The sequence below is a fragment of the Jatropha curcas genome, chromosome 8, assembly GCF_041381405.1.
Source record: "Jatropha curcas cultivar XTBG-Jc1 chromosome 8, XTBG_Jcur_1.0, whole genome shotgun sequence".
Classification (NCBI taxonomy): Eukaryota; Viridiplantae; Streptophyta; class Magnoliopsida; order Malpighiales; family Euphorbiaceae; genus Jatropha; species Jatropha curcas.
In genome coordinates this window covers 8,806,639-8,878,727 of record NC_143158.1, presented here as the reverse complement: position 1 = coordinate 8,878,727, position 72,089 = coordinate 8,806,639, and the positions used below count along the sequence as shown (strand labels likewise).

The 72,089-nt window shown below is 32.3% G+C and overlaps 4 protein-coding genes and 1 non-coding gene across 7 annotated transcripts in view; 3 read left to right on the top strand and 2 right to left on the bottom strand.

Moving 5' to 3' along the window:
* The window catches only part of LOC105647160 (phosphoethanolamine N-methyltransferase), a 7,892-nt gene extending 3,218 nt beyond the window's left edge, over positions 1-4,674 (top strand). The window contains exons 1-12 of one of the 2 annotated variants that reach the window (XM_089724793.1): positions 260-515; positions 692-807; positions 908-1,045; positions 1,401-1,538; positions 1,688-1,831; positions 2,262-2,372; positions 2,461-2,602; positions 3,072-3,352; positions 3,709-3,870; positions 3,981-4,034; positions 4,119-4,193; positions 4,297-4,674. In XM_089724793.1, coding sequence (XP_089580919.1) covers positions 500-515; positions 692-807; positions 908-1,045; positions 1,401-1,538; positions 1,688-1,831; positions 2,262-2,372; positions 2,461-2,602; positions 3,072-3,352; positions 3,709-3,870; positions 3,981-4,034; positions 4,119-4,193; positions 4,297-4,395 — 1,476 coding nt within the window. In that variant the 5' untranslated portion in view covers positions 260-499 and the 3' untranslated portion in view covers positions 4,396-4,674. Of the gene's footprint in view, positions 1-259; positions 516-691; positions 808-907; positions 1,046-1,400; positions 1,539-1,687; positions 1,832-2,261; positions 2,373-2,460; positions 2,603-3,071; positions 3,353-3,708; positions 3,871-3,980; positions 4,035-4,118; positions 4,194-4,296 lie in introns of those variants that run through there. The other variant, XM_089724792.1, reaches the window with a different exon arrangement.
* A 13,981-nt stretch (positions 4,675-18,655) lies between these two features.
* On the bottom strand, positions 18,656-18,761 carry LOC149494153 (small nucleolar RNA R71). Its single transcript, XR_016322332.1, has one exon. It is a non-coding gene; the product is annotated as a small nucleolar RNA R71 (small nucleolar RNA).
* Positions 18,762-31,935: 13,174 nt separating this feature from the next.
* Positions 31,936-33,674, bottom strand: LOC105647159 (tubulin beta-4 chain). The gene is made up of 3 exons (XM_012233155.3): positions 33,281-33,674; positions 32,896-33,165; positions 31,936-32,814 (listed from the first exon to the last, which is right to left on the bottom strand). The coding sequence occupies exons 1-3, from the start codon at positions 33,672-33,674 to the stop codon at positions 32,144-32,146; spliced, it is 1,335 nt and encodes a 444-aa protein (XP_012088545.1). The 3' UTR covers positions 31,936-32,143.
* A 6,674-nt stretch (positions 33,675-40,348) lies between these two features.
* Positions 40,349-43,320, top strand: WOX1 (WUSCHEL related homeobox 1). The gene is made up of 4 exons (XM_012233154.4): positions 40,349-41,067; positions 41,263-41,595; positions 41,825-41,901; positions 42,508-43,320. Exons 1-4 carry the CDS (start codon positions 40,878-40,880, stop codon positions 43,084-43,086), a joined length of 1,179 nt encoding a protein of 392 aa, XP_012088544.1. The 5' UTR covers positions 40,349-40,877; the 3' UTR covers positions 43,087-43,320.
* Positions 43,321-60,707: 17,387 nt separating this feature from the next.
* LOC149494152 (uncharacterized) lies at positions 60,708-70,623 on the top strand. Of its 2 annotated transcripts, XM_089724598.1 has the most exons (5): positions 60,714-60,883; positions 61,875-61,946; positions 63,368-64,588; positions 69,582-69,653; positions 70,387-70,623. In XM_089724598.1, exons 3-5 carry the CDS (start codon positions 63,394-63,396, stop codon positions 70,434-70,436), a joined length of 1,317 nt encoding a protein of 438 aa, XP_089580724.1. In that variant the 5' UTR covers positions 60,714-60,883; positions 61,875-61,946; positions 63,368-63,393; the 3' UTR covers positions 70,437-70,623. The 2 variants fall into 2 exon arrangements, with proteins under 2 accessions (XP_089580725.1, XP_089580724.1); XM_089724599.1 differs by lacking the exon at positions 69,582-69,653 and having other exon boundaries at positions 60,708-60,883.
* Positions 70,624-72,089: the final 1,466 nt, after the last annotated feature.

Here is a 72,089-nt window from a genome sequence, read left to right as displayed (position 1 = left end):
GTAATTCAATAATATAACACCGTTAAAATTAGTGATACCTGTGGCATTAGCTATTCCAGACAAATCTCTATGTAATTGTTTTTTTTTTTTTTCCCTGGTTGTAGTCCTCTTTTTCAAAAAAAAAAAAAAAAAAAAAAATTGAGGAGCCATTGCCCTTGTTCCTTAAAACTTAAGTATATAAATTTTTGAATAATAAAATCTTGAAGGGCAAAATTGGAGTTTTGCAAACTATAAAACCTCACAAACACAATACCAAGTTAAGGTAAGGTCTCAGAAGAGGTAGAGTCATAGTCGTTCTTGTCGCATTGCAGATTCTTGTGTTTGTAATGCGGCAGAGAGGCAGAGCCTGTAACCGCCGATCCAGAACTTTTTCTAGATCTCGCCTTGCCATTGAGGGTCGTTAACCCACATTCTTTCATTTCCTTTCCCATTCCATTAACTTTCGAAATCTAGAGCTCCCTCCCTTGGACTCGAGATCTCTTTCTCGCTGCATTTAGCAATGGCTGCTCATAATGGTAAAATTAAATCTTTTTGGGTTTTTTTTTTCTAGGTTCTTACAAATGAACGAGAAATAGAATCAGGGTCTGGGTTGCTCGGTGTAGGACTTGAGAGTTATGAACGAATTATTTGTATCAAATGGTTTGACAAGTTTAATCATTTGCATTTTCTTTTTTATTTTATTGTTTGGTAGTTGAAGAGCGTGAAATTCAGAGGAACTACTGGATGGAGCACTCCGTTGATCTGACGGTAGAAGCAATGATGCTTGATTCTAAAGCCTCTGATCTTGACAAGGAAGAACGTCCCGAGGTATTGGAGAAGAACCTGTTTAATTGTTTTATAGTAAAGGCATTATCAATATTGTCTTCTAGGAGCTTTTCAAAGTAATCATTGTTGGGACTCTGTGCAGGTGCTTTCTATGCTCCCATCCTATGAAGGGAAATCAGTTTTGGAATTTGGAGCTGGTATTGGTCGTTTTACTGGAGAAATAGCACAGAATGCTGGGCAGCTTGTTGCTCTGGACTTCATAGATAGTGTGATAAAGAAGGTGACTTTAAATATTGGTGGATTAAATGTAGAAAACATTTTATGTATCTAGTTTTACTAGATTTGTACTTGGAATTCATTAGCTTTTGTAGCTAGTACCTTGTTCCATTTTTAAGTTTAGAGTTTATTTGCAAATGCTAGTAATTTTGTTAGAATTTGGTCCAAGCATAATCAACTCCATAAAATTTATGGAATTCCAAATAAATATCCATTTATATAAAAATTATGAAAATTTAAATTTGCAGCAAAGTTTTATATGATTCATTTATACCTAACAAGTTATTAGTCTCCCTGTATCTTCAGTTTTTTTTACAAAAGTTGGTTCTGAGTCGTATCTATATTTTTCCTTCCTGCAGAATGAAAGCATTAATGGGCATTACAAGAATGTCAAGTTTATATGCGCTGATGTGACATCCCAAGACTTGAAATTTTCTGAAGGATCAGTGGATTTAATATTCTCAAATTGGCTACTTATGTATCTCTCAGATAAAGAGGTGAAAATTCTTGCGTTTTCTTGGCTCATAGTGACTAATTCAAATATTTCTGCTCCCTCTAGCATTATGTTTGGTACTGGCATCTTTAAAGTTCAATAGTGTCTTTTAGTTTTTAATTTTTTTAAAATTACTGTAAACATGGATGGCAGGTAGAGAATCTGGTGGAAAGGATGGTGAAATGGTTAAAGGTTGGTGGTTACATTTTCTTTAGAGAGTCTTGTTTCCATCAATCTGGAGATAGCAAGCGAAAACATAACCCAACCCACTACCGGGAGCCCAGATTTTACACGAAGGTTTGCTTTTTGTTCCTTTTCTTCTGAAACATTTTGTTGATTGAATATTTGAATATGTGTAGTCTAATTATATATAAATGTGGCTTGTCTCTGCTGTCAAGGACAGTGGTATTAAGCAACCTAGAATATGGAAAAGACCAGATTAAATTGATGAGTTGATTTCAAATTTATTTGTAGCTTAGGTTGAAGGGAAAAATAATATTGATAGATAAAACTCTTTTTAAGGTGAAGAAAAAGTTTTCTTGGTGACCGTAGCATTCATAAAAAGATATGCCGATTATGATATATAATGACTTATACAGGGCAAACCTTTGTTTCTCTGATGAGGATTTGTGATGCACATGATGTGAAAGGAAAGATGTATGCTTTCCATGAGAGCAAATTTGTGCAATCAACAACTGTCACTGATTTGTACTGTATTGCATGACAGGTCTTTAAAGAGTGTCATATGCGTGATGATTTTGGAAATTCTTATGAACTCTCTCTTGTTAGTTGCAAATGCATTGGAGCTTATGTCAGAAACAAGAAGAACCAAAATCAGGCAACATAAGTTCAACTATTTGATTTTATTTCTTTGAGGTTTGTTGTGTGAATAGTTTTACTTACATGATGATGCTTGAATGATACAGATATGTTGGCTATGGCAGAAAGTCCGTTCAGAAGATGATAAGGGGTTCCAGCGGTTCTTAGACACTGTTCAGTATAAATATAGTGGCATCATGCGGTATGAGCGTGTCTTTGGACATGGCTTTGTGAGCACAGGAGGATTTGGTATGTCATATGCCCTTTCTAAATTTTTGCTGGAGGAAAATCGGAGGGCTTTTATTTTTTTTATTTTTATGTTTCCACTGTTGCTTGAAGTCCCAAATGTTAGGATGACGAATATCATATTTTGTGACCTGAAAGATAAACACAATATAGACATGGATGCTTGAAAGGAAGTATGGAATGATCATTTTTATGCAGCTTCTAATGGATCTAAAGTATAACATCATCATGTTTTAGATCTTTGCACAAAATACATAGACATATATATATATATATATCTGACCAGAATTTTGAGGTGCTTATTGTATAAACGCACATGAATGGCATATGTTTATTCATGACTGAATGTTGACTAATTTATATATACACATGAAGTATGTGCTAATAGATATGTATAATAATGCATATGCGCTACAAATATCTTGTGGAGTTATACTTGTATTGTTGTGAATGTATCTTTGCCTTTGAACAGAAACAACAAAAGAATTTGTTGCAAGGCTTGATCTTAAGCCTGGGCAGAAAGTCCTAGATGTTGGATGTGGCATTGGGGGAGGTGACTTTTACATGGCTGAGGAATATGATGTGGAAGTTGTTGGCATTGACCTCTCCATCAATATGATTTCTTTTGCTCTGGATCGTGCCATTGGACTCAAATGCGCTGTAGAGTTTGAGCTTGCTGATATCACAAAGAAGACATATCCCAACAACACATTTGATGTTATCTACACCCGTGACACCATGCTGCACATTAAAGTAAGACTTTTCTGATGCATTTATGTAGTACTTTCATTTTGAAATTTCTGAATGTTATAGTAGAGCATGTGGGTTCTAGAGTTTTACCTTAGCAGCACCTGATCCTTTTATCGACAAGAAAGTTGCCATTCTGGGTAGAATTTAGCTCTTCTGGTAGCCTCTTAATATTCAAAGTTTTAGTACTCACCTGGTCTAGGTAAAAAAACATAAACTTACACAGAATCCTTTATCTTTCAAGTGACATATGATAGTTTCTTTAAAATTAGCTGTTTGTAATTGGTCATCGTATCTCAGGCAGCAAATTTACTTTATTCTGATCTTTGGGCTCATTAACTTTATATTTTTGTTAAATTCAGGACAAACCTGCATTGTTTAGATCATTCTACAAATGGTTGAAGCCTGGGGGTAAATTTCTTATAAGTGATTACTGCAAGAGTGCTGGAACTCCATCAGAAGAATTTGCAGAGTACATTAAGCAAAGAGGATATTACCTTCATGAAGTAAAACCATATGTCCAGGTATTTATTCATTTGCAGTATATTGTTATTGCCCGCTGTTGCTTTTTGTGGTGGTTTGGTTAATAATTCCCTCCTGAAAGCAAATTAAAACCTTTCTAAACAATGTGCAGATGCTTACGGATGCTGGTTTTGATGATGTCATTGCAGAGGACAGAACTGATCAGGTTTTCTTCAAACCTTTTATTACTCTTAAAGATGCATATATATACTTTGTTATAAGCAGTCAAAAACTTATACTTGTGCTGCAGTTCAATCGAGTTCTGAAACGGGAATTAGATGCTGTTGAGAAAGAGAAGGATGAATTCATTCATGATTTTTCCGAAGTGCGTGTAGCCCTCGTTTTAGTGGTTTTATCTTATTTGGCTGATTTATCGTTTCAATCACAAACTCATTCTTTGTATGCTTTTGTTCATTGTCTATTCCCAGAAAGACTTCAATGATATAGTTGATGGATGGAAGGCAAAACTGATCAGGAGTTCAGCTGGAGAGCAGCTATGGATTCTGTTCATCGCAAAGAAAAATTAACTCATAATAGGCTTGATTTATAAAGCATTACATAAACGTTATAAACAATGAACCATCCTCAGTCATTATGTGGCTGATGTTTGAATAAGTTATTGTAGCATTTTCATTTCGTGTCTTGAATAAAATATCCTTGCCTTGTTCTGGAATAGGATCTTGGTAGAGTTTACTTCCTAGGTTTGATTGTGATTGGATTCAATCCTTGTAAGGTTTGTGATTATGATTGTATTTGGATCTTAAGACATTGTTGATATGAAAATATTATGGTTTCTGATATGAAAATCTTGCACTTTTAACACCTGATTTGTAGAGACTTTTCCACATTTTTCTCTGCTGCTGATGCGTAAATAGTTTCTAAGTTACTGATCTTTTTGCAAATCATTACATATCATTATCATTGTACATATATAAAAGAGAAATATGAAGGTTTTGCAATATATTGAAGTGGCATTTCCTTAGAAAAATGAAACTCCTAACATTTTAGCATTTCTATTTATCTTGATTGAGAAATTTTTCAATATTTATCCTTTTTTATAATTTTTTTTTTCTGTCTCCCATTTATTGTTTAATTATGATTTGCTTTTCAATCTTATGAGTTTTAAATTAAATTATGGTTCAATTATTTTGAGTACAGTTTTATAAGTTTTAAAAATTTAAGAACAAAAGTTGAATTACTTAAAATCAAACTTAAATAAATCAACAACTTGAATTGAATTAAAATGAATAAAACTAACAGCAATAAAAGAATAAAAGATTATGCTTCTATTTTACCATTTTATGCAAATTTTTTTATTCTTATATATAATTAAAATTCTTTTAATTTGTATAAGAATAAAAGATTCTTCACATTTAAGAACCTAATAATATCTAGATATTCTAACTATTTTATCTCAATTATGATAGGGATAAAAAAGTTTAATAAGAATGCAGTTATGATATGATTCAATCATTTAATTTGCTAAGTGCCTTTAACTTCTGAAAAAAAATTTTGATAACTTAATTAACAAACATGTCTAACATCTTAAATAAAAAAAATGTATACTATACATTAGCACAAAGCGCTGGAGACCACCTAATCAAATTATAAAACTTTTCATTTTCTTTATTCAATAATTAATAATCATAAAATAAATTTATTTCATTAATAAAAAAACCCTTTATTTTCTTTCTTTTGCAATAATTAATGATCTAAATAATAAATTTTTGTAATAAGAATAGAACACTAATTAATTTTTCAATAACTAATAACCACACTATAAATTGATATCACACAAATTCTTATTTTCTTTTTTTATGTTCAATATATTTTTAGATAGCGATAAAAATTTATACCTTGACGAAAGACACGTATGATTAACTATTCTTGAAATTTATTTCTTTTTTTATTCAGATCATTTTATGGTATGAGTAATTATTTTAATTTTAAAAAGTAATGTTTATATTTATTTTTTTAAGTTTAGCTAAGAGAGTGAGTTTATTATTTTTAATTTGTTAGTGTGGAATTCTTTTATCACTTTTGAATATATAGGATTAATAGTTTTTATTATCATAGTCAAAGAATAAAAAAAAAGGTAATTGACAAATATTATCTTTTCATCATATTAATTTACTTACATTTTTCAATCAAAATATAATTTGTATCAATTATTTATAATTGTTAATCCGCACGATGTACGGACGTACAACTAGTTTATATATATTTAAGTTGTGTGATGATGTTGTATTTTCTTAGGAGAGTACGACCTAAAATTTTAGTATTTGTTTTGGCTTTTAAGATTAAATTTTATGAGTTATAAATCCAAAAATATTATTCTCGTATTTAAAATTGTCTTTATATATTGGGATTTCGACAAAAATAATGCTCTTCAAAAAACTAGTTCCCAATATAATGCCAAATCAAAACTATTTACCAATCTAATGCTTATTCTGCCATAGAGAGAGTGTTTAACTGAAACCACCAACAGTGCAATAGAACAAATAACCCGTATTGACAAGTAGCCAGCAAAAAGTAATTTTATGAATAAACAATAATTTTTATTTTGTATTTAGACTACCAATTCAACTGGTAGTTTCAATACAAAATGAAAATTTAAAGTTGTCAAATTGTCTTTTCACTAAAACACACAATTCATTTGGTGGTTTTAGTGCAACTATGAATATCACCACCAGTCAGTAAAAAGCACACGCGAGAATAGTGTTTTGTTAAGAGTCCACCAAGTTAACTAATGGTTTCAATAAAAAAAATATTTGTTTACACAAAATATTTTTTCACCAAAACTCACATATCATCCGATGGTTTTTATGCAATCCATTTGCATTAACACCACTAGAGTTTCCTCATGTGCAAACACAAAAAAAACTACAGAGGCGAAGGAGACGTGAAAATGGCATCTAAACATATTTCAGTTGAAGCCCCACCAATAGATGATATACCTCAAGTTCGTTCCCCTACAACATATAATTATTACAAAGGCTATCGCGCTAATATGCTTGGCACATCATCTTTTGCATCGCAACCTGAGTGGAGTGTACCATCTATAACATTAGAAATCTCATCGAATACTCATTGCACTCTGATGGTGGCAACTCAATAAATCCATACTTCTTTCTCCGAAATAGGCGAGGCAACTCCATTTCAACATACAATACCTGCTTTCAACACTTTTGCGATGTCTTTTGTCACATGTAATGGATCTACATCTCATGCTAGACACTTATTTAATAATTTCTTTAAGATGATGATGGCACCTGATCAATAGACTAATATAATATTTCCTAACCCACAACAACCATCTCTGAATATGGTTCAAGCTCTTCGCATGAGTGTTGATATAAATATTAAGCATGGAGAAGAATATCAAGGCATTAGAGAAGATGCAGTACATCGAAACCCACGTCGTAATAGGAGGCCTCCAAGATGTGGTACAAGAGGACAAGTGGGTAGGCATTAATATGATTAATTTATCATGTATTGGTCATTAAGACATTTTTAACATAATACAAGTTCAAGTCGAAGTACTGTATTACTTACTCTTGGTAATCTGTAATTGTGTAATTAAACTTACATTGTTATTACTTAACTTGAAATATTTATGAACCAAAACCACCAAATAATGTGTGTTTTGGTGAAAAAAATACTTTGAGCAAACAAATATTTTTTTTATTGAAACCATTTGTTAATCTGATGGACTCGTAATAAAATATTATTCTCCCGTGTTCTGTTTGTTAAGTAGTGGTCAAATCTCACACTTGCACTAAAACCACCAAATGAATTGTGTGTTTGAGTGATAGTCAAATTAACAACTTAAAATTTTCAATTTGTATTGAAACCACTAGTTGAATTGGCGGTCGTAATACAAAATAAAAATTATCATTTATTTATAAATATCTTTTTGCTGACTGCTTGTCAGTACGTATTACTTTTTCTATTGCATTGAAACCACCAATCAAGTTGTTAAATAGTTTTGATTTGGTATTAGATTAGGAAATAGTTTTTTAAAGAGCATTATTTTTGTCCAAAACCCTTATTATTTCAAGGATGTTATATGATGTAATTAATATTGTCTAATTATTATTCCTCCTACCTTCTTGAAATTGTGAAATTATTGAAGTATTGTCAAATTTTTAATAAAAATAATTATTATGCATCAAATTAATTCTTAACATGTTTAGTTTTTTTTTTCGTTAAAATTATTATTTATTTTGTATCTGTCTCTCATTTTTATTCTTACCGTGCATTTTTACTTACAACCAAAATATATTGATATCCAAACTATATAAAAATTTAACTATCATTGAAACTAAATCCAATATTATCATTATGCCTTAAAAAATAATAAAAATAAATAAATTTAGCACATACGTGTAACTTTAATATGGATATTTAGAATGATAAAAAAATGTTGGTAGTGTTTAATACAGAAAATACAAAAATTTGAAAGAAAAAAAAATTAAGGGTCACTCCCTTAATTTCTTAAAGTTACCATATAATTTTAGAAAACGTAATTATTCTAAAAAATATTATATGAAATAAATATGTTTCATATAAATATACATTCTTCTTAACCCTTATCTAATTTTGTTTTCAAAATTTATTTATTTAGTTTCTCACTTCTTATTCAAATTCTTTGCTTTTGTTTACATGTATATTATGATGTTTCTATTTACTACTCTAAAAAGAAATAAATTCTTACTAATTACCTCCTCTTCTGATATCTTCTGTTTCATATAATTATACGCTTTTATTATTTCAACTGGCTATACATATATACTAGATAGGGTACTCTTTTTCTTTTCAAGTGAATGGAATGAATAGCTAACTTAATCATCAATTAGAATAATCAATTTCAATTCTGCATATTATATTTGCTTCATATTATCCATGCCTTGTACATTATTTGATTTATTACTATTTGTATTTTCTTATTACACATATTTTACAATGCAAATACCATACATATGCATGAAGTGCGAGAGACCGCTTAATATATATATAAAGGAGAATCATTGATTTTTGTCAGGTGTTGACATGACACTTCTTTTGAAGAGAGACTCCCTAATATTTGAGTATTTATATTTAACTAATTTAAGAAAAAATTGTAGGTTTTCGAAGAAAAAATATGCTTCTCATTAAGAGTTGTCTTTCTCTAATTTATAGTTTTTATGAGAGAGTTTTAAATAAATGATTTTTAGTATTCTAAATGATGATCTATTCATAAATTCACCTAAAATAATACTTTAGAAAATAAAATAAATAAATATGTATTACCAAAAAAATAAAAGATATAGATTGCAATAAATAAAGTAATAGCTTCCCCACCTCTTATCTAATTTTATTTTTCAAACTTATTTACTTATATTCTTTATTTATCACTCATAATTTTTTCAAATTGTTTATGTATGAATTTTTATGCTTAAAGTTATAACTCCAAGGGGATATAAGTTCTTAATAATTTTTCCATAAATATTTTGTGTTTACATAGCAATATGCTTTCTCTATTTCAATTGGCAACATATAAATTTTATATTGGCATTCTTTTTCCTTTTAAGTTTATTGCATGAATAACTCAATCATTAGTTAGAATACACATATTTTTTAATTTGACATTATTCATTTGAATTATACTATCTATGTATTGTATGCACTTTAGTTTTTTAGCAATTTATTCAATACACATATTTTTATCTCAAAAAATAATTATAGTACATATCCACGCAAAGCGCAGAAGACCGCCTAGTTGAGGTATAAATTACATGTAACTTCTCTCTATCATGTTTATATGTTATGGCTTGAGTAAAATATGACTTAATCATTATAATATATGTTATGTTTTTATAAACAATCAATTTTATGGCAATATTAATTGACTTTATGATATTATGATTTTACATAAATTAATATATTTTTATTTACAAGGATTGACAATTAAGAAATACTTAGCTTAAGGTCTTGCTTTATGCATGGGAGAGCGTCTTGCTTTATGCAAGAGTGAGATTGTTTCGTGAATAAGTTTTCTTCAATGAGGCTTTGCTTGTTAGTATCTTTGCTTGTGGATTGTTCTCTCGAGTTTTCTTCACCAATGGATGCTTTTATGGCTGCTCTGGCTCTATCGGATGATGAAGCATCGGAGATGTTGTTTGCTTCGAATGGGTCTGTGTTAGTTGTGAAACTAGATTACTCGTAATGTTTGGTTGGACGATTACTTACTGATCATAGGGTTAACTAGGAGGCTATGAAAAGTTCATTTGCAAACCTATGGAGACTGGGCTAGAGGATTTGCATCAGTGAAATTGACACGAAGGTGTTTTTGCTTCAGTTCTTTCACAGAGTTGATCTTACAAGGGTATGGGAGGGGGGGCCCTAGTCCTTTAATAATCATTTAGTAGTCCTGGAACAAATGAGTCGAGATGATGATCCCAAACTGAAGCCATTGTTTCATGCCTTGTTCTGGGTGCAAGTCCATAATTCGCCCATTGGTTCTATTTCTCAGTCGGCTGCAAAACAGTTTGGTGACTTTATTGGTGAATTTGTTGAATATGACGTGAATAATGAAACTGGGGCTTGGCGCTCGCATATGTGAATCAGAGTTCGTATTGATATTCAGCAGCCTTTGAAATGATGCAAGAAAGTGACAAATTATGATAGCACTGTTACAATTGTTAACTTTCATTACGAACGTTTATCCACCTTTTGCTTCATTTGTGGGAAGCTAAGGCATAACAATTCATTATGTGAATAATTGTTTCTTTCACCTGAGGGTGTGGGGTGGTTGCTAAGTGGGGACAATGGCTAAGGGCAGCGACTTTGCAAGCTCAATAGTGGAGGGAGGAGACTCAGTGGTTTCGTGATTCACAAGGGAACCATATCCGTAAGGAGGTAGAATCGTAGGATGATTTCAAGGAGAAAATCATGGATGGAGCAAAGGTAAGTGTTGGTAGCAATGAAGGAAACAAAAAGCTGTGACAACAGTCAACATATGCTAGGTCATGTAAAATTGGGTTGGATGTGGGCCTAGATACAATAGATGATATGGAGTTTGGGCCTGGTAATGTAGGTGATGAGGAAGCTTTATTAGACTTGGTGGAGGGGAAGAAAAGGCCCAGGGTTGATATAACTATTACTCAAGTTAATATTCCTTCTTCAATGTTAATAGGAGATAGAGTTGATGGGGATGTTAACATGCAGAATGAAGATTCTGTGGATATTTCATTAGCCGGTAATGCTCAATCGGCTCATCGGTCGCCATGAATTGCATCAGCTAGAACTGCCGTGGCCATGGCAACCCTCGGGCAATCTTAGCATTGAAAGATTTGCTTTGGTGCTATAAGTCACAGTTAGTTTTTCTTTGTGAAACTCTTGTAAACGATAATAAAATTGATGTCGTTCGTTCTAAAGTAGGTTTTGACAATTGTTTTTCTATTCCTTCCATTGGACATTCTAATGGTGTTATCCTTTTATGGAATAATGGTTTGGATGTCCAAATTTCCTTTTATGAGACTCACTTTATTGATGCCACTATTTTTTATGCTAATGTAGCTAGGTGGAGATTTACTAGCTTCTATGGATGCCCGGAGTGATCTAGGAGTCATGATCTTGGAATATACTATGTGACCTAGCAAATCAGTCTGTGTTGTCGTGGGTAGTTATGGATGATTATAACGATCTCCTTTTTTTTCTACTAATTAGAGGGGTGGTCCACCTATGCCACCTTCTCTCTTGTGTGGTTTCCAAGATATTGTAGATGCCTGCAATTTGATCGATATGCCTCTCATCGGGTATGAGTTTACTTGGGGTAAGGGTAAGGGTGATAATAAGGTGGAAGAAAGGCTTGATAGGGCTCTTGTTACTACTTCATGGCTTGATTTGTATCCTAATTGCTGGCTTTAGATTACTCTCCCATTGTGTTTTGGTTTTCTAATGCTCATCTTGTGTCTCGAAGATTCCATTTTCGGTTTGAGAATGCCGGCTTCAGGAACCCGATATTGCAACTATTGTGGAGTCAGGGCGGTGGGTTTCATTGGATGGATATGTTACCTTTAAAATTGCAAATTGTAGTTCTACTTTTAGTTGTTGGGGTTGGAATTAGAGGTTACGGTTTAAGAAGGATATCTCAATGCTTAAATCGAGGATTGAGGTGTTACGGGATAAGGTGGATGCGACTTCTGCTGCTGAACTAAATACTGTGAAGAATGAGCTTAATAACCTGCTTGTGCAAGATGAGTTTTATTTGCAGCAGCGTTCTAAGCTTTTTTGGCTGCAACATGGTGCTTTAAACACTAAATTTTTCCATCAATCGACGTCTTCTCAAGCTCATACCAATTTTATTTCCGGTCTGGTTGATGCAAATGGTGTTTTGCGAGAGGATGAGGCTGCTATGCATGATACTATTCGTTCTTATTTTGTGGAGTTATTTGCAGGTCTGTTACTTCTCATGAATCGATGGTGCAATATATTTCTCGTTTTGTTACCGAGGAAGATAGCAATTTGCTCCTTGCTCCTTTTGAGGATGAGGAGTTTCATTGAGCTCTTTTCCAAATGCATCTGGATAAAGCACCGGGTCCCGATGGATTGAACCCGTGTTTTTTCCAAAAAATTTGGCACATTATTGGTCATGAGGTAATTCGTTGCTATAAAGATTGGTTGACTAAGGGGGAGTTTCCTGCTTCTATTACTAAGACGGCTATTGTGCTTATTCCTAAAATTGCAAAGCCTTTTCAAGTAAAGGATTTTAGACCCATCTCCTTATGCAATGTAGTGTATAAAATTATTGCAAAAGTATTAGCTAATAAACTTAAAAAGATTTTAAATGAAATTATTACGCCATCACAGCCCGTTTTCATTCGAGGGAGATTAATAACGGACAATATTTTTGTTGCTTTTAAACTAATTCACTGTATGAAACGTAAAACTACTGGTAGGAGGGGTGTTGCGACTTTAAAAATTGACATAAGCAAGACATATGATCGGGTTGACCGGGGTTTTTTGAGGTCTGTTATGGAGAAAATGGGTTTTGCTAGTGGGTCGATTAAGCTTATTATGTTCTGTAATTCTACTATCACATACTCTGTTTGGTTAAATGATGTTGATATAGTCCTATTATTCTAGAGCGGGGGCTTAGAAAAGGTGATCCGTTGTCCCCATATTTGTTTATATTATGTGCGAAGGGTTTGTCAGCTCTTTTTCGGAGAGCAGAGGCATGTGGAGATATTCATGGGAATAGTTTTAAACCGGGGGCTCCTAGCATTTCTGATTTACTATTTGCCGATGATAGTTTTTTCTTTTTTTGGGCTAATGTCAGGGGAGCGACAAATATTAAGTATATTCTTCTGACTTATGAAGCTGCATCGGGTCAATCAATTAACTACCAAAAATCTGGTATTCTCTTTTGCTCTAATGTCACTCTAATTTTGAGAAATACTATTTCTAATCAGTTAGATGTTTCTTTTCCTATTGACCATGGACAGTACTTAGGTTTGCCTTATTTGATAGGCAAAAGTAAGAAGGCGATTTTTGGTTTTATTAAGGATAAGTTATGGCAGAGGCTGCAAGGTTGGAAGAGTAAATTCTTATCTCGTGCTGGAAAGGAGATTCTTACAAAATTTATCACTCATACTATCCCCTCTTTTTGTATGAGTGTTTTCTTGATTTCAGTAAGTACATATGTTGAATTGAAAAGAATGCTGAATTCTTTCTGGTGGGGTATGAAAAGGGATGAATGGCGTAGTATTCATTGGTTATCATTGGAGAGGATGTGTTTCAGTAAGGACAACGGAGGAATGGGTTTTCACCATTTTCATAGATTTAATTTTGCGCTCTTGGAAAAGCAAGGTTGGGGTATTACGGCTGACCATAGTACTCTTTAACACAGGTTATCAAAGTAAGATATTATCCAGAGGGGAATATTATGAAGGCTGTTCTTGGATGCAATCTGATTTATACATGGAGGAGTCTTTTGTCTTCGTAGGATGTGTTAATGCAAGGTGTGAGATGTCGTATTGGAAATGGTGTGCATGTTAATATATGGTCCTGACCATGGATTCGCAGGGATTCTAGTTTTTATATGCATGCTCCTGTGTTGCAAGGCTTTGAAGAGCTCTCAGTAGCTGATCTTATTGCTCATGATCACCGTAGTTGGAATGTTATTGAATGTTGTCCATCATATCTTATGCATGCCCCTTAGCTTAAGAAATATAGGGGATAAGCTTATACGGCATTGGACGAAATATGGTTAAAGTTGCCTTTTGCTTACACTCCCAAGTCATGCCTTTGGTTAGCCTTATATGGAAGGAAATCTGGAAGTTAAGCTTACCTCCGAAAGCAAAAGCTTTCTTATGGAGATTGGGAAGGAATGTCACTCCAACAAAACTTCGGTTGGTGAGTAAGGGAGTGGAGTTGGATAGTTAGTATGTTTTTGGTGACCAATAGGAAGATGAAAATCACCTTTTCTTTCATTGTTAGTATGCTCTAATGTGCTAGCAAGTTTTAGGAGTACAATTCCGGATTCGCAGGCTGCTGAAATTATAGTGTGGTGTGAGTTTCTTTTGCTGAATGCAGAGAGGGATAAGATGGAACATTGTTGCTTGGTTGTGTGGTATATTTAGTTTTGTAGGAGTTAGGTTATTTGGAATGAATTTCAAACTTCTCCTGAGATGGTTGTTTCTATTGCACTACGTCTTTTGCTTGATTGGAAGAAGCCCAACAAAAGCTCCAAATTTCAACCCAGGTGCCCACTGCATCTGTAGCTATACCTCAATGGGTGGCTCCTCTGTTGGGAATTATCAAACGTAATATTGACGTTGCAGTGCTCCAAGATCATAATCAGTTTGGTTTTGGCATTGTTTTTCATGACGGAGCTGGTAGGTTTGTTCTTGCTCTAACAGGTTTTATGCGTGGTAATGGCAAGGCGATGATGGTAGAGGCGCTAGCTATGCAAGAGGTCCTATCTTGGATTAAGAAACGGGGTTTTGCTAATTTGCAAGTTGAAACAAATGCCGAGATGCTTGTATAGGTTATTCATAATCCTGTTAATGACTTTGCTAAATTTGAGATGGTAATGATGGATTGTTGTAACTTATTGTCTAGCCTCACAAATGTAAATGTGAGTTGGGTAAGAAGACAAGCAAATGAAGTTACTCATAACTTGGCTGGAGTGGTTTTTTCATATGCTAGTTTTCAGATTTGGTATGTGCTTCCTTTAGATATTAAAGCTCTTGTTCTTGTTGATTTAGCAGTTCATGATGAATAAACTTTTTCTTCTATTTCAAAAAAAGAAATGCTTAGCTTAGAAACTTCATAAAAAGTTTCACTAATTTGTAAAATTGGGGTTGGAAAGTTGAGTTTACGACCTGCCAACATGACAAAATTAGTAATCTATTTGTGAAAAGGGCAATGATTTTTAGACAGTCAAACTAGAGCTAAAAAAAGATACATGTATATGTGTATATATATAAATAGACACAACTATTGTAAGGATGTGCAACTTCCTCATTGGTGTTTTTTATAATATATGTAGATTGTGTATGGAAGTGCCAATGTAAAACTTTCCTTATTTATGATCTTACTTATCTTCGTCTTTATATATGAATTATAATTATTCACTAGTATCATATGACATGCGACATTGAGTTTATTTATAGATTATTACTTTTTTTTTTTTTATTCGTACAATTCTAGGTTAAGGTTAATCTTGGTTTCGATTAATCTCTCATCATGAGATAATAATATTATTGGCAAAATGACTATTTATTAGGTCTTATAACTATATTATTTAAATTGTTAAATATGAAGTATCAAAGGGAATATTTAGCATTAAATTTGATCATCAAAGGTATTGATCCAAATTTATATTTAAATTTATATTATATACATTGTAAGAAACCCCTCAAGTGTAGGTCAAAAATTATTATTAAAGAGTGAGACTTGTTTCTTACTAGCGCGTAAGATTGAACTTTTTTTTTTGTTTTTTTTTAAAAATACAAAAGAGGACTACAACTCAAGACTACATAGACACCCTTCTAGGCCAAAAAGCACCAATCCTATATACCTCCAATGCACTCACCACCAAATCAAGAGGAGTAACAACCCGATGAATCCCTCTAGGAACCCCTAAAGCCTCATTAGATGTAATGTCAGCCACCATATTAGCCTCCCTGTAGATGTGAGTAATCTTCACCTCCCAAGGACGGTTAATCAAATCCAAACAAGCAATCATAATATTTATATGTTTACAAATGCTAGAACTGCTGGACCGAAGTAACTGGCACAACACTTGAGAGTCAGTTTGCAAAATAAGCTTCTTGATACCCAACTCCCATGCCAAAGAGAGACCTTGAAATGCCCCCCATATCTCAGCCTCTAGAGCAGAACAACTACTAATATTTGATAGATGTTAATTCTATAGTGTTTTAATATAGTTTTTATTTGAATTCTAGTAAGTTTTTATTGCTTTAATTTGATTTTAAATCACTTTTAGTATAATTATATTCAAAAGCTTCCTTGATCTTTAATCCGCTTGATCTAAGAGAAAATTGCAGAAATTTGGCGCAGAAAAGAACTTTATAATACAAGGCACTTAGCCTTTAGCACGCCCAGGCCGTGTTAAAAAGCACAACCGTGCTAGAAGCCAAGGAAACCAAAGAAGAGACAGAAGAAAGCACGGCTAGGGTGTGCCAAAAGGCACGACCGTGCTATAATGGGACCAGGGCGTGTCAAGCATAGCACGCCCGTGACAGCTCTAGGCAGACTTCCAGAGAAAAGCACGCCCTTGCCGTGCTAAGTGGCACGCCCGTGCCTCAATGCTTCGCTAGCCCGTGCTGCCTAGCACGCCCCGTGCTTCACTGGCCAGACTTCCAGACTAAAGCACACCCAGCCCGTGCCAGGAAGCACGCCCGTGCTGCACAGGCGGAACCAGCGTAAATTTAATATGCAAATCAAGCCTTTTCTCACATGGGCCGACTTCAGGGAGTTTCCTAAACACACTAAACAAGACCTGGACCTATTCTAGGAGAAAAAGGAGTCCTAATCAAGAAGAAATCAAAAGTCTAAACAGTCATGATCTCCTATAAAGGATTTTGCATTAAATAAGGATTCTATTTCCTAAAAGGAATCAGACTTGCCTTCAGGAACTCTATATAAAGAGAGGAACTTCTCATAGCAAAGGATCTCTCGGTTTTTAGGCAATTTCTTTACATAATTCTTCTTCTCTCTTGAAGATTTCAAGCATCAAATAATCGTGCCAAGATTCAAGGAAGCCATCAACATAGTTGTGATACAGTTTTCATTCTAAACTTTTCATCTTGTTTCTTTCTTTTATTATTGTCTTTAAATATGATGAATGTTCCAAGCATGATTGAGTTTAATTTAATTACTATGTCCAGCTAAACTCTTATACTAGGGATTTGATGTAACTTAATTCGATTCCAGTTTATAATATTAGATTTGTTGTTCTTTGTTCTCGTTATAAATTATTATTGTGCTTAATGCTTCCAGGCAGAAAATTTCCCCTGGATTGGGTTATTTCAATAACTACATTCGGGAGAAGGGTTATTGATATGAAAAAGATAATAATTTACTTGAGAATAATAACTTGATGCGGAAGCTATATGATTTGACTCAAGGGAGGTTTTCATAAGTTAATAACTTATTAAGTTGTGAACTCGCAGAACAACCATAAAACCTAATAATCTGATTTATGTTTAATTTTACTATTAAAGATAGGTAATTAAACTAGATTAGAATTGCTAACAATAAATCGGGAGAGCTTGTTAGTGACTTTAGGGTTGTTTCTCCTACTTGAACAATTAAAATTGATTAATGAACTAATAGAATAAGCTGGATAGAATTAAGTGAAATCAAATTCCCTAGTAGCTTAATCCCCTGATTTCTTTTCACTTAAATTTTATGTTTGATCTCTTCTATTTTTACTTTAAGATTCTATTTACCTTACAGTGAATCTCTCTTATCGTCGTCTAAATAATAATAGGTTAACATAATTTTGGTACTTGATAAACAATCCCTGTGGATACGATACTCTCTTACTCTATATTACTTGTTGCGATTTCGTACACTTGCGAAAAAAACACTGTCAAGTTTTTGGCGCCGTTGCCGGGGATTGGCATATCAATATCAATACGAATTACCCTATTGTTAATTTAGCCCCATTACCCTATTGTTATTTTTATTTAATTTTCTTCTAAGAATCATTCCAGGTGTTTTATGCAAAGAAGATCGAGGAGGACTGAACCTCTAGTCTTTGATCCGGAAATTGAACGAACTTGTCGTCGGCATAACGCTGCAAGAAAAACACGTGAAATAAAACCCGAACAAGAAGCAAACATGGCCGACGACATCGAAAACGAGAATGAAAACTTACTTGGGCCACCACTTCAACATCCGGTCCGTACCTTGAGAGATTATACAACACCTAATCTAAATGGGGCAACCTCAAGTATTACTAGACCCAGGGTAGAAGCTAACAACTTTGAGATTAAACCCGCAATCATCCAAATGCTCTCTACCTCGATCCAATATGGGGGCTTGCCTAGTGAAGATCCTAATGCTCACATCACCAATTTTTTGGAAATTTGTGACACATTCAAGCAAAACGGTGTTTCTGAAGATGCAATCAAATTAAGACTTTTCCCATTCACTCTTAGGGATAAAGCGAGATCTTGGTTACAATCGTGTCCCGCTGGAAGTTTCACAACATGGGATGAATTAGCTCAAAAATTCCTAGCTAAATTCTTTCCATCCTCAAAAACCACCAAGTTGCGCAATGAGATAATGACATTCGCTCATCATGATCAAGAGAGCTTGTATGAAGCTTGGGAAAGATTCAAAGACTTGTTAAGAAAGTGCCCACATCACAGTTTGCCCAAGTGGTTACAGGTACAAACGTTCTATAATGCATTATCTCCTAACATAAAAATTACCTTAGATGCAGCTGCAGGTGGATCCTTTGAAAAGAAAGGAATTGATGAAGCATATGAGTTGATAGAGGAAATGGCAAGCAATAGCCATTACCAAAACAATACCGAAAGGAGAAGAACTGCAGGAGTCTATGAAATAGACGCTATTACAGCACTTAATGCCAAGGTAGATAACATGGTAAGGAAATTGGACATGTTAACCACTAATCCTGTAAATTCTGTTATGCAAGTTTGTGATAGGTGCAATGGACAACATGGAATTGGAGAATGCATTATGGACTCTTTAAATCCACAAACTTTAGAGCAAGTGAACTATGTGATGAATCAAGGAAGAAAGAATTACCCTTATTCAAATTCATATGATAACAGATTCAGGAATCATCCTAATCTATCTTATGGTAATCCTAACAATGCCTTGAATGCACCACCTGGTTTCCATCCTCCGGAAAAGAAATCTCATGACGACCTCCTCACTGCTCTTTCCAAATCACACATGGAGTTCATGAATGAAACTAGAGAGAACCATAAAATTCAGCAGGCCGCAATAAGAAATTTGGAGATCCAATTGGGACAATTTGCAAACATAATGGCATCTCGACCTCAAGGTACGTTACCTAGCAACACTGAAAAGAATCCAAAAGAACAAGTGCAGGCTATTACCTTGAGAAGTGGCAAACAATTAGATGAACCACCAAGGAAAGAAAAAGAGGAAAAAGAACAAACAAAGGTGCCTATCATTGACTTAGAGGAAAAAGAAAAGGTAAAACCATATGTTCCCCCTGTTCCCTTTCCACAAAGATTAAAGAAAGCACAAGATGACAAGAGCTTCCTTAAGTTTCTGGATGTGTTTAAGAAGCTCCAAATCAATATTCCTTTTGCTGAAGCTCTTGCTCAAATGCCTAGCTATGCTAAATTCCTAAAAGATATCTTGAGCAAGAAACGAAAAATTGATGATCAAGGAACGGTAATGTTAACCGAGGAGTGCAGTGCGATTATCCAAAACAAACTGCCTCCAAAGTTAAAAGATCCAGGAAGTTTTTCTATCCCTTGTAACATTGGTAATCTTGACTTTGAAAAAGCTTTGGCAGATTTAGGTGCTAGCATCAATCTTATGTCCTATGAAGTTTTTAAGATGCTAGGTATGGGAGAACTCAAGCCAACAAGGATGTCCTTACAACTAGCAGATCGTTCAATTAAATATCCTAGAGGAATTGTAGAAGACGTGCTTGTAAAGGTAGGTACATTCATTTTTCCTGTTGATTTTGTTATTCTTGACATTGATGAAGACAGGGAAGGATCTCTAATTCTGGGAAGGCCTTTTCTTGCAACTGCAAGAGCATTAATTGATGTTTATGAGGGTAAGTTGACTCTAAGAGTTGGACAGGAAGAAATTGTTTTTGATGTACTTAAATCGTGTAAACTTCCTATGGACTATGGAGACTGTTTTAGAATTGATGTTGTTGATGAATGTGTGGAGAACACTTTGCATGTCGAAAATAACATTAATGAACCAAGCACCCTGAATGAAAAAGAAAAGGAATTTCCTAAGCCTGAACTGAAACAACTTCCACCTCATTTAAAACATGCATTCTTGGGTGAGAACCATTCTTTTCCTGTTATTATTTCTTCTCACTTAACACTTGATCAAGAGAAAAGGTTGTTGCAGGTTCTAAATAGGCACAAGAAAGCATTAGGGTGGCATATCTTGGATCTACAAGGAATAAGTCCAAGCGTGTGCATGCATAAGATCTTGATGGAAGAAGACTACAAACCTTCAATCGAGCACCAGAGGCGATTGAATCCTAACATGAAGGAGGTAGTCAAGGCTGAAATCATCAAACTCCTAGATGCCGGTATCATTTATCCGATTTCAGACAGTAATTGGGTAAGTCCTGTCCAAGTTGTTCCAAAGAAGGGAGGTATGACTGCTATCTCTAATGAAAACAATGAACTCATCCCCACAAGAACAGTCACAGGTTGGCGTGTATGCATAGACTATAGAAAACTAAATAAAGCAACACGCAAGGACCATTTTCCCCTTCCCTTTATTGATCAAATGCTTGAGAGACTTGCAGGTTATCCTTTCTATTGTTTCCTAGATGGCTACTCAGGGTATTTCCAAATACCTATAGCCCCTGAAGACCAAGAGAAAACCACATTCACCTGTCCTTATGGCACTTTTGCCTACAGGAGAATGCCTTTTGGGTTATGCAATGCCCCTGCAACCTTTCAAAGGTGCATGATGTCCATTTTTTCTGATATGGTGGAAAAATTTATTGAGGTATTCATGGATGACTTTTCTGTGTTTGGTTCTTCCTTCGATGCATGTCTTCATAACTTATCTTTAGTAATGCAACGATGTGAAGATACTAACCTTGTGTTAAATTGGGAAAAATGTCACTTCATGGTGAGTGAAGGCATAGTCTTAGGGCATAAAATCTCTCAAAAAGGGATTGAAGTAGACAAAGCAAAAATCGAGGTAATTGAAAAACTACCTCCTCCTAACACAGTAAAAGGTATAAGAAGTTTTCTTGGGCATGCAGGGTTTTACAGGAGATTCATAAAGGGCTTCTCAAACATCACTAAACCTCTTTGCAATTTGTTAGTTAAAGATGCTCCATTTGATTTTGATAAAGAATGTTTAGATGCTTTTAACAGATTAAAGAAGGAGTTAATCTCAGCCCCGATCATCACTACGCCAGATTGGACTTTACCTTTCGAGCTTATGTGTGATGCTAGTGATCATGCTGTAGGAGCTGTTCTTGGACAGAGAAAAGACAAGAAGTTGCATGTTATTTATTATGCAAGTCGCACATTGAATGATGCGCAATTAAACTATGCAACTACGGAAAAAGAATTGTTGGCTATTGTTTTTGCTTTTGACAAATTCAGGGCATATCTAATTGGAGCTAAAACAATCGTCTACACAGATCACTCCGCCATCAAATACTTGCTGGAAAAGAAAGATGCAAAGCCGAGACTCATTCGTTGGGTACTTTTACTGCAAGAATTTGACCTAGAAATTCGCGACAAAAAGGGGACCGAGAACCTCGTTGCTGACCATCTTTCCAGACTTGAATTGGGGGAAGAAGATACAAGCGAGCTACAAATCAATGAAAGCTTTCCTCATGAGCAACTTCTTCTAGTAGCAAATGCTCAAACCCCCTGGTACGCTGACATAGTTAATTATCTTGTTTGCAAAATTCCTCCTCCCAATTTTTCTTATCAACAAAGAAAAAAATTTTTTCATGATATCAAATTCTACTATTGGGAGGAGCCATTTTTGTTCAAGTATTGCAGTGATCAGCTTTTCAGAAGATGTATACCGGAGACTGAAATAGAAAGTGTCCTTAAATTTTGCCATTCAATGGAATGTGGAGGTCACTTTGGAGCAAGCAAAACAGCTGCGCGTATACTAGAAAGTGGTTTGTATTGGCCTAATCTCTTTAAAGATGCTTATAACTATGTTCGTCTTTGTGATCGTTGTCAAAGGTTAGGTAATATTTCGAAGAGACATGAGATGCCCCTAAATAGCATCCTTGAAGTCGAAATCTTCGACGTATGGGGTCTGGACTTCATGGGACCTTTTCCGCCATCATATTCAAATCAATACATTCTAGTGGCGGTGGATTATGTGTCAAAATGGGCAGAGGCTGTCGCTCTTCCAAATAACGATGCCAAAAGTGTAATGAGCTTCATCAAGAAGAACATTTTTACAAGGCATGGCACTCCTAGAGCAATAATCACGGACGGGGGTAAGCATTTTTGCAATAAATATTTAGATTCCCTTCTTACAAAATATGGTGTCACTCATCGTGTAGGTACTCCATATCACCCTCAAACAAGTGGACAAGTAGAAGTCACTAACCGGGAAATCAAGAAGATAATCGAAACCACTGTTGGACAATCACGAAAGGATTGGTCCAAAAAGCTAGACGATGCTCTATGGGCCTACAGAACGGCATTCAAAACGCCTATAGTTAAACATGATGGATGAAATGCGCCTCCATGCTTATGAAAATGCCAAAATATACAAAGATCGCACCAAACAATGGCACGATAAGCGCATTATCATGAGGGATCTGAAGGTAGGCCAGCAGGTATTGCTCTATAATTCTAGGCTCCGGTTATTCCCTGGTAAGTTGCGCTCTAGATGGTCTGGACCATTCACAATCAAGGAAATCTTTCCTCATGGTGCAATTGAAATAGTGGATGGTAAGACAAATCGAAGTTTCAAGGTGAATGCTCAACGTCTGAGAAGCTATCATAATGACAACTTCGAACCCATCAAGAGTGCGATCGGTCTTGCTTAGCCTAAACTAGGATAAGTGCGTCGAACTTAACGACGTTAAACAAAAGTGCTTGTGGGAGACAACCCATCTAATTTTTGTTATGTGTTTTGCTTTATGTTTGATTCCATTCATGCGTTTTGATTTATGTTTTATTTGCAAAAACCCCCAAATTTTCTCCATAATTGTTGTTTTGTTTTAGTTAGAGTTTTTAGGAAAAAGTGGAAATCCAGAAAAGAGCACGCCCTAGCCGTGCTAGGAAGCACGCCCGTGCCATGGGGTGAGGATCCTGCACGCCCAAGCATGCCCAGCAGCACGCCCGTGCGGTTTTTCAAGGTGATGATACTTGAGAGTCAGAAACAAGCACGCCCGGGCCGTGCTAATCAGCACGGCCGTGCCATTGAAAAGGGACAATCGCACTTGAAGGTCAGAAAAGAGCACGCCCTAACCGTGCTAAGTGGCACGCCCGTACTACTGAAGAAGGTAAAAGACGCTTGAGAGTCAGAGACAAGCACGCCCAAAGCGTGCCTTATCGCACGCCCGTGCTATCCACAGACCCTTTTCAGCACAAGAGTCAAAGAAGAGCACGCCCATGGCGTGCTTGTCAGCACGCCCGTGCCAGGTACGCCCTTTCTTTCGTTTTGCAGGTCAGAGGAGAGCACGCCCAGGCCGTGCTTATCAGCACGGCCGTGCCACGATCAGACACCCTCATTTATTGGCGCCCCTATTTAAAGAGCACGCTTCCAACCGCCCCACTTCCCATCTCGCACGCCCTAGCCGTCACCTCCTCTCTCTCAAACTTTCTCTCTTTTTCTCCTTTCTCTCTCAAATCAAACACCCTCCACACCAAATTTCCAAATAATCATCTCCAACCATGCCTCCTAGATACAAACGTAGCAGACCCGCATCCTCAGTTGCCGCTCGAAAACGCCCAACTGCGCGATCCACCACGAATCCTCAACCTCCTTCACCTCCTGCACTTCCGTTCGATTTCGCTTCATCCGCTCAACAAGAAAGGTACACAAAATTATCTCTTCGGCCTATTTTACCGAATAGATTTATTGATGAGACTGCTTTAGCACAAGTGGGTCTTAGAGATATTGTGTTAGAACCTCTTAGGCGAATAGGGTGGGGACAGTTTCTTGAAATGAAGGACTTAGTTTATGCTCCATTAACTCTGGAATTTTTAAGTTCTTATTCTTCTTTTATCCGGTTTTTGCCTACATCTCCACCAAGCAAAATTCGTTTTAGGCTTCTTAGTCAGGATTTTGAACTGTCTGTGAATGAGGTTAGCCAAATTTTCGGATTCCCCACAGAAAATAGTCAAATTCAAATATCTAGTGATTTTAGTGCACGCAATACTTGGCGAGAATTTACAGGTGAAGTAAATTATAATCCTAGATATTCGAAGGCATCCAAATTGAAAAAAACCTTCCTTGCGGTACATGCATAAATTTTTGTCGAATACTATATTTGGAAGGAGTGAAAGTGATGGGGTCTTAAGTTTGAATGAGCTATATTTTCTATGGGCAATTGAAAACGGAATCTTGTTGAATGTTGGGTACTGGCTCTGCCAGAGATTTGCAAAGGTGGCTCGAGCCGACAAAGGAGCTATAATGATGGGGTGTTTTGTGACCCGAATTGCTAGATATCTACAGGTTTGGAACCCGGCTAGGCAAATTTATGATAGTATTGGAGGGGGGAAGGGCACCCGACTAGATTTGGATGTTATGATCCACATGAAATTAGTTGAAAAAGTCGGAGATGCGTACCGAGTAGTGGGTGCTCCAGATATCGATACTAATGAGGCGGGAGTCGAGGCAGCAGGCGGTGATGACATGGAGGAGGATATCCCTCCACCTTTTACTTCTTCTTTTGGTGCAGGTACATCCGGTGCTGGTCCATCGTTCCAAGGCACCTCCAACATGTCAAATGATGAAGTCCTTGCAAGGATGATGTCTCGAATGGACCTCTTTGACACGCGCCTTAACGGGATGGAAACAATGATCTCAGACCGTTTCCAGTCCATTGAGATCATGAATGGCAGTCTTGACTCTAGGATGGACACCATGCAAAGCCAACTCCAAACCATCCTCCAGCTTCTGCAACCACCCCCACCACCAGAAAATTGACTGATTTCTCACTTCTCTTTTATTTCGGTTTATTTTGTTCTAATACATTGTGTTGGTTGTTTTCACTTTCGTTTTATTTATTTGTTATTGGGATTTTTATAACCTTTTAGTAGTTTTTGTTCTTAATGTTTAGTTGCTTCTTTAGCTAAGACACATTACACAACCTTTCTATTGTATTGATCAATACAATGTTGGTAAGTTTTTCTCTTCTCTCTTACTGCTTTCTTTGTAAGCAATGCAAATAAGTTTGGGGAATTTATTCACATTGGGGACAATGTGATTAATTGAATTGGGGGAAGGGAATTTTAGCTAAATATTTTTGTTTTGTTTAACATGGTTGGAATGATTACAAGCAAGCTTGAAGGTGCTCATGTCCAGTAATAAGTGTCAAACATAATTGATTCTCAATTCTAGCATATTTAAGTTTTGAATTGAAATTTTGATTTAAACATATTTATTGATCTAAATTACTTGTTTCTAGATTTTTAAACACTGATTTTTTTTAAGAGTTATGATGTATAGGTGTGTTTTACTCTAAAAGTATTTTAAACCTCGGCATTCCTAGAACAAAAATTAGAACTCCCTTCAAGGCGAAAAATTTAAATGTTTACATTTTGAAAGAGATGATTTAGGCAGTTTTTGTTGAAACCTATATTTAAGCCTAGACCACCTAAATTAAAAATATGACTCTTGAAACCAACTTGAAGCCTTAAAACCGTAAAATTTTCTTCTTCACCCTCAATAAACCAAGCCATTAAAGCCAAATTCAAATTTCCTACCCTAAGTACAAAGGATTGTATGATTGAAAGATTCGATTGTTAATTAGAATGTAGCAACAAAAGAGAGAGAATTCATCAATTAAAACTAGCAAATAAAGAAAAGAAGAAAGAATCAAGAAAGAGGCACATGAAAAGCAATCAAAAGAATTCAAGAAAAATAGAAAAGGCAAGGAAGAAAAGTGCAAAAATATTAAGAAAAGACCTTGTCCAAAATGCCTCTAGCTAGTAAGAAAATTTCAAAACAAAACACTCCCTAGAACTAGAAAAAAGTTTAATTAAAATAGAATCTAGAATGTTATACATTCTTTTGTACTCTTTGACTACATTTCATCCCTTTCTTTGATTAAGCAAAATTTACACCAAGAAAGCCCCATTACAACCCAAAATAAAGACCTTCTGATCTTTTAATCGTATGCATTTAAATCGTGGAGAAAGGATGACTAATTCTGCATATGGGAATGCCACTTTTATCAATTATCTTATTTTTAAATGCTTTAGATAACTCATGTCCTGTTTATCATAATTTGAATAAGTATTAGTGTTGATAATCTCTCTAAACTTGTATTTTACTCAATGAACGTGTTTCCTTCTAGAAATAAAAGTCAAGCTTAAATGTGAATAGTATGGAGAACAATTGAGTCTATCCACTTATTTACTAATCAGGATATCTTGAAAAGTTTATTGAGATCATCTCCAGCCATGGTAAGCCAGTGTCGTCAAATTATTTTCTTTTAGTTTTGTTGCTTGAGGACAAGCAATGGTTTAAGTTTGGGGAATTTTGATAGATGTTAATTCTATAGTGTTTTAATATAGTTTTTATTTGAATTCTAGTAAGTTTTTATTGCTTTAATTTGATTTTAAATCACTTTTAGTATAATTATATTCAAAAGCTTCCTTGATCTTTAATCCGCTTGATCTAAGAGAAAATTGCAGAAATTTGGCGCAGAAAAGAACTTTATAATACAAGGCACTTAGCCTTTAGCACGCCCAGGCCGTGTTAAAAAGCACAACCGTGCTAGAAGCCAAGGAAACCAAAGAAGAGACAGAAGAAAGCACGGCTAGGGTGTGCCAAAAGGCACGACCGTGCTATAATGGGACCAGGGCGTGTCAAGCATAGCACGCCCGTGACAGCTCTAGGCAGACTTCCAGAGAAAAGCACGCCCTTGCCGTGCTAAGTGGCACGCCCGTGCCTCAATGCTTCGCTAGCCTGTGCTGCCTAGCACGCCCCGTGCTTCACTGGCCAGACTTCCAGACTAAAGCACACCCAGCCCGTGCCAGGAAGCACGCCCGTGCTGCACAGGCGGAACCAGCGTAAATTTAATATGCAAATCAAGCCTTTTCTCACATGGGCCGACTTCAGGGAGTTTCCTAAACACACTAAACAAGACCTGGACCTATTCTAGGAGAAAAAGGAGTCCTAATCAAGAAGAAATCAAAAGTCTAAACAGTCATGATCTCCTATAAAGGATTTTGCATTAAATAAGGATTCTATTTCCTAAAAGGAATCAGACTTGCCTTCAGGAACTCTATATAAAGAGAGGAACTTCTCATAGCAAAGGATCTCTCGGTTTTTAGGCAATTTCTTTACATAATTCTTCTTCTCTCTTGAAGATTTCAAGCATCAAATAATCGTGCCAAGATTCAAGGAAGCCATCAACATAGTTGTGATACAGTTTTCATTCTAAACTTTTCATCTTGTTTCTTTCTTTTATTATTGTCTTTAAATATGATGAATGTTCCAAGCATGATTGAGTTTAATTTAATTACTATGTCCAGCTAAACTCTTATACTAGGGATTTGATGTAACTTAATTCGATTCCAGTTTATAATATTAGATTTGTTGTTCTTTGTTCTCGTTATAAATTATTATTGTGCTTAATGCTTCCAGGCAGAAAATTTCCCCTGGATTGGGTTATTTCAATAACTACATTCGGGAGAAGGGTTATTGATATGAAAAAGATAATAATTTACTTGAGAATAATAACTTGATGCGGAAGCTATATGATTTGACTCAAGGGAGGTTTTCATAAGTTAATAACTTATTAAGTTGTGAACTCGCAGAACAACCATAAAACCTAATAATCTGATTTATGTTTAATTTTACTATTAAAGATAGGTAATTAAACTAGATTAGAATTGCTAACAATAAATCGGGAGAGCTTGTTAGTGACTTTAGGGTTGTTTCTCCTACTTGAACAATTAAAATTGATTAATGAACTAATAGAATAAGCTGGATAGAATTAAGTGAAATCAAATTCCCTAGTAGCTTAATCCCCTGATTTCTTTTCACTTAAATTTTATGTTTGATCTCTTCTATTTTTACTTTAAGATTCTATTTACCTTACAGTGAATCTCTCTTATCGTCGTCTAAATAATAATAGGTTAACATAATTTTGGTACTTGATAAACAATCCCTGTGGATACGATACTCTCTTACTCTATATTACTTGTTGCGATTTCGTACACTTGCGAAAAAAACGCTGTCAATATTCATAAAAAAAACTACACACCTAGTGACCATCCCATCCTCGAAGAATGCCACTACAACCAGCTCAACCCGGATTGCCCGTAGAACAACCATCAGAACTGAACACAACCCAAGAAACAGGAGGAGGAGTCTAGCCACAAGGATGGTTCTTTATGGGCTAGGATCATCAATGGGACTGGAGGCTATATTCCAAGCTCGTAAAACCTCAACAGTCTTAGCAATAACGAAACTACTAATCAGAGGACGAGAAGACCTAGAGCTAGAGAAACATCTATCATTTTTAATTTCCATAACCACCAACATGAAACTGCAAACAAAACATCCCAATCACAACCTCTAATATCCTGCCTATAGAAGTATATCTTTCTCTACCTCATAAAATTAATTAACATTGTTTTATTATTTTAAGCATGTAACATTATTTTATTATCTTAAACATGTCCTTTTAAAGTTTAACCTTATACTTAAAACCTTAGATCGTGTCAATTGCTAAATTATGAACTATATACTATACAGAACTGATGCACTTTTGATATATTTATGCTTCATATTTGCAAATCTACTTCTTTTTTCTATTTTTCATTGGAAGTAGACCAATCTAACTTATTAAGTTATTTTTGAACTTGTACAACGATGTTCTATCTTTTTTCTTCATTTCATATAAGATCAAGCAAATTGAGTGGTCACTCTAAGTCGAGTAATAAGACTACGTGCCTCCAAGATACATGCTCAATGCTACACTCTAAGTCAAGCAAAGAGGCTACATGCCTCCAAATGCTTAATTCTATGCTCAAAGTAGAGCAATAAGGCTAAGTGCCTCCGAGCTAAGCATTCAATCATATGCTCTAAGTCAAACAATAAAGGCTAGCACCTCTGAACTAAGCGCTCTATTCTACATTTTAAGTCGAACAATAAGACTAAATGCCTTGGAATTAAGTGCTCAATTAAGACTAAGTGCCTAAAAGAATGAATAAAACAAAATAAATTATAAAATAAAAAAAGAGTAAAACGTTCAAATACTATTGAAAATTACCATAAATATATATTTAGACCCTTGGACATATAAATATCCAAGACTTGTAGGGGTAAATACAACACTAAAATAATGAGAAAAAATCTCCTCACTTGCCATATTTTTCTTCTAAAATCTCTCGAAATAATCACTTGATGTCATTCCAATCTAATATATAAAGGGACAATAATTATTTTTTCGTCCCTATAATTTGGTAATATTAATTACTATAAGACTACTTAGTCCTCTCGTCTATCTTTTTTTTTTAGATTTTTTTCGTTAAAATATATGAAAAAGTAAAAGAAATGTGGAAGAATTAATTCAAAATGACAATAAGAGCCCTTATTGTGTATTGGGGTGCCCACCTATTCTCATGCCTACTTTTCTTTTTGAAGTTTGTTTATCTTCTTTCCAAAGAAGATTTCATCAATCTCATTGCTCGATTTCTTTAGTATTAACAGTGGCTTCTTTTTCTGCTTACTTTTGAAGCTTTCTTTTTGGGCATATTGAATTAATCTGAAAATTCAAACTAATCAAACAACAAAAGCTCTATGTGGCCATCTACTGTTCGTTCTCGAGATCTTAATTGTAATTTCAATTCTTCAATATTTGAATATTTCGTTTCTTTTCTATACTAAACAACAAAAACAAGCTTCAATTTATTAAATACTCACTCACAAACCTTGATCTGAATGGACATAGCCGGAACACGACGGCAAAAGCTTGAGTCATACTTGAATTCTAGTGAACAAATATCAGGATATTTTTGTCTTTTAACATAATTTTAATGGGAAAATGGACGGAAGGGACGAAATAATTGTTTTCTCATATATAAATAATATCTACAATATTAGCTCCCAAAGAGAATTTTCGGAGGGTATTAAGAATCAATTAAATTTAAATTTTTAGCATACATAAAAATAATAATGAGAAGAACTTTAGATTAATCAAGTATCATGACTAGTAAAATAAATAAATATTTCATCATAAAAATTTTTGGATTTCAATTTACAATTTTGTATAAATAAATCTATACTAGATCAAATAATTTAGAAGAGAAATCTAGTAAGGTAGATTGCTATTTAGTTTGGAAATAAAATAAAATTTTTATCATTAATTTTTTAAAGGTCTAATGATAAAAACAAAAAATATGAACTTTTGACACTTTTATCAATTGTAGCCGCTTCTTTAACTTTATCAATCAATACCACAAGCTTATTTTTTCATATCAAATCTAACATCTGTCTACATTCTGTCAAATTGGTATTGATGTGACAGTTAAATATGATATGTGGATTTTATGAAAGTAAGGTCAATACTAAAATACTAGTCCACGAGGAATAAAAATTATTTAATTTCAAAAAAATTATTCAATTTTCTATAATTAAAAATTTTTAAACTTCTAAAAATTTAAATTTAAATATTTCATTTTAAAAATTAAAAATTTATATATTTTATATAAATTTAATCAATAATAAAATTGAAACCTTTTAATTATTTTTAATTTTAGTTCAAATTAAATATGGAATAATTATTTATGGATTATTAATTTTACAATCTCAAATTTTTAATTAAAATATATAAAAATTAGTATTTATAATTAAAATTTCTAAATTTAGAAAAACATTAATTTTATAAAAAATAAAAGCCAAAAGTTGATTAAAGATTTGAGATCAAAATTGTAAAAATCAAATTGAATTGAACTAAAAATATAAACTTAGGAAACTCTCATGGTAGAAAAGAAATAAAATTTTAATAGTTTTTTATTTTGAAAATTGTTAAACTATTAAATTTTTTATTAGAAGAAAGACTTTAAATTTAAAAGATTTTAAAATAACAATTTTTAGATTTTCATTTTGAATTTTTAAGATTTTCAAGTACATAATAATAATTTTTTATTTCACTTACATGAAATGGCGATTTAAGATTGACGAGGCATCTCATGGGCTCACAAATTAAATTTAACCGCCATGTGATACAAATTTGATGGAATGCAGACAGAAGTTAGATTTGATTTGAAAAAAAAAAAATTCACGGTATTGATCAATAAAATTAAAAAATTTGACTAGGCTCCACAATAAAAAAGTTTTGTGAAAAATAACAATGTAAATAATAAAAAGAAATTGTGTTTAATAATAAAAAATATTTTTATAATAACATCAAATTATTTTAAAAAAAATATCTAAGTGAAAATTTATTTTCAAAACCCAAAAAAAGTGAGTTGATATAATCTTATCCGACTTAAAATTTATAAATTTGACTCAGTTTGGAAATTGATATGATGAATAATTTGACATGCCAACCCGAAGCATTCTGATTCAATCTGAAAATGATTCAAAAAAGAAAAAAAAGACGAGAACTCAAAATGACTCGATCTGAAACTAACACAATCTGACCAATTCCCATTAATAATAAATGAAAATGTATTGATTCGGTCAAGTTCAAGGTTTCACAAATCTTAACAAGAAAATTTCAGTTAAGAAGGCAAACGAACAAAGCTGACACCAGCTAGTACAACGCCATTTCACTAATGGAAATAGAGCAATATAACAACAACAACAAAATTCAAACTATTTATTTATTACTGCTCGAAACATACGGAGCAACAAATTAGCCGAACAAAGTCAATTCTCGGAGAATTCCTCTTCCTCGGACTCAACATGTTCATCAGCTGTAGCATCCTGATACTGCTGATACTCCGCAACAAGATCATTCATGTTGCTCTCAGCTTCTGTGAACTCCATTTCATCCATTCCTTCCCCAGTATACCAATGCAAGAATGCTTTTCTTCTAAACATTGCCGTAAACTGCTCACTAACTCTCCTAAACATTTCTTGTATTGAAGTTGAATTCCCAATGAAAGTTGAAGCCATTTTAAGACCTCTTGGAGGAATATCACAAACGCTAGATTTGACATTGTTTGGTATCCATTCTACAAAGTAGGAAGAATTTTTGTTCTGTACATTTATTATTTGCTCATCTACTTCTTTTGTGCTCATTTTCCCTCTAAACATTGCTGATGCTGTTAGGTAACGCCCATGGCGTGGATCAGCAGCGCACATCATGTTCTTGGCATCCCACATTTGTTGTGTTAGCTCAGGGACTGTAAGTGCACGGTATTGCTGCGAACCTCGAGAGGTCAAAGGAGCAAACCCTACCATGAAAAAGTGAAGTCTTGGAAATGGGATTAAGTTCACAGCTAGTTTTCGCAGGTCTGAGTTTAGCTGACCGGGAAAGCGCAAGCAGCAAGTTACACCACTCATTGTTGATGAAATTAAATGGTTTAGGTCTCCAACTGATAAGAGGAAACAAGAATCAAGAATGTTAGAAGATCCCACAAGGAGCAAATATTGCATTATTAGATTACACTACTTACAGCTTGGGGTAGTGAGCTTGAGAGTCCTGAAGCAAATATCATAGAGGGCTTCGTTATCCAGCACCATACATTCATCAGCATTTTCTACCAACTGATGAACAGAAAGTGTAGCATTATAAGGCTCAACGACGGTATCTGATACTTTTGGAGATGGGAAAACAGAGAAGGTAAGCATCATTCTATCTGGGTACTCTTCCCTGATTTTTGAAATAAGCAGAGTTCCCATACCAGACCCAGTTCCACCGCCAAGAGAATGACATACTTGAAATCCTGCATGGTTTTGTACAGAAAGAATTAGCTTTTGAAAACCACCAAAAGGGAGAAGAAAGATTTCTTTCTATCTGGTAATTTTGTTCATGATAATAAATGAAGAAAGAAAGCAAACCTTGCAGGCAATCACAATTCTCTGCTTCCTTCCTTACCACATCAAGAACTGAATCAATAAGCTCAGCACCTTCAGTGTAGTGCCCTTTGGCCCAATTGTTACCAGCCCCAGACTGCCCGAAAACAAAGTTATCGGGCCGAAAAATTTGCCCATAAGGGCCGGTCCGGATACTATCCATAGTTCCGGGCTCAAGGTCCATAAGCACGGCCCGTGGAACATAACGACCATTACTAGCCTCATTATAGTATACATTTACTCTCTCTATCTGTAAATCAGAATTTCCGGTGTACCGGCCGGTAGGATCAATCCCATGCTCATCACATACAACCTCCCAAAACTTTGATCCAATTTGATTCCCACATTGCCCTCCTTGGATGTGAAGAATTTCGCGCATGTTGGCTGAACCGGGTGTTTTGAGCCAAAGGATGAAATGGGGATGGCAGTGTATATATTTAACTGCCAACTGACTCTCTCTTTATATATATATATATATATATATATATATATTTGCTTGAAAATGATCCAACGGTGGAGAATTGTCCGGCTAGTGAAAGATGAGTAAAGTGTTGGTTAGTAAGTGGAGTTTATTGGGTGAATCGTTGCCATTTGTAGCTAATGCCATTAGTAGTGCAAGTGTTGACTGTTGCCGGCTTAGCAGCCTTGTTTTAATGAAGATGGAATCTTTGCAAGCTCAATCCCACTTTTGCTTTGCTTTCGGTTTTGGGACTTTTGAAGAGCTAAAATGCAAAGGGCGAATTATCTTTCTTTTTTTTTTTTCCCTTTTTTTTTCTTTCGAGTATAACTAGAAGGGGGTCATAGAATGTGTTTTTCACACTCGTAACAAAATGGGCTTCCTGTAATAAAATGTATATAATCACCTTTATAGGAATTGAATCGCTTACTATCCGAACCAACACTTTATTGATTGGCGAATTATTTTTTTATTATAGCTAAATAAATTATTTACGAATTAAATAGCAACCAACCCAACGGAATTGAAATGCACAGATTAATTTGGCTTGATTTAATTTAATTTTTGAAAATTTTCAATTAAATTTAGTTTTAACAAAAAAATAATTTTTTAGCTTAGTTCGGTTTTTTTTTTTTAATTCTAAAAACTAAGTTGATTAATAAAAAAATAAGTAGAATTGAAAAATTAAACTTAATTGAACCATTTCAGTTCAATTCAATTTTATAGACACAGTCGTAATTCGGCGCTTCGCGCGGATATTGTTGAATCGTTTGAATAACTATTATTATTGAATTATATTATTATTTTTAAAAAATTTTGATTTATAACTTCATGTCAAAACCTAATTGGAAGGAGTTTTAATAAACTATTAAGTAACAATCAATTAACCTCAGCCTTTACTCATATACAATTAAATATTCAAAATTTTAAAATAAATATAACCATATATATTTTTTAAAAAATTATTTAAAAAAACTATAATGTTTTGAAGATGTACAATTGTAAAACCTGTGTACAAGACTATTAATAAAATTGTAAAGGTCTATAATATCATAGATGATATTTCTAATCCATGTATACCTATAAATGCCTAGCAAAGTTCAATCATTAAATATATTTTCATCTAGATACTTTTTTCAAAGACATAATCTTGTATATTGACAATAAACTGTACTTGAATTAATTAAAACTTACTCTACAGAAAATAATGTTAATAATGACTAGGCATGGCCGGTTCAGTGAACCGCCGGTTCCGGTTCACTGAACCGCCGGTTCGAGATGTTTAAAATTTTGAACCGGAACAGACCCTTGAACCTCCGGTTCCGGCCCGGTTCCGGTTCCGGCACGGTTCAGCACGGTTCCGGCGAACCGACGGTTCAAATTACGGTTCCGATTCGGTTCCGGCATTACGCAAATTTTTAAAAAAATAATAAAATTTTGATTCCGAATTCATGAATAAATAATAAATTTAAAATGTTTAAATTTTATTAACTAAATGAATTATTATAAATTTTAAAAGAAAAACATCTATTAACTAACTTAGAACTATTATTACATTAAATTTTCAAATTTTGCTAATTTACTAAAATAAAAAACTATAAATGGAATATAAAATTAATGGAATGAGTTGGAAATTATTATTTTCAAATACTAAGAAAATTATTTAAAAAATCAAATGAAGTAAATTTATTAATGGAAAATTTTGAGATTAGAGAAAGAACTTGGAATTGGATGTAAAAAAATAAAAAATAAACAATAGATAATTCCAACATTAAGGAAAATAAAGCAATAGAAAAAATAATGAACTATGAAAATTTGAGAGAATTTTAATTGAGAATAAGAGAAGAGTTAGGATATAATTGATTGTGAAATAAAAAATCATCAACTCATCATATGTATACATGTGTCTCATTTATTAGTTTTCCAAATTGTCCCTTATATAATTTAGTAAATTACAGTAAATAAATAAATAAATGATTAAAATGAATAAAATTTATTTACCAAAAAATAAATAAAAAACACCTATCATATAAAAAACTATCTGTTACACTCTTTTTTTGTACACTTGAAAGTATTTTTTTTATATAAATCAACTATTCATGTACCATTTTTTATATAAATTAAGTAAAAAAATGTGTATTTTTTTCACAACTTTTTATAACTTATATACCATTTTACTTCTCTTCACCATAAATCAAATCAACTACAATAAAATCAATTGATATAAATTTTTTTATAAAAATTTTAAGCTACAATTTTTTGTGTATCCGGTTCGAACCGAACCGGAACCGCCGGTTCACTGCCGGTTCCGGGCCGGTTCCGGTTCATATTTTAACATCCACATGAACCTTAACCGGCCCTTGAACCGCCGGTTCCGGTTCAAAATTATGAACCGCCGGTTTCGGTCCGATTCCGGTTCGTCTACAGTACGGTTCGGTTCCGGTTCGGTTCCGGTTAGAACCGAACCGGTGGCCATGCCTAATAATGACATGATAATTTAACTAATTAAGTACTAACATATAGAAGTTTTGGAATGTGCATCCAGTTAGGAAAACTTTTTAATAATAACCAGTCCAATTTAATTTATCTTGTACTATTGATCTGATATGAAATAATGTATCATTGATTAATTAAAATAATTCAATTGTTTAAAGTGTATTGAAATTTGGTAAAAAAATTATAAACCCTACGTAATGATTTAGGGTTTTTTCTTTTTATATATGTTGTAATTTTTTATTTTAAAGTATATATATTTATCTAATTTATATTTATGACCTCAATTTAAAATTTTTGTTACAAATTTATTTAAAAGTTTTATAAAATTTTTATAAATGTATTTAAAGTGTCCAAATAGTGTTATTAAAGTGTCCAAAATTAATAAAATTAAAAAATAATCGGACACGTTTTTTAAAGTATTCAAAGAGTATCAGTGTTCGACACGGTTACGCTCTGTGCATCATAGGCCCAAGCAAAGTAATTCCAGTCATCATATGTATTTACATTCAAAATCAATTAAAAGCTAGGTCCAATTTTAGATTTTACAATGACTATAAAAATCCTACATGCCTTTTCATATAAAATTTTTCTTAAAGCAGAGATTATGCTTTTGTGAGAAACCACACCCGTGTAATTCCTTGAGTTAGTGTTATATGGTTTATCCTCTTATTTAAATTCTGACTTCGTTGCGATGACCATTCGGTTAAATTAGCCAATATAAATAACATTTTTAATCGAAATACATTAACCGGATTTTTTTTTTAATTTAACCGAAATAATTTTTTAACAGAACTTAACCAAATCGTTTTGACTGAATTAATCTTGATCATTAACCGTACTGAAGTTAAAGAAAATGAAAATTTAATCAACCAACCAGATGTAATAGAAATTTGTGATTAATCAACTTTAACCATAATAAAATTAACCACAATTATGAATCACTACTTAATTAAAATAAAAATTGAAATATTTTAATTTTTAATTTTATTATTTTCTTAATCAAAACAAAATAGTTTCTTGAGTCGGTTAATATTAATTCAATTAACTTTTAACTGATCATCTAAAATCTAGTTTCTTTTAACCGAATTTTTAATTAAACATTTATTCACCGAATCGAATTGGTTGAATTAACTGAACCAAATGCTCATCCCTATTCATTCTTGTTGGAAGGGATGTATATATTGCATAATTAAAAATACATAGATTGTTTAGATTATAAGAAGTTGAGCTTGTATAAAAGAATTATTTTTCAATTATTCATTCATTGATCAATAATTATACACATTTTATGTTTGTGAGATGCTCAACTCAAGATGTCACGAAGATCTTAGCTCTCATAAAGTAAGAACAATACGTAAAATACCATTATTTTTCTTGATTTGGTCCATAAATGAGCCTATAGACCGGGTTAGTCAAAGTTCAAGGATGTTTAGTGCTTTGTTGTCTTAAGTTTACTGCCTATAATCATTTAAAAAAAAAAAAGAAAAAGTTTGCTACCTATGCAGTCTATAGAACAAACTTACAAAACCAACTAAACATGAATTCTAAATTTCATTTGATTATGGATACTAGAAATCGGAACATGATCTTTGTAGAATTCAAATTTCTTATTCTGGAAGGAATTAAGAATGTTTTGTCAAAACTTCTACGGACAAGTCTAGATACAGTAAGTTTACATTACAATTGTGTTTCTATTTCACCAAGAATAGTAATTCCTGAAAATTGCATATTCATGAGCTCTCCAATGCAGGCTGCCTGCCTGGTTACACCATCCGTTATCAAGTGTGGGGAAGAAGAGATCAATTTTATGTAAGTTAAAGTTTTCCAAATTTTTTTACTTAGCATTTACGAGTGAAGCTGGATTTATTTTGAGGATTTGATAGTTTGGATTTACTAACTTGAAAATGCTAAGCTTTTTTCTGCATGTAAATTAGTAAAATAAAAATAAATATATATAAAAGGATTACCTCATAAAAATAAGAACACAAGTTCGATCTACGGAAAGCACATTTTGCTGATAGGGTTAAAAATTTTTATACTCTGCTGTCTAAGAGGATTACATCTCCTGGTTATTAAAAAAAAAAAAAAACAGATTAACACAATGAAATCTTACTTGTCAAGTGTGAATGGAAGATATTGGAAATATTAGGTCAGATTGTCTATCACGGGTCACCAAAATCCATCTATATACAATATGGTTAATATTAATATTAAATATAATTGTCCAATAAAAGATATAACTCTGCGTTTAAATAGAATAATTGAAAGACCAAAAACAATAAGAACTCTCCCATATTAGTTTGTAAATGTTTAAAAAAAATAATAAAAAAAAACCTGTTTTGACTTGCTATAGATATTGTATGGGAACAAATAAAGTTGAAAATATAATAATTAAGCAATAATTATATAGAGAATTCCAAACAGTACAGAGAGTAGGCACCACAACCATAAACCACACCGACACCCACTTGATTAGAATCATTCCTTCATAATGACCAAAGTTGTATGTACTGTAAGAAAGGTAGCTCACCATCGACAAATTTAAATGAGAGAGAGAGAGACAGAAGTAAGGGACAAGCGAAAGGGAAGAGAAGATTCCAAAAATAAGACACAGTAATTGTGATAGCACGTAATAGTGTAACATCATTCTAGTCACCACACATATGTTAACATAAAAAAGGACAACAAAATCAACAAAGTTCTCAGAACTCGTTCGTTCGAGATCATAGTTCTCGTAAGAGTAAGAGTACAAATTTAATCTCTACAGTGATGTATCTAAAAAAGTTTTCCAATACGGACATAACATACACAAAATATATTCCATCAACATATTTGAATAGGAGCATTTTTATAAATTCAAAGGGAATAAATACATAAAGATTCATAATATCCTAGATAAAATTACAACATCAGTTGGTCAAGTGAGCCCACTGGCTGTCCCTGAATATTCGGAAAATATATTTACTGGTAGAGCAAAAAATCTTTGCACTTTACGGTTCGAAGAGAGTACACCTGTTATATAAGAAAAAAAGATAATAAAAATCATATAAACATTATTCAAATATTGTAAATGCACAATTATAAATTAGGGGCAGGGTAAAAAAGAGATGTACGTACAGTAAAAAAAAGAGATGATATGCATGTAATTAGAAGAGTAGACAAAGAAAAGGGTAAGGGAGCAGAGAGAGGAGAGGGGCAGTTCGGATTGAGAATAAGTGTGAAAGGCACGAGACATAAAGAGAACAATAAATGTGGGGTAAAGAAAGTGTGATGAGGCTTATGATAAAACTCATCATGGTCACGTCGTTTTTCATTTGCTACTCCCAATATACCTCCCAGAATTCCACGCTTCCCCTTCTCTTCTCCTCTTCCACCTTTCTTTTGCTTTTGTCATTTACTAATACTAATACTATTTCTTCTGTCTACACTTTCTCCTTCAATATATATTTATATTTTTTTTTCATTGTGCCGGTCAAATACTATTTTACTACTAATATTTTTATTTTATTTATTTATTTCCCAAAAAATTTTTGGAAACAATTAGAATGCTACTAAAGCAATAAGCTTATGAACTTAATTAATGTTAGTGAAGTTCTTTTCTCTGAGATTATGAGTTGAAACTTGAAATCGAGATTAAATTAGTTCGAAAAATAATAATTTTTATTTTAAAAATGAACAAATAAGACTCATGTACATTCTCTATATATGTATAATAATATTTAAAGTTTTATTTATTGTCCAAAAATTATAAATAATGTAAAATATGTCTATTGATTTGTATACGTATATTCATGCTTTGATTGAGAGTTATATTAAGATAAAATTCTTCTTGACTTTAGGGGTTTTGTTTTTAGTATTGAGAAGGAAATTTAAACTCGAATATATTGTCATGTTATATATACATTAACTACTAGACAATGTCTTTACAATAATACAAATTTTATTAAAAAGCGATGCTTAAAAATAGTTATTTTTTTTTAATACATAGATATAATAAATTTCTTACATTTTAAAATTGAGAAAGTGGTACCACAATTTGGAAAAAGAAAAATTGAAAACCCCAACTCTCTCTCTCCCTCTCTAAAATAGCCTAGTCAACCTCATGTCACGCTCTCACTTTTTGATGTTCCATAATAAACCAACACATATGCATAAAATTTCTCTCTCTCTCTCTCTCTCTCTCTCTCTCTCTCTCTTTCTCTCTATCTATCCATCTCGTTTGTAGATGTAGAGTTGATCAATCCCCATCTCTTTTAAAGTCCTCAAAAACTAAATTTCTTGTACACCATTTCAGCTCAGCTAACCCGTTCCAAAACTAGAACTCTCTTTATTAGCATCAATATATACTATATATAAACAATCTCTATTACCTTTGTTATAAAGGTAGGCACTTCCATTTTTTGTAGCATCTCTTGCATGCTATTCCTGTTCCTGCAAAACCCAAAACCCATTTTTCCAGCCAGCACACATTCCCCCCCTCTCAGGAAATTAGAAAGAGAACCAATTTACTCCTCTTCTTGTTTTTATTATCCACTTCTACGTCTAAAACCTCCAACCCATTTTTATTCTCAGAAAAACAAAAGAAACCCTCTTTTGTGTTTAAGATTTTAATTACTTCTACATCAAAAAATGTGGATGATGGGTTATAATGACGGTGGTGACTTTAACATGCCTACTGATTCTTTCAATGGAAGAAGACTTAGGCCTCTCATTCCAAGAACTCCGTCACTTCCTCCTTCAAACAACACTTCTAACACTAGCCCTCCAAGACTGAGAACTCTTTATGGCAGTGATTTCTTTTCTCTAAATCACCATTTGGGTATGCTTTTATTTTATTTTTTTTCTTGCAATTTTACCATTCTGGAAACGAATCCAGTATTGTTGAGTTAAAGCTCATTGGTTGCATTCTTTTTCTTTTTTTCTTTGTTAATTTGGCTTCAACTGAGTTTAGAACTTGCGACTTTTTTTTTTCTTCGAATAATATTTAAATATATTATTGTTTAAATCTTGGCAGCGAGTATGGCTGATCAAAGCAAGAGAGATATCCATACACAACCAGTAGTAGTAAGCTCAAGATGGAATCCAACACCAGAGCAGCTAAGAACACTTGAAGAATTATATCGAAGAGGAACTAGAACTCCATCGGCTGAGCAAATTCAACATATAACTGCGCAGCTTCGAAGATATGGAAAGATAGAAGGAAAGAATGTATTTTATTGGTTTCAAAACCACAAGGCAAGAGAAAGGCAAAAACGGCGTCGTCAAATGGAATCTGCAGCAGCTCCAGATTATGAACAGCAGCAACAACAGCACCGTGATATTGAAATCTTTGAAAGGAAAGAATCAGGTGAGCGAATATATATATACAAGAAACCCTTTTTACACAGTTATATTTCCAAATCTTGGTTGGAAAAAAAGATAAAAATGTTTGATATGTATGGCCTTTTCCAATTCCATTTACTAGCTGTTAGTTAGAGATGTTTTTGTTGGGTTACTTTTTAGAATTCCAATTGTTGTTTTTTTAGAGAGAGAAAAATATAAAGTTGTATTCTTTTTGTTTTTCTTTTTGTCTAAAGGGGCAAATAGGACAAACAATGAAGGTGAACAGACCAAGAGCTGGGCTCCCTCTACAAACTGCAGTACACTACCAGAGGTCCATTCTTTTTATTTCCTTTGTCTTTCTCTTTATTCTCTAATCTAATATATATAATCTTTAATCTCTCTTCAAAAAGGAATATAAAATACCAATTAAGATTTGATAATTAGCTTATCATTACACCCTTTTTTTTCTTTTCTTCTTTTTCTTTTATAATGCATGGAGTAGAATTTGAACAAGTAATCTTTATAGGAGTAGATAAGTAAATGTATGCAGATAAGAGAAGAACCAACAAGTTATGAACTTTATATGTTGGGAAATGAAAAGGGTTTAAAAGCTGCATTCCTTCCTTTCTGTCGGGGCTGCTGTTATATGTGTTATCAAACTAGCTGGTTTCTTTTTGGGTCTTGTGCTTATTTTACTTAGACTCATAGCACTTTAGACCATTTTCATTTTTGGGCACCCTTTTGTATATTTTTGGATTTGGAGCACACCCACCTGGAAAAGACATTACTAGATAACCCTATAACACTATTCTAACTTCTAATTTGCATCTATTAATTTAGTGATAATAACCTATTAAGTTGATAATAAGGCAAGAAAGTTATTAATGTATTAATATATTGCATGGTCTTTTTCATTAATAAAAATAAAAAATTTCAGGAATCTATTGCAATACAAAGGCCAGCAAAAGCAGCAGTGGTGGCAGAATGTAGATCATCACCAGATGGATGGATCCAATTTGATGAGGTAGAATTAGAACGTAGAAGGAACTTTATGGAAAGGAATGCCACGTGGCAAATGATGCAATTGTCTTGTCCATCTCCCACCCACCTCATAAACACTAACTGCTCTAGTACTATTACTAGTTGTAGTACAATAACAACAGCATCTACAAGACCTGCACCAACAATAAGAACAATGGACCCAAAACTCATTAAGACTTGTAGCAATGACCTTAATATCTTCATAGCCCCCTATAGAGAAAATGGGCATGGCCTTATTAACCACTTCAGCAATGGTATCATCAATGAAGAAAACAATATTGGTTCTGGGGAATCTCAAACACTTCAACTCTTTCCTCTTGGCGGTAACGGTGGGGCTGGTGGTGGTGGTGGTGGTGGTGGTTGTAGCGATGGCAATGGAAACATTAATGATAAAGAAACTGATACATCAGCAGTTGCAGCAGACATGAATGCTACTCCTTACCCATTTTTTGAGTTTCTTCCATTGAAGAACTAAATAGCTTTTGATTTACTTTATTAGAAACTTTGCTATGTATGTAAAATGATGGGGTTGGGTTAAGAAATTTTGTAATTTTGTTGGAAATTGGGATTTTTCTTTTGTGGGGATGATGTTACATTTCATGGAATGGGTTTAATGGTCTAGGTGGGGATATGAAAGAATTGCCCTAAATTGCATTTGGACCATGTTGGTTGAATCAATGAAGAAACTACATTTAAGAAGATTTTTACAGAGGTTTAATGTTGACAGAATAGTCCTTGTTTAGGTAATTACTGAGATGTGCATGTGTGTGTCTGATATATTGTTTAATTAGGAGAAAGAGAAAACAAAGTTTGATGAGTGCTCCAATGAAGAGATCCAAAAATACAAGTAGATGTGAGACTACTAAGAATTTTGGCTTTGATGTATTTTTTTTTTTTTTACCTTCGTACATATGACATTTTTGGAATATAACATATGTAATATATATTCTAACAATATTTGCATTTTCCATCTTTAAATCTTTCTCAGAGGGCTAATATGTATGTATGGTTGTGCACTAAGTGAGGGTTAAAGTTTAAATTTGTATTTTAAACAATAAAAACTCAAAATATCATTACGTAGGTTGTGTTTGGCAATAGTTTTTAAGTAAATTTTAGCGTCTTGATAAGTGAAAGTGTTTTTTTATAATGTTCGGTAATATAGTGCTTGAACTAACTTTTAGAGGTTAAAATAGTATTTTATAAAAAGTTAAGCCGTCTAATGTTTTATTATTTTATAAAAAACTACTTAAATACCTACTAACCATTTACTCAAACAGTTAATATTACTAAAGTAGCTAACAACTATAACAATAACTAATTTTGTCATCGTAGTCATTTAATATCTGCAAGACTTATTGTTCTGCTTTTAGGATTCTAACATTTGCTAGTTTTTCTTGAATTTATGATTAATAATAATAATAATAATAATAATAATATAATTTGCTGATAACAAAAGATTCAAAGACCATTTCATTTCAGACTTTCATTTATTGAATTATAGTATTACAGAACACGATTAGCTTAAAATAAAATATCAGAAACGAGTTAATTAAGTAAAATTTAAATACTTTGATATTAATTAATTATTGACGAAATTAACATACCATGGATTTAATGACAATCAGTCACTAATTAATGGTTAATGGCCAAAATCCAACATTGACAAATTCCTTTTATATAATATTAATTTTTTAGTTTTATATCCATAAATAATATTACTAATTCTTATAAATCTTTTAGCCAAAAAAATAATTTTATAAGAGATTTTAAGTATTTATAAGTTAAAAGTTACGTTTATATAAATGAATGTTCATTTATAATTCCATATTTCATATGAATACGAAAATATCCATTTAACTCCCCCGAATTCAATTTTCATTCTATTTTTTGAAATTTATAAATAAATTCTATTTTATGACAAAAAAGAATATTATAATATTCGTTTATTCATTCAAAATAACGAGCTACACACAGAATAATTATTTCTTTGACATATTAAATTAATGAAATTTTTGTACATGAGACGACTCGAATCTAAAATCCTCCTCTTTTAGTTGAATATTATTATTATTATTATAAAGTGCAAAAATTCAACACATTGAACCCATGTTTGGGTTTAAGGAGTTTTTTTTTTTTTTCAAAAAATTATACAATTTTGTAATAGAGTTTCAGTGAACAATGGTTTTTAAATGTGAGGAGAGAAATGAGAATAAAAATAAAAACAATATCTTTTCAAAAAGATCACGGTCGGATCCTCGGCAATAGGTATTGTCTCACTTACGCACTTCTCTCTTTTCTCTTTCTCTTCAATTTACTCTTATATATATATTACTCTCTCGTTTCCCTGGCTGCAGGTAGCAGCAGAAGCAGCAGTAGACAGCAGAACCTCATATATCTATCTCTCTTTCCTTTGAAATCAGACAAGAAATAGAGAGAGAGGTTTTCTTTCTTTCTTTGTATATATATATAATGGTTTCTCTCTTTCATGCATGCTAAGTGGTAAAGCTTTTTCACTCTCATGCACCTTGAAATTAGGGATGATTGATGATACCTCTCTTTTATAATAACAATACCAAAAGTGAAGTCAAATGCTAAAGCAACAGATCCTATAATTGCATCCCCCAAAAACTATCTTTTTTATATACTCAGACACAGATGTCTATTAGATCCCTTGTATTTTCAAAAGCTCCATTATCATCTTATGAATTTAGTGTCAATAGATTCTCAGGATTAGTTTTGTTGGAATGGAAGCCACAGTAATACCTTGTTGGTTACTCTTTAAGCATTAATGTAAATCAAGGTAAATTTTATCCCGACCAATCATGAAGACACATCTGAAAATCCCAAAAAATAAAATATAAATCAATTTAATTTAACGGAAAATACATACCTCCACTGTATATATGCATATCTCCGTTTCATAGTAATTATTACATTTAAAAAATAGTTCTTTTCGAAATATTATAAAACAGAGATAGCATTCTTTATAAACCGAATTACAGTTATATTAATTAATTATATACACGGAGCGTAAGTAAATCATCGTTCCAATGGTTTAACAATTATAAATATTTACACGGTAGTATTAGAATTTAATAATCTATTAATGTACCTTTCTGCATGTATTGAGAAAAGATGCATAGAAAGCTTTTTGACCTTATAATTGTTTTGAAAGCAAACCAGACCAACTCCAACATTGTAGGTCCCATCGAGGATCAATATATATTCCCAGATATCAATGATAAGAACAACCCAAGTGAACATCGGTTAAAAGATAAACACAAATGATACAGTAAATGTTAGGATTTTTTTTATTATTTAAGAAAATAAGTACAAATATATTGTATAATTTTTCTATATAGATTTTTTAATAGGAAAAGTAAAATAAAGATTTATTATTTTGACTATTTAGAAGGATTCCAATTTTCTATTTTAGATTTGGGCACAGGCTATAAATAGAGCTAAAAAGATTTTATGTAAGGGTATTAAAATTGAATTTCAAATATCAATTAATTCGAACGTAAATTTATTATCAAACTATATATACAATTATCACTAGATTATGACTTGGCGTTTAGTTATATTTTTGGAATATCAATATTCATTATTATCATTCAACAAATAAATTGAATCCTCATAGCTCACACATGGAATATGACCATCTAATTTCAGAGCTCCAGCATCTATCCATCTTGTTGTTACTTCATCAAATCCATTATAGAAAAAGAAAGTAAGAAACTATTTTGAATTATTACAATAGAGAAATTAATCTTTCTACCAAATTGTTGAATTATTACAATAGAGAAATGACTTCAAGTGTTGTTGAACAAATCTTTTTCTTTTATGTAGAAAGTATTAAAATTTAATCCTATTATTATTTTGACTATCAAATATAGAATTTTAGTTATTTAAACTAAAAATAAATAACTTAATTCAGGAAAATCAATCAATTACAATTCTCCAAAAAAAACCAATATATGTATAACTACTAGAGATTTTTACTTTACCAGTTTAATTTATTTATGTTCGTTTCACTACAAGAATAAAAGGAATTACCATAAAAAAATTTGGTCTCTAATTCCTTACTTTTTCCACTAATTTAGCATATTATCGACAAAATAGCGATAAATATTTTGTAGTTGTTAAAGCCTTGTCGCTAAAAATATAGTGACAAAAAATTTTTTCCAGTAAATTAACGACAAAATTTTGTCACTAAATTTATTTATTTTTGTCGCTAATGTTATTGTAAAAATTAGAAAAATTTTATCGGTAAGATATTGTAGTTATTTTGTCGTTAAATTAATTATGAAAATTTAAAAATATAATTTTTTATTGATAATTTTTTCGTTATTTATCATTAATTTTAATGCATATTTTAATAAAATAAATTGATTTTGTCAGTAATTTATTGGTATTTTGATAGAGTTTTTTATTATTGATCTTTTATTGATATTGATATTGATAATTAGTTTTTTTTATTATATATATATATATATATATATATATATATATATATATATATATATATATATATATATATATATATATTCAATTTTGACTTGATTTTAATAGGTTGAGTTTAAATTCAAATAGTTCGAGTGATGAGTCGACTCAAATTCGTGTACTATAATACTCAATTTGAGTGATTGATGAACCTAATCGAGTATATTTATAAATATTCAAATAGTAGGCTAAATGATTAAAAAAAGCTTAAATTTTGGTATTTTTTATAATTTTAGTCAATTTTTTTATTTTTATAATTGTGGCACTGAATTTATTTTTCATTGCAATTATAACCTTTCTCTTGTGTTCATTATGAAGTTGTTGATATGACTGTCAGCATGATCCATATTTTGAAAGATCAACCCCACATCAACAGGCAATGTCATTAGAAAAGAGAAGCTGAATCATAAAAAAATCATGTACTTTGTTTGTTTTTGCAATTTTGGCTTTTTTTTTATTTTGAAAATGCCATTTGTGTGTTACACAGTATTTGCATATACATACTTAGCATATAAATAGTTATGATTTAATCATGTAAAATTTAGTTTTTCTTGAATGATTCTCCAAATTACAGCCTATTAGTCTATCTAATTATGTAATTTATTATTTAAAATTAATATCTAATTATTCACTTAATTAATAATTAATCTCCTATAAAAATAAGAATTTAATTTCAAAATATTAAAATATCATTATAACGCAGAAATACATTATATACTTTCCATTCAATTTAAATTTGAAAATTTGAAATTAAAAAATAAATTATAGTAACCGAGAATGAATTTGTTTTAAAATAAATAAAATTTAAAAAACTAAAAATTTGAAAGAAAGAAATAAGTTCAAAGACATCAATTGCCAAAATAAAAAGAACCGACTAAAATTACAAAAATGACAAAAGTTCAGGTTCTTTTACTCTTTTTTCATTTGGTAATGTGGCACTAACAGTAACAAAACATGGACGCCACAAATACAATGTTAAGGACTCTTAATGGACATACAACAAAGGCTATAATCGTAATAATAATAATAATAATAATAAGTTCACTGCCACAATTGTCAAAATGAAAAGTATTGAGTAAAATTACAAAAACAGTCAAAGCCTAAACTTTTTTATTATTTAGCCTAAATAATAATACATAAATTTAACCTTAAACAATTAAGTTCAATGAACTTTTTTTTTTTTTTTTTGTGTAAATTATCGGTATCCACCCTATTATCAAAGACCTTCTAATACAATTAAGGTTTTTCGCCCATTCTATTATCAAAGACCTCCTAATACAATTAAGGTTTTTCGCCTCTCTCTGCATTAAGAGCTCTTTTCACATGTTCAATCTGCACTGTCAACTGAATCACAACCAGTAGGTTCAACTAACTTTCTTATAATATATAATTGGGTTGAGGAAAAAAACAAAGTGAAGTCATCGAGTTTTGTCCATTAAATCATTAAACTTCCCACATGCTCAACATACACCGCCAACTGAGCCACAACCGGCAAGTTCAGCGAACTTTCTTTTATCCGTTTATTTTTTATCTTTATTAAAACTAACTTTCCAGTGTTTAGTTTTAGTTTATCTTTATTTTATTTTGCACTGTAGATGGGAACTAAAATTTTCACATGTTAATTAATGATGACTTCGATTTTCATTTAATATATATTGTCTTATTACGAATAAGTTTTTGTTTTAGGTTAAAAAATTTATCCCTAGAAATAATAAGATTTTACATTTTTACAGTTAGTTTTTTACATTCAAGTGGTCCTCTCCCCTATGCATGGTCCTATTACAACCACTAACATATGCCATCGTATTGTTTCTCTCATGGTACACCACAACAAAAGGAATTTCTAAAAGCATCATCTACTCAAAATTTAATATGCAAAAATATTAATAACAACATCATCTCATGCATAATATTTTCTTTATTAAAATTTTTAATAAAGGAAATGTAACAGCCCAGCCCATGGTAGATATTGTCCGCTTTGGGTGCCAAACCTGGCCTGAACCCTCACGGTTTTGTTTTTGGGCCAGGGAAAACCTCCTCTCTGCCAGCCCAAAACGTGTCTACCATGTTCAAGGTTGCCACCCTTTATGTATAGGACTTCCACCTTGTGCGTAGCCGATGTGGGATTCGCCTAAAGTGTTGTGCCCCAAACCTGGGATGTCACAGGAAATTTCATCCGTCTCTTCATACAATTAAATAATTATGGAAAAAAAATTTTCAAATTCACTCATAGCTATATTATTAGAGTTTGTTTGTAAAATTAACTGATTTAATAGCGTTTAGCTATTTGAGAAGCTAGTAACTATTTGAATAACTTTTTATAAAACGTTAAAGGGTTAACCTTTTATAAAAGGGTATTTTAATCTCTAAAAGTTAATTCAAATGATATGTTATCAAACAATATGTAAAATAGCATTTAACTACTTAAAAAGCTGTTACTATATACAGCCTTAACATGAAGATTTTTACTAATATTATAAAAATTACAGGGAGAGAAATTTATTAGCGTCTCGAAAGAAAATAAAAAAAAAATGAATATTGTTTGTAGTAAGGAAATTGTTAATTATGAGGTAAGCAAAATTAAAAGTTAGTAAGAAATTGCCTTTTGTGTTGAATTGTTGAAGGAATAGTCTCAATCAATTTAGAAAAAAATGTTGAAAATGCCACAAAGAAGCAGAGTAATGAAATGGGCAAATGAATGTATGAAATTTGAAGCAAAGAAAAACCAACAACACATTTACATCAACTAGTAAATATTTACAGAAAGGAAAGACAATATAATATTTGTTCTTTCTTTGTATTTAGGCACAAAGATGTGACAGGTGATTAGGGTTTATAGTGCATGGAAACAATGGAATGAGGAATGTGGAAATGGCAGAAAGAAAGAGAGAGAATTGACTGAGCTAATAAGGAAGGAAGGGTACAGAAAGTCTGCCATACAAATTGACTACACCTAAGACTAATAGACATATGTAGAGAAGCAGGTGGACCAGAAGTTTCCCTCTTTCAGTTAAAGCCATCATGTGATTTTCCCCTTTTCTATTCTTATATTTTTGAGCTCTGTCTACTCATCTCATCATCATCATCCATCATGTGACTTCTATTCTATTCTATGTCCATTATCATGAGCTCATCATGTCATATCTCTCTCATTCTCTTCTCTCTTTAATTGCTTTATTATAATTTATATCTTGTCATTTTCATTTTATGGAATTTTATCAATTTTACAATTTCAGATACCCTTTACAAGAAAACAATATTATTTCCAAAAATAAAGAATGGACCCAGCCAAAAGAATTAGGAGGCTAAACCGTAACTTTGATTTATGAGGAGATCAAACTAAAATAGTTTTTTCAATTTTTTTTTAATAGTAAAAATGGAAATTCTGTATTGAGTGGGGCCAAAATGGAAAGACTTAAAATGTGAAGTAGCCAAAATAAAAGGAACTAAAATAAAAAAAAATGGGAACAAAAATGAAAAACGACCTAATTATAGGGCCAAATTGAAAAGATTTTAAGAGTAAAATGGTCAAAATGAAAAGTATCAAAAGTTAATGGAACCATTAATGAGAAAGAAAATCAAAAAGAGATATATTTGAAATTTTAAAAAATTAATAACAACGAGGAAAGTCGAAGCCCCCTCCTCACATAACATGGCTTCCTCCCTGCATATATAATTTTGATAGCCAAAATGCAGAATTCGATCATATAATTTTTTGTGACACTTTCAATTTTTCTCTAAGTCAAAATTATAAAATTATAATCATTTGACTTGTAGTTGTCTCTGACATTTGCTACCTAAATCAAATCAATTCCAAAGAAAGGCACAATTGAAGAAGCCTCTACCTAAATTCTAAATATTGAAGTGGCAAATAAATAAGGAACGATGACTATCTTCGTCTCACATGTACTATTTTCTAAATATTGTTGTCTTAGAGATTATAAATAAATTAAGTAAAAAATTATAAATTTATCCTTATAATTTGTGAAAATTAATTACTTTATCCATCTGCTTCTTTTAATTCACTTCTTTGTCCCAGTACATTGATTTCATCCAACTATTTCAATATTTTCATTTTTTGTACTCTTAAATTTAAAGGGAAAGAGTGAGATGCCATTTTGTCAATTGTCCTTGACCTTTTCTCTTTCCTTCTTGCAAGTTCTATTTCTTCAGTTTTCTCCCAAAAACTAGTAAATATGATTCTACCAAACACATCTCAATTCGCCCAAAGTCTTCTATAAATTCACCCTCGTTGTCCGAAAATGTACAACGCATATTAGCATGGCAAGATTTTAGTCTCTCTTTTCTTTTATCTTCCATGTACTTTTTTTACATGGTTTCATAAATCTAAAATCCTTAGAACTATATCGAGATTTGTTATTGCATTCCGTATTCATTTTTGCATCTTGTGTATGAAAACTTGAAATTCCAAATTCATTTTTCAAAAAAGTTTATTTAAGTTTGGCAAAAAACACAAATAAGAGAAATTTAGGTATTTGTGGTTTTCACAAGACAACTAACGGAAAAAATTGAATTTTTTGATAGAAAAATAATAGTTTATAATGGTAAAAAAAAAATATATATATATATATATAGAGACAAATTAATATATTTTAAAACGTACAGGGTGAAATATATAGAGACAACACTATAATTTGTGGAACAAATTAACCTATATTTCATGGATTCTTCCTCGATTAGGATTTCTTACGGTCCAATCCAAGCCCCCTTAATAGCAGCTACGGTCTCAGTTAAAAATGGGCCACAAGGCCCATAAAACTAGCCCAATAAGCTCTTTTCAATACAGTAGCTCCAAATTTTAAACCTTAATCTTACGGGTAAAATTTAAGGATGACAAATTTTACCCGTCCTGTTGCATACTAATCCGAACTCGATCTGAATACGAGAGGTAAAATCTATTTCATTTAAAGAAAGAAGTATAAACAGATTTTAAATACGTAAAAATTAACAATTTTGTATCTTCTTATTTTACAGTAAAACAATCAACACTTCTGAATTGAAGTTTAAAATCCATAATAGCATCATTTCTTGTGACACAATAAATTTATGTGTAATATAATTTTAATTTGTTCAATCATAAATTTCATATGCAATAATTAAGTAATAAATGTTAAAATTTAAATATTCAAATCAATACATATTTATCAACTCAAAATCATCTGTCAAGGTAAATAGGAATATAATATACTTCATATATTATTTTCATCTATGTCATATTTAATTAATTTTTCAATAAATTAAACAACATGATCTCAACTATAATCTTAAGCGTCTATAAGTACAATGAAGAAAGAACAGCCAAAATATTAAATCTTATCATTTTAATTATTTTAAACAAATTTAGGAGTTAAATTGATAAAAAAAAGGTCAAATTTGACCTTTTTAATCTTGATAAACAAGTTCAAGGGTCAAACTGAATTTTATTCCTTAATTCTATATATTCTTATATTGGCTAAAGATAGTAGTCAAGTAAAATCCTCTCAATATCGATGACTCCAAATTTTAAACCTTAGTCTTAATCTTACAAGTAAATTTTAGGGATGACAATCTTATCGCGCTGTTGGATATAGATTTTAGAAATAAATATTGATATGCTAATAACTCGCTCTATTTATCTTTGTTGTTTTAATTTTATGTTTTTTCATTTTTTTCTTTTGATTCGAGCCCGATATGTTATGTAACCTAATTGTCCAACTCATTTCCATTTCTAATAAAGTTTGTGTTAAAATGTACTCCACTTTTATCCATAAAAGTAAAAAAAATACCTACAATTGCATTTTTTTTTTTTTATAAATCACCGATATCCGGACACCATTAACTAGAGACTGCTTAATCCGGCTCGAGAATTAATTATAGTTAACACTTTTCGGCCTTCTCTACAAATGCGTTTAGTGAAAATTGAACTCGATAGCTCTTCTCATATTCACAGCTTGTACTGCGAACAAATTATAGTTAGCATTTTATATATCTTAGGAAAACAATCCTCACAACACCGTTTACAAGAGCAATAGCCTAAGTTAATGTTTAAGTATATTAAAAATACTCTTTTTGGTTTCTCAAATAATAAATAACCATTTGATTTCTAACTCATGTTTTATCGATAACACAATAATCAACATATATACTACAATTTGGAACTCAAATCTTTAGCAAAGAAATAATGCTTAATTTTGAACTCTAGGATAATATGACTTTCTCCGGAAATTAATTTTTTGATATATGAAAGTTCAATAAATCAGAATAATGTTTTCGTTACAGTAAGATAACCCTTTTTTCTGAATAACATTCACCAGATTGATGATAATTTCTGCTCTTGACACATTGACGGAGCCAAGAATTAAAGTTAGGGGGCTAAAAAAATTTCAAAAGTTAAGAAAGGTAAAATTGAAAATATTTACTATTTTAAAGGTTAAAATAAAAAATTTCAATAATTTATGAAATAATTTTTTAAAAAAATTTTGGTGAGAGAGACGGAAGCCACACCCTGGCCCTTTCCCTCCATCGTTCTTTGGAAAATACTCAAACTCAGACTTAAGAGATGATCACATTGATTGACATACTAAATTATTTTTAAGTAGAATGGACATAATGATGTGTTCCTTTTAATAATTAAGGAACAAGTGATTTCCCATTTCAAATGAAGCACAAAACTCTATGTAAACAAAGAAAAACGAAAGTTGCATAATGGGGAGATTCCCCTTTTCTATGTATTGTTTCTGTCCGTTACCAAAACTCCACAGTTAATCAACTTTTTCTTTTTAACTACTTAAACCCTACTTAACTTTTGTTTTTAGGTATATGTTTAAAATATGGTTAGCACATGTCAAATATCTAATAATTCAAAATAAATATTTATTAAAATTGCCAATTAGGTAGTCATCAAGTTGGTCTCTTCACTTATATGAGAAGTGTGATTGAGAGGTATCAAGTTCAAATCTTTTGAATCACAGTTATTTTCACCAATTTAGTAAGCCAATAGAGAGATTACCATTGTTGTATAGCCCGTAATGCTCCTTAGACCTCCAATGAATTAAAAAAATCATAAAAATTCAATCCGTATTGAATTTAAATCCCAAAACCTTTAAAGCATTTTATTCGATATTTGAAATTTCATTAATTACTTGTAAAACACAGAATAAAATTAAATAGTAATTTAAAAGTAAATGACACATGAATCCAATTAGCATTATAATGATTCAATTAGTATAGGGTCAAACATTAACTTATAAAATTCTCCATTTCTGATTGAAAATTTCATTATTTCACATTAGAATCACAACTAGTCAAGCATGGAAGCCTGGCTCTCACACACACAATGCTAAACACTATATAATTGGCTAACTCTTGAAATTAATGACTGCATGCACTTAATCATAAGATTATAGGGCTAATGGCTTGTTTATTAAGGGTAGAAGAAAAACTAAAATGAGAAAGAAATGTGCATGCATATGGAAGGAGTCACTTTCTTATTATAGCACTAGACATGGTTTGATGGGCAGGAGGACAAATATGGGTGTTTGACGAGGTTAGAAACTTGTCTCCAAAGGGTGCAAAAAGGCTCAATATTAAAATTCACTCGTGAATTTAACTTTGCGAGATTTTAAACTTTGCGAATGACCTATTATGCACTTAAATTTGTAAATTTTGATAATATTACACATTTTTCAACGCTAACATTAATAATTTTTAAAATTTTTAGCTTTTATATGCAAAATATGGACTTAATATGTAATTAGCATGATTTTTGAAATAATAAATTTTAACTTTTTAATGAGTGTGTAATTAATTTAATTTTGCAAGTTGAACTGTTTTATAAAATAAATTAAAAAATTTAAATGTTTAATAGATATAATTTTATAAGTTGAAGTATTTAATAAATCAAAATAAAAATTAAGGATGTCACAAAATTAAAATAATAAATTCAAAGATAAATTTATGTATTCAGATTTTATTTTTTTGCATAATTAGCAATTGGAATTCAATCATCATTTTTATTTACTGATTCACTACCGTACCATAGAGCTAAAGTAAGTGGCGTGCGTGTGAACAGTGAACGATATCCTCTTCTGAAGTAATTTTGTTTTTTTATTTCTCTTCTTATCTTGATTCCAATACGAATTTGAAATCCATAAATTTTATAAAATCGATAGAATATACAATTTATGAATTTAAAATTTAGAATTTTATTGGAAAGTAAAATTTATAAATTTAGAGAGTATTTTTTATTTTTTATAAGTAAAACTAAGTGCTTTGATTTTTTATCATTAATAATAAAAATCATGGAATTGAAAAAAACTCCATTTATAGTGAGATTTCTCTGTCATCCAAATTAATAAATTCCGGACTTTGATTAAATTTATTAGTTCTATGAATATTTGTTATTTTTTTCAAAACCAAGCAAACGAATTTTATTCCACCACTCAAAATTTTACTAATTGATATGAAACAAATTTAACAAAATTAGCTACACCATCATTTAGCAAAAAAAAAAAAAAAAAAAAAAAAAACCGGCCATGTCATGCATTAACTAGAGATATAACTTTATCTTCATAGTTGAATATATAAATTTACCTATGAACTTTATTATTTTAATATTGTGTCATTTTCAACTTTTACTTTGACTCGTCAAACACTTTAACATATGAAATTATACTATTAAATATTTCAATTTGCATAATTATTTTATTAAACACTTTAACTTATAAAATTAGATCAACTAAATACTCATTAAAAAATTAAAATTTATGAAAATTATCATTTTAAAGGTCATGTTAACTACGGATCAAATCAATATTTTATAAATAAAAGTCAAAACCCTAAAAATTATTAATATTAGTGTCGAAAAGTATATGATATTACTCAAATTTATAAATTCAAGTGCATGTTAAGTTATCGGCAAAATTTAAGATGTTACAAAATTAAAATTGTAAAATTTAGGAGTGAATTTATACGTTCAGCATTATCTTAACAGAAGCAAATTTTGCAAGTTGCTAAATATATGAAAATTTTGAATGGATGGATCAAGATTGAAAAATAGCTAATCAAAGTGCACACTGAAACAAAATGATCCAATTCACCCTTAACCAACTTAATGACTAGAAAACTCCAAAATAAATAATAAAATAATGCTTAAATTGACTCAGAACTAAAGTATGGTCCAGTAAAAGACAACTATTCTAATGGAATCTCTATCGGCGGTGATACTTTGTATCCTTATTTTTATTTTTTTTATATTAATCATAAAATACCTTTGATTTTTGATTTTCATATATACTACTTTAATATTAATAAAAAAAATTATTGATAACTCAATATTACAGCCATTGCACAAAAAAAGAAGAGACAAAAGGAAAAAAAACCTCAAGAAACTTTAAATTTTTTATGGCGAATTTCGACTTACTCCACTTTTAAAGGCCATGCATGGCAGAAATTCTTAAGTAGAATTAGTGTATCATATCAACTATAGATTTACCTAATGAAATACAACCACATTAACATTTTGCTTTTTCAAAATCTTATTCCTTATTAATTATTTCAAGTTTCCCGTTTGGTTAGAGATAAGAAAAGTAATTACGTTGGTTTAAGAGTTACTGATGTGTACGGAAAAACAAAATGCTGATGTGACTATATTTCATTAGGTGAGTCTATAGCTAATGTAATATATTAAATCTACTAAAAATTTTTCCATGCAAGGTGATTTCAATATTGGCTTTGGCAAAACCTCACTCTGGCTATTGTTTTCTAACCTCTAACGACTAGGAGTTAGATTTTACATAGGTAAGTTTTAAACCGTGGAAATTACACATTAACATTTATTCTGGTATTTGAATTTCTGGTAGATAGAGAGTTTGAGGTATGATCAATTGGTTATGAGGATGGAATATATAAATTCAGTCCCAATTATTGTTATTTAAATCTTGTGGCATTCTTAATTTTTATTTTGACTCGTCAAATATTTTAATTTTAAAAATTAGATTCACTAAATACTTCAAGTTTCAAAATTATTTGCTTCAACTTACAAATCATATCAATTAAACGTCTATTAAATAGTTAAAAATATGAAAAAAATTATTATAAAAATTTTGCTTACAACATATCAAATTAATATTTTGTATACAAAAGTTAAAAATCCTAAAAATTATTGTTTCTAGTATTAAAGGCATACAATGTCAATAAAATTTATATGTTCAAATATACTATAGTTTATGTATAAATTTACGATATTACGGAATCAAAGTTACAAAGCTTAAGGATTAATTAATGATATTTGGTGGTTATAAGTAAGATTTTGAGATGTAGCTTTGATCATTCATTCAATAGAAGTAGAGGGTCGAGGATCAAAGGTTGGACCGAAATTGAACTATAATTTAATTAAATATATATTAATATTATATAAAACTTGAAAATTAATCAGTTTTGCTAAAAATTATACGTGGAAATTAAAATAGATCGAAATTATTAAAATTTTTTGAAATGAACTTACCAATAAATTATAATTATAATTTTTGTCGGCATCAGTGAACAAAGAATGACACATCAAATTAACACAAAATGCAACTTTTAAAGAATATGAAAGTACTTTGTTTAAGTAATTTCACACAACTTGAATGTTTTGGTTTTTATCACTTTGCTATTTGCCATGTCAATAAGTTTAATACTCACTACAAAGCATTTTTAAATAAAATCTCATCTTGCTAATTATTTTTCAATAGATAAACAAAATTCAATTTTTTTTTATCAATTTTAAGGCCAGGTTAATGGTTGAACCGGTTTGGTGAATCAATTCCCAATGGGTTTTAGGGGTATGCCAATCCACTTTTATTTTTGGATTGGTTCTAAACCATGGTTATAATATAATTGAGTATATATATTTAGTTACAAAAGAGGAAAAGAAAGAAAACTACATCAAGAAACTAATGCCAAAAGCATCAGCCCAAAGAACCAATGAAATAAAATTAGGAATAGATTCCCAAACATGAACGGAAGAAAAAATAGAATGATTCAACTTTGCTAAGTGTTCTGCTGCAAAATTACCTTCCCGGTAAACATGATGTAGAGAACATTCCTACTCCCTAGTCAGTAAACTCTAAATATCCAAAATCATTGCTCGCAATGGATAAGAAGGCACCAAAACCGAATGTACCAAATGCACAGCTTCCAAACTATCAGATTCCACCACCACCAACCTAAAACCGTGCTCCCAAGCAAGTTGAAGACCAACTCTAATAGACTAAAGCTCACCAACCAAAATATTGGTTCAACCAATATTAACAGAAAAACCCTCCTAGCCATCTTCTCAAAGAATCCTGAAACAAACCTCCCCCTCTAGTCAACCCAAGATTAGCAACACAACCGCCATTACAATTCAACTTCACCCAACCTTTTTGGGGAGGCACCCAAGAAACAGAAAGCTACAGTGGAGAGCGAACCCAACAGAAAATTGAAGGTTTTGGCATCTTGTCTTCACCCAACAAAAACAAAGAGGGAGAGAGACCATGGCCTCTATCGCATTATGCAAAGAGAGGAGAAGAAAATTTGATTTTTTTTGTCTCCTTACTTATCTATTTATAGTTTGCTTCGCCTGGCTTGGTTTTGATTTGGCTCGATTCTTTGGCTTATTTGATTTGGCTATATGGTTTTGTGAAAGAGATATTTTTGTCTTTTAATTTTTGGCCAAATACATAAAATCCCCTGAACTTTCACAAAAAAAAGTCTTATGGTCCCTTATATTTTCAAAATGACCTTGTCACCCTTGGATTCTACATTTTATAAACTATACACGTTTGGACAGAGTAAAAAGTACTCGCAGCGACGTGGATTAATGGCAATACAGATGGCAATTATGTTGTCATGTAAAATGCCATCTCACCTTAGTTAGTCAGTTAGCTTTCCTTAAATTTCTCAATTTCTTTTCGTTCTTTTTCCTGAAACTTCCTTCCTAAATATGCAGACAAGTAAATCTCTAATCCTACTCATTTGTCGATTTTTATTTTGTTCTTTTTTCATTATTGTTTGATCGATTGAGAAGAAGCTGAGAGTCAAAGGAATATCTTGCTGGTTCATGAATTGTTAGCTGTTGATTTATCGTTAGTCCAAAGAGGGAAAGAAAAGAAAGTGAGTTTCACAAGGATTGTTAATGCCGATTTGAACAAAAAAGTGAAAATTTTTAGAAAATATGGCTTTTGGCAGTAAGAGAGGAACTTACTCTATTTTTATCAGTCAATTGAATCTTCTTTTGTTTCTGGTGTTGAAATTGAAGGAAAGGAAAAGAAGAGAAGGTATGGAGTGGAGTGGGTGTTTGGACGATGATGATTCACATATTAGTTTTTGTGTAGATTCACTTACTTTAGCCAGATTGTTATAACTCTTAGTTCGAATTCATCTTTTCAAATACAATCAACAATTATTATTATTTTATTTTTGTCATTTTCCTTTAGTAAATTCATGGGTTTCATATTACTTTTTCTTAAACAAATTAAAATTTTTGACACAGAAAATCTAGATTGTTTTCTTAAGAAATTATTTACCTAACCATATAGATATTGAGTAGATCATATCTTATCTCTTGATATCCTTATATTTTTTAAAAAAAATTTCATAAAAATTAACTCTGATATCCTTAATTATAGACTTAATTAACTTAATTAACATGACCTCCTTAAATATGACATATAAAGTGCTCCGTATTATGCTATTAGGTCACCTAACTTGCTGCATCGCACGTGGTTTTTAGTTTTTATTTTCTGACGTGTCCAAGCGTGTATAGATTATAAATGCAAAATCCACAAGTGGTTTTTAGTTTTTATTTTCTGACGTGTCCAAACGTGTATAGATCATAAATGCAAAATCCAGAAGCCCACAAGGTCATCTTTAAAATAAGGGGGCCACGAGATTTTTTGGTAAAAGTTCGGGGTGTCATAGCCCTGACCTGGTCAGTATTGTCCGCTTTAGGCTTTGCAACCCTCACGGATTTGTCCCTCAGGCAGGCTTTGCAACCCGCCCAAAAGCGCGCTAACCAAGTTAGAAGCTACCCCTCTTATGTATAGATCGTTTACCCCGTCCTTAACCGATGTGGGATTTGCCTAAGGTGTGCTGGCCTTGCCACATACACCCCCCCTTGGGGACTCAGCGTCCTCGCTGAGGTTTGCCCCACCACCGGCCAGAGTTGTAATATCCTTAATTTTGTAGTTCTTTCTATTTTAGCTTTTTCGATGAATTCGGTTATCCGAATAAAAGGAAAACTTAAAATAATGGGAAACACTATAGATTGAGGATATTAATATTAATTAAATGAAACATTAATTGATCTTTACAAATCCATGTGAAAGCTTAAAGGAAATCAAAAATGAGTTGAAAGATGAATGACTTCTCGGTAAAGCACGATTTTACCTGAAAAGCCTGAAAAACGGTAATTTCCATACGATTTTTACCAAATGGAGTTTAGAATATTAAATACACTTGGTTTATACCTAATAGGACTAAAGTAAAGTGATTAAAAAGATTAGAGTGCCAAAGGATGAAGGGAAAACAAAATGGAGGATTATAGTGCAATTTGCAATTAAAGGACATGGAAGGAATTTTTAATAAAGTTTATTATATAATTTTTATGAAGAAGTGAAGAGAAGCACGACACTTACCACCCATTTTGCAGTTCAGGTCGTTCAAGAAGAGAGGAGGAGGGTTTTGAGTCAAAACCAAGCAAAAAGAAGGTGAAAATCAAAGAATTTTCAAGTAATTCTTAAGAGAAGGTTAGTTATTTTCACTTCCTCCTTCATTTCTATGGATTACTTTTTGAATTCCATGAACTTTGAAGTGAGGTGCTTGTTTGTGTAATCTGATTTGGTGAAGATGAAGTGATGAGAAGTGATTTTAAGGTGATTTAAGATGATTGAAAGTAGTTATGCATGAATTCAAAGTCTAAGTTGCATAAGTCACCAAGATGGATGATTTTGAGTTTGTTCTTGATATGCCATGAACTAGGAATTCTGATATTCTTATATTATGATGTTATGTAAGTAATAGAAGAGTTGGATTGCATGAATTTGTGCTGGAAGTGAGGTGAGAATGCTTAAACATATATAAATTATTGTTGGACATGTTACAGTTGGGCTGCCTGAAATTCAGCTTCTGTAATTGACCTATTTGACTAAGCAAATGAACTCCAAAATTTATGAAATTTGATATGGAGATAGGCTGAGATGTTGGGTAGGTCGTGTTAAAATTTAAAGGCCGTTGGATAAAAGGAAATGGAGTTATAAGTAAATCAATGCAGGCTGCTCAGCATGAGAAAAACTGAACTTCAGATTCTATAATTATGACATTTAAAAATGCAAATGAGCTTTAAAAATTATGAAATTTTCCAGAACAGTACCCTAAGATGTTTGGAACATTCTGTCAAAATTTCAGGGCAATTGAATATGGGGAATTCAAGATATAGTCAACGCAATGCCAGCTACTCAAATGCTGAAATTCTGCATTTCATAAACCTTGAACGAATTTAGCATGCTATTCACTTCTATTGTTTTCGTTGTTAGTATTTTGTGTCTAGGATGTGGTTAAGTGTTGGATATGAAGTGTTTCATGCTTAAACTCAGATCATATAACACTTGGACAAGTATAGTGAAAATGAAAGAAAAAGCATGAGACTACATTCTAATGCTTAATTTACATTCTTATAGAAGTGCATGTGTGTACATTGTGTAGTATGATCTTAATGTGAGTATTAATATCATGCTACAGCTGCTGAGAGAAAGGGAGTTGAGGAGAGGGTGATTACTAGAGGAAAAGGGCTAGGGGAGCCATCTAGTTCAGGTTAGTGTATATTATTCCTTTCCTACTTTTATTTAAACAAAATGAAATTGATTTTGCAAAATATTTTCAATGGATTTGCTTTATGAATTATAATTATATTCATAAGTTTTTAAAGAGGAAAAAGATTATTTTGAAAGCATACGACCGAATGATATTTGTAAATGAATTTTATGATTCTTATACTGTGAAAGAGGAGGACGTTGGCCAATTGATATCTGTAGTATGAGGGGTGGCCGTGATTGAATGTTTTTAGCAGTGGTTGTGAAATGAAATGTTGTCCATTGTGATTTTGATATTAGTACATAAATGGAATTGTTTAAAAGTCTTACAGCTGATATAGATATGGTTATTACCCCGAATATCATTTCATTTGTTGAAGTTGATATTACGATCGATTGAACATGGATATCATCACTAGATGATATATGATTGATATGAAATTCTCCCTCCATGTTGAGGTTGTAGATTGCTCCCTCTTCTGTTGAAATCATATCACAGATTGAGGTTGTAGATAGCAGGTCTAGATGTGCACATTAGACATTGATGGCCCTCAGAATTGACTCTATAAAAGCTGTAAAGACTATATTATGAATTGATGATTTAAATGGTATTGATTTATTTTGTTTCTTATTTTCTTTACCATGGTGGATTTATGAATTGTCATTCCTTATTATTTTTATTAGTACACCACTAAGCCATATGCTTAGCGATAGTTGCTTTTGTACTATCGCAGGTAAAGGAAAGGAAAAAGAACCAAGAGAGGATCATTTTTATTTGATGTAGATAGTATGCTACTGATGTAGCTATTGTATATTTGACTTCTTTTGGAATATGTATGATGTATTAAACATTAACAGATCATTTATGTATATTTGAGCAAATTCATATAAATTATGATTGTATGAATTTGAAAATTTATAGTCTATTAAAGTAATTAATTTCTATTATGTATCTAAGATTTGAACAGGACTCCAATATGTAATTAAATCATCCATGGACTTATGGGTTATGGAACCATTTTATTTTATGTTTTTTTTTATAATATGTTTAAGAAATTATATTGAGATTAATATCTACCAAAAGAAGTTATATATATTTAATAACTAAATTATTTTGCTACAAGATATAAAAATGAAGGAATTAAAAGGATTAAGTCCCTTGTAGTATACTTAGTAAGCATTTATAAGAATTAAGTGCTTATTAATTATATTACGGGCGACATGCCATGTCTTACAGTAGGGTAAGGTGTGACATGTTTATTTTGGTATCAGAGCAGTTTTAATTGCATATTGGATCATATTTTTACTGCATAAAAATGTGTGAAATGTAATCTGCTCAAATATGACATGCCTGTTAATTGTTGGATATCTACATCATACAATATTCTAATACGATGCATGGTTTTCTGTGATAATATACAGAGAGCGTGTTATTTTTGATCGATAGTATGGAGGGTGTTAGTCGGGGAGATAATTTTAATCCGCTTGAGGAGCAGTCTGAAGCGAGACAGGAAGAGCGTGGTAATGCTCCCGAGCATGCTGATGTCCCTGTTGCACCAGCTGCTGACCCTATAGCCCAGCAGATGGCTGCGTTATTGAGACAAATGGCGGGTAACTTACAGCAACAGCAGCAGCCAGTTAGACAGTATGATAAGTTGGTTAAGTATGGGGCCACAGAGTTTTCCGGCACCACTGACCCGATGGTAGCTGAGCAGTGGCTAGAGAGGATTGATAGGGTTTTCCTAAAACTCCAGTGTGATGATGCTCAGAAGTACGATTATGCAGTCTCTTTACTTCAGGAAGATGTATATGAGTGGTGGAAGACAGTTCCTAGGAGCAGAGTGCAACCACCAGTTCTGACTTGGACAGACTTCCTAAGGGAGTTTAAGAAAAAGTATGTTCCATCTAGCTATGTGGATGCCAGAATAGAGGAGTTTCTGCAGCTCAAACAGGATCATAGGACTGTAGTTGAGTATGAGAGGGAGTTTACTCGGTTGAGTTATTATGCTGGGAGGATGTTAGTTACAGGTAGGGACAGGTGCAAGAGATTTGAACAGGGATTGAAGCCCAGTATTAAGAGCCATGTGATCGGCTTTGAACATGAGAATTTTTCTGCATTGGTATCACAAGCTCTGAATCAAGAAAAGGCTACAGAGGAGAAGAGTGTCAGGAGGACTTTCCCAGTGGCTAGTAGCTCTAGTAATAAAAAGAGGAGATTCTTCAGTCCATTTCCTCCTAGATCTAGCAGTGTGAGGCCACAGAGCCAGAGACAGTTCAGACCACCATTGCCACCTCCACGAGCTCCTCCAGTTACTCGTAGTTGTGTTCATTGTGGTAGATATCATGGCGGAGTGTGTAAGTTGACCACAGGAGCATGTTTTAACTATGGCGAGGTTGGACACTTTGTGAGGGATTGCCCTAAACCGAGAACTACTACGGCATATACAGCCACAGGGGGATCGATTCAAAGACCAGCTGCTAGTTATGGATCTTCTCAGTCTTCAGGCAGAGGTAGAGGCAGCGGTAGAGGTAGCATGTCGGGTAGTCAGGGGACAGTGAATCAACCAGAGCCTATTGGTGTGCCAGCTAGAGTTTATGCTATGAGGCAGAGGCAGGATGCTGATGCAGCTGATGTGGTGACTGGTATATTTCCTTTATTTAATCATGATGTTTATGTGTTATTTGATCCTGGATCATCTCACTCTTATATTAGTGCTGGGATTTCTTGCTATGCATCTGTTCCTTGTTTGCGATTGGGGTATGATGTGCTTGTATCGAGTCCATTAGGACAGGAGGTTATTGTTAACAAATTATATCCTGATTGCCCACTCATAATCCAAGATCATGTATTCCCTTCTGATTTAGTTGAGATGCCTTTCGGAGATTTTGATGTTATTTTGGGCATGGATTGGTTAAAAAAATATCAAGCAGTGGTTGATTGTGACCTTAAGAAGATACTATTTAAACTGCCAGAATATATTGATGTGGTGATACAGGGTGAGAGACAGATACTTCCTTCATCTGTGATAACTGCAGCTTTAGCTCAGAAATTGATCCGTCATGGGTGTGAGGCATACCTAGCTCACATTGTGGACACAAGGGTAGGTACTCCTAGTCTTAAGGACATTCCTACTGTGTGTGACTTTCCAGATGTTTTTCCAGAAGAATTACCAGGATTGCCGCCAGAAAGGGAAGTTGAATTCGAGATTGAGGTTATGACAGGGACTCAACCGATCTCCATTACTCCTTACAGGATGGCTCCTGCTGAATTAAAAGAATTGAAAGCACAATTACAGGAATTGCTTGATAAGGGGTTTATTCGTCCTAGTGTGTCACCATGGGGAGCTCCAGTGCTATTTGTAAAGAAGAAAGATGGCGGTTTACGGTTGTGCATCGATTACCGTCAGTTGAATAAGGTCACAGTCAAGAATAAGTATCCTTTGCCAAGGATTGATGACCTCTTTGATCAGCTTCAAGGTGCTTCTGTATTCTCTAAGATAGATTTGAGATCGGGGTATTATCAACTCAGGGTTAAAGAGCAGAGTATTCCTAAGACGGCATTCAGGACTCGCTATGGCCATTATGAGTTTCTAGTTATGCCATTCGGATTAACTAATGCTCCAGCAGCATTCATGGCTTTGATGAACACGATCTTCAGACCTTACCTTGACCAGTTTGTTGTGGTTTTTATTGATGACATTCTGGTATATTCCAAAGATATAGAAGAGCATGATAAGCACCTAAGAATCATTTTTCAAACTCTTCGAGAAAAACAACTTTATGCTAAGTTTTCTAAATGTGAATTCTGGTTAGCACAAGTTGCTTTTCTTGGTCATATTGTATCTGCAGAGGGTATTGCAGTGGATCCTGGTAAGATTGAGGCTATTTCCAGTTGGAAGCCACCAAAGAATGTTTCCGAGATTCGTAGTTTCTTAGGTTTGGCTGGCTATTATCGCAAGTTTGTTAAGGGATTTTCTATCATTGCTTTGCCCTTAACTCAACTATTGCGGAAGAACGTTAGGTTTGAATGGACAGATAAATGTCAGGAGAGCTTTAATAAGCTAAAGAAGTGCTTGACTGAAGTGCCAGTTTTGACTTTACCTATTCCAGGTAAAGAGTTTACTGTTTATAGTGATGCTTCTCATAATGGCTTAGGTTGTGTGTTGATGCAGGATAGAAATGTTATTGCTTACGCATCACGCCAACTTAAACCACATGAGAGGAATTATCCTACACATGATTTGGAACTTGCAGCCATTGTATTTGCATTGAAGATATGGAGACATTATCTTTATGGTGAGAAATGCTATATCTTCACAGATCACAAAAGTTTAAAGTATCTGGGTACTCAAAGGGAGTTGAATTTGCGACAGAGACGATGGCTTGAGTTGATAAAAGATTATGACTGTATTATCGATTATCAGCCAGGGAAAGCTAATGTGGTAGCAGATGCATTGAGCCGTAAGATTATTGCTAACCTCAGGACGACAGCGTTATCTCTAGTCCATGATCTACGGTCTATTAATGCTAAGTTTGAGAAGATTTCTGACAATTGGGTGTTAGCTAATCTTCAGGTGAAGCCTTTATTGATTGATCAGATTCGAACAGCAATATTGACGGATGATGACTATCAAAAGATTCTTTCAGAGGCACAAGATGGTAAACGACCAGATTTTTCTGTCAGTAGAGATGGGTTATTACTATTTCGGGACCGGTTATATGTTCCGTCAGATTTAGATTTGAGACATCTCATCTTGAAGGAAGCACATGATTCTCCATTTTCTATGCATCCGGGCGGGACAAAGATGTATAGGGATTTGAAGAGGAACTATTGGTGGACTGGTATGAAGAAAGATATTGCTGAAATTGTAGCTAAATGCCTAACGTGTCAACAAGTCAAGGCAGAACATCAAGTACCAGCAGGATTACATCATCCACTTCAGATTCCAGAATGGAAATGGGAAAGAGTGACTATGGATTTTCTAATGGGACTTCCACTTACCCAGAAGAAACATGATGCAGTTTGGGTTATTGTGGATAGATTGACGAAGAGTGCTCATTTCCTACCTGTAAGATCAGACTATAGTTTAGAGAAGTTGGCAGAAATGTATATTGGTGAAATAGTTAGACTACATGGAGTGCCAGTATCCATTGTTTCTGATAGAGATCCAAGATTCACATCTAGATTTTGGGCTAGCTTACAGAAAGCCCTGGGCACTAGATTGAATTTTAGTACTGCATTTCATCCTCAGACAGATGGTCAATCTGAGAGGATTATTCAAATATTGTAGGATATGCTTCGAGCTTGTGTTCTTGAGTTTGAAGGTAGTTGGGATAACTATTTGCCTTTGATAGAATTTGCTTATAATAACAGTTACCAGACCAGTATCGGAATGCCTCCATATGAAGCTTTATATGGTAGAAAATGTAGGACACCTCTATGTTGGGATGAAGTTGGTGAAAGGCAATTACTAGGTCCTGAAATTATTCAACAAACAGAAGAAAAGATCAAAGTAATTAAAGAAAGATTGAAGGCGGCGACAGATCGACAAAAGTCATATGTGGATCTAAAGAGAAGAGATATAGAGTATAAGGTGGGTGATAAAGTATTCCTTAAGGTTTCCCCTTGGAAGCGTGTTATGAGATTTGGTAGAAAGGGAAAATTAAGTCCTCGTTTCATAGGACCTTATGAAATACTTGAGAGGATTGGTCCATTGGCATATAGGTTAGCCTTACCACCAGACCTCGATAAGATTCATAATGTTTTCCATGTTTCTATGCTTCGGCGATATAGATCGGACCCTTCACATATATTGCCTTTAGAATCAATTGAAGTTAATCGAGACGTCACATATGATGAAGAACCAGTGGCTATCCTAGCTAAGGAAATTAAGCAACTTCGGAATAAACAGATTCCCTTAGTTAAGGTGTTATGGCGAAGCCACTCCAGAGAAGAGGCTACTTGGGAACGTGAAGAAGATATGAGAAGACAACATCCACAATTATTCAGAGATCTATAACAGGTAAAATTTCGAGACGAAATTTCTTTAAGGAGGGAAGAGTTGTAATATCCTTAATTTTGTAGTTCTTTCTATTTTAGCTTTTTCGATGAATTCGGTTATCCGAATAAAAGGAAAACTTAAAATAATGGGAAACACTATAGATTGAGGATATTAATATTAATTAAATGAAACATTAATTGATCTTTACAAATCCATGTGAAAGCTTAAAGGAAATCAAAAATGAGTTGAAAGATGAATGACTTCTCGGTAAAGCACGATTTTACCTGAAAAGCCTGAAAAACGGTAATTTCCATACGATTTTTACCAAGTGGAGTTTAGAATATTAAATACACTTGGTTTATACCTAATAGGACTAAAGTAAAGTGATTAAAAAGATTAGAGTGCCAAAGGATGAAGGGAAAACAAAATGGAGGATTATAGTGCAATTTGCAATTAAAGGACATGGAAGGAATTTTTAATAAAGTTTATTATATAATTTTTATGAAGAAGTGAAGAGAAGCACGACACTTACCACCCATTTTGCAGTTCAGGTCGTTCAAGAAGAGAGGAGGAGGGTTTTGAGTCAAAACCAAGCAAAAAGAAGGTGAAAATCAAAGAATTTTCAAGTAATTCTTAAGAGAAGGTTAGTTATTTTCACTTCCTCCTTCATTTCTATGGATTACTTTTTGAATTCCATGAACTTTGAAGTGAGGTGCTTGTTTGTGTAATCTGATTTGGTGAAGATGAAGTGATGAGAAGTGATTTTAAGGTGATTTAAGATGATTGAAAGTAGTTATGCATGAATTCAAAGTCTAAGTTGCATAAGTCACCAAGATGGATGATTTTGAGTTTGTTCTTGATATGCCATGAACTAGGAATTCTGATATTCTTATATTATGATGTTATGTAAGTAATAGAAGAGTTGGATTGCATGAATTTGTGCTGGAAGTGAGGTGAGAATGCTTAAACATATATAAATTATTGTTGGACATGTTACAGTTGGGCTGCCTGAAATTCAGCTTCTGTAATTGACCTATTTGACTAAGCAAATGAACTCCAAAATTTATGAAATTTGATATGGAGATAGGCTGAGATGTTGGGTAGGTCGTGTTAAAATTTAAAGGCCGTTGGATAAAAGGAAATGGAGTTATAAGTAAATCAATGCAGGCTGCTCAGCATGAGAAAAACTGAACTTCAGATTCTATAATTATGACATTTAAAAATGCAAATGAGCTTTAAAAATTATGAAATTTTCCAGAACAGTACCCTAAGATGTTTGGAACATTCTGTCAAAATTTCAGGGCAATTGAATATGGGGAATTCAAGATATAGTCAACGCAATGCCAGCTACTCAAATGCTGAAATTCTGCATTTCATAAACCTTGAACGAATTTAGCATGCTATTCACTTCTATTGTTTTCGTTGTTAGTATTTTGTGTCTAGGATGTGGTTAAGTGTTGGATATGAAGTGTTTCATGCTTAAACTCAGATCATATAACACTTGGACAAGTATAGTGAAAATGAAAGAAAAAGCATGAGACTACATTCTAATGCTTAATTTACATTCTTATAGAAGTGCATGTGTGTACATTGTGTAGTATGATCTTAATGTGAGTATTAATATCATGCTACAGCTGCTGAGAGAAAGGGAGTTGAGGAGAGGGTGATTACTAGAGGAAAAGGGCTAGGGGAGCCATCTAGTTCAGGTTAGTGTATATTATTCCTTTCCTACTTTTATTTAAACAAAATGAAATTGATTTTGCAAAATATTTTCAATGGATTTGCTTTATGAATTATAATTATATTCATAAGTTTTTAAAGAGGAAAAAGATTATTTTGAAAGCATACGACCGAATGATATTTGTAAATGAATTTTATGATTCTTATACTGTGAAAGAGGAGGACGTTGGCCAATTGATATCTGTAGTATGAGGGGTGGCCGTGATTGAATGTTTTTAGCAGTGGTTGTGAAATGAAATGTTGTCCATTGTGATTTTGATATTAGTACATAAATGGAATTGTTTAAAAGTCTTACAGCTGATATAGATATGGTTATTACCCCGAATATCATTTCATTTGTTGAAGTTGATATTACGATCGATTGAACATGGATATCATCACTAGATGATATATGATTGATATGAAATTCTCCCTCCATGTTGAGGTTGTAGATTGCTCCCTCTTCTGTTGAAATCATATCACAGATTGAGGTTGTAGATAGCAGGTCTAGATGTGCACATTAGACATTGATGGCCCTCAGAATTGACTCTATAAAAGCTGTAAAGACTATATTATGAATTGATGATTTAAATGGTATTGATTTATTTTGTTTCTTATTTTCTTTACCATGGTGGATTTATGAATTGTCATTCCTTATTATTTTTATTAGTACACCACTAAGCCATATGCTTAGCGATAGTTGCTTTTGTACTATCGCAGGTAAAGGAAAGGAAAAAGAACCAAGAGAGGATCATTTTTATTTGATGTAGATAGTATGCTACTGATGTAGCTATTGTATATTTGACTTCTTTTGGAATATGTATGATGTATTAAACATTAACAGATCATTTATGTATATTTGAGCAGATTCATATAAATTATGATTGTATGAATTTGAAAATTTATAGTCTATTAAAGTAATTAATTTCTATTATGTATCTAAGATTTGAACAGGACTCCAATATGTAATTAAATCATCCATGGACTTATGGGTTATGGAACCATTTTATTTTATGTTTTTTTTTATAATATGTTTAAGAAATTATATTGAGATTAATATCTACCAAAAGAAGTTATATATATTTAATAACTAAATTATTTTGCTACAAGATATAAAAATGAAGGAATTAAAAGGATTAAGTCCCTTGTAGTATACTTAGTAAGCATTTATAAGAATTAAGTGCTTATTAATTATATTACGGGCGACATGCCATGTCTTACAGTAGGGTAAGGTGTGACACGGGGGGCAGTTTATATATTTGGCTTTAATTTTTATCTCTCACCTTTGATTGTGCTTTATTTGCATGAATAATTGCCAAGTGACCACTTTTTGAAAGGGTTAACCATATTGTTTGCCGAATAAAAATTTAGTGATGACTAAATATATTCTTGTATACTATATATAAAAGTGGGAATAGGAATTTCAATAGTACCCTTAATGAAATTTAAGATATCTTAAAATAACTTTAGTCATAGCCACTTAGAAAATTATATTTTATTATGATATATTTATAAAAATTATTTATTTTAAGTCAATCATGTATGGTCTGATTGTCTTTTCACTAATGTAAGAATTGAGAGGTCTCGAGTTCGAATCCTTTTGACTACAAGTATTTTTACCAATTTAGTGAGTGGATGATTATTCCTTTTTGTGTAGCCCGCAATGTTATTTCGACCTATTAGGCCTCCTAATAAATTAAAAAATTATTCTTTAAATAAATACATATAGATAATTAAGCATTTAAAAATTTAAGTTTTATCTTTGCTAAATTTATTTTTTAATAAATATATATGATAATGAGAAATTTGAAAATATTTTTATATTTTATTTATTAAATATTTAATTCTTTTAGGACATAGATAAAAAAGAAAGAAAATATGTTCTTTTTATTAATATTTTTTTCTTTATGTTTGTATGATTTGATTGGATGTATTTTTTTAAAAATAAATTTTCAAATAGAATATATATAATATTTTATTTAGGAGAGATAAAAAAAAGAAAACAATATATTATTTTATTAATATTTTTCTTTATTTTTGTAAGATTTGATTGGATATATTTTTTAAAAAGTAAATTTTCAACTAGAATTTAAATAATTAAACCTGAGATGATAAATATTTGAAAATTTTAATTTAAAATATATATATAATATTTTATTGATATATTTATACATCTATATACATTGAAACATTTTTTTGTTACGTGAGTTTTGAAAGAGTTTTATTCTTAATAATAATTTTTTATTTTCTTTTTAGATTCCGAATAATTTGTAATCACTATCATTTTAATTTAATAAGAGATTTATATCCCCTTGTAATAAATGGATAGTATATGTATGCTTAAGCATTTTTAATTTTCTTGATATTTTTTCTCTGATATCTTAAATCTGTTTGATTTAAAAGAAAATAGTATTTTTTGAAGA

Coding starts and splice junctions, on each gene's coding strand:
- WOX1 (XM_012233154.4), top strand. CDS start 40,878: ATGTGGATGATGGGTTATAATGACGGTGGTGACTTTAACATGCCTACT. Junction 41,596..41,824: donor CTTTGAAAGGAAAGAATCAG/GTGAGCGAATAT, acceptor TTTTGTCTAAAG/GGGCAAATAGGACAAACAAT. Junction 41,902..42,507: donor ACTGCAGTACACTACCAGAG/GTCCATTCTTTT, acceptor AAAAAATTTCAG/GAATCTATTGCAATACAAAG.
- LOC105647159 (XM_012233155.3), bottom strand. CDS start 33,674: ATGCGCGAAATTCTTCACATCCAAGGAGGGCAATGTGGGAATCAAATT. Junction 33,166..33,280: donor GAATTGTGATTGCCTGCAAG/GTTTGCTTTCTT, acceptor AAAACCATGCAG/GATTTCAAGTATGTCATTCT. Junction 32,815..32,895: donor CAAGCTCACTACCCCAAGCT/GTAAGTAGTGTA, acceptor TCCTCTTATCAG/TTGGAGACCTAAACCATTTA.
- LOC149494152 (XM_089724598.1), top strand. CDS start 63,394: ATGGAGGGTGTTAGTCGGGGAGATAATTTTAATCCGCTTGAGGAGCAG. Junction 64,589..69,581: donor TGCAGCTGATGTGGTGACTG/GTATATTTCCTT, acceptor ATCATGCTACAG/CTGCTGAGAGAAAGGGAGTT. Junction 69,654..70,386: donor AGGGGAGCCATCTAGTTCAG/GTTAGTGTATAT, acceptor GTACTATCGCAG/GTAAAGGAAAGGAAAAAGAA.